This window comes from Helianthus annuus, chromosome 10, assembly GCF_002127325.2.
Source record: "Helianthus annuus cultivar XRQ/B chromosome 10, HanXRQr2.0-SUNRISE, whole genome shotgun sequence".
Taxonomy (NCBI): domain Eukaryota; kingdom Viridiplantae; phylum Streptophyta; class Magnoliopsida; order Asterales; family Asteraceae; genus Helianthus; species Helianthus annuus.
Window position 1 is genome coordinate 157,430,362 of NC_035442.2, and position 72,089 is coordinate 157,502,450.

Here is a 72,089-nt window from a genome sequence, read left to right on the forward strand (position 1 = left end):
CACAATTTTGAACCAACCTAATTGTTCCATTTAACTCTACATCAATATTTTGAACCACATCCACCGACCCAAACTCAACTTTTAGCTCACCATTTTTATCTTTATGTAGAAGCCCACGTGTAATATTTTCATGCATAGGATCAATGCACTCTTCCTTATCTTCTAAGAAACCTTTATCGTTATACATGATATTGTCTTTTGTTTGAATATCTATTCCTTTTTTAAAATTCATAATGATATGTGGGAATATGGTGGTTAGAATTACCCGCAAGTTTAGCAATCCGGATCTCCTTTTCACCTTGAATTTTCGAACTCCACCTTTCTTTTGAGACCCTGTTTCTTCCAGCATGAAAAGACATACCACAGACTGTGATTGAGATCCATCACTAGCCGCTAGACCATTTATCACCGCCATAGAACCACTGGAAGCTATCGCATCACCTCCGTTTTCAACCGTAACACCCGGTAAGTTCCGATCACCACCGGTAACCCAAGAATACCATTCCTCGTCCCTGTATTCATCATACACAGGAGGGGAATCATAGATAAGGTCAGGATCCTCGTTGCCTCGGGCGGCGAATCTACGGGGATGATAACCATCACATGATTCACGAAAGTTTTCATCGTCCACAATCTCGTTGCCTCGGGCGGCGAATCTACGAGAATGATCACCACATCCTCGCGGATTAAAAGGAACTCCGTCGTTGCCTCCGGCGGCGAATCTACGAACGAAAGTTTCTTCTTTTCCACGTAGAGCCATTTGAAAACCAAAAGCTCTGATACCAAATGATACGGATCGGAAGCGTACTCAAATGGCTCAAGAACAATCGATTAAACAAAGACTGATAAACGAACCAAAGGTTCAAAGAACATAGTTCTTTTTATTTAATAATCAATTAAAAACCGTTTAAACAATAACCCTAAACACCCTATTTATAAGATATGAATCATAATTCGAAAAGGAAACAAAATAAGATAAAATATTAAATTCAAATAAAGAGATAACTAAAGAGATCGGGCCTATCCGCATCAATTTTAGTATTAGTACAACTTATTTTTGCTTTTGCAGTTGTTCTACGCCGAGTACTTGCTCATACCGCTTGTGAGGTGATTTAAAAAAAAAGATTGATGTCGGCAGGCGGTACTTGTTTGTGCTCATTTGTTCTAATTTTGGCATCAACTATTGGAAGAGTTAGGTTAGAGATTCAGGCTAGATAGTTGAGACTTACAACAGTTGACGTTATTTTATATCGCGTAGATTTGATGTTACAAAAGATGTTATTCGCCTTATGTATTTGTATTCTGTTTTATATCTACTATTAAAGTTGAAATTTCAAGTTCTTACCTTAAAATAAACATTAACATGAAACTAAACATAGGCACTCTTTTAACATGTTGCTTAAATTTATCAATTATTTGTGTTTATTTGTTCTTTTAATATTTCTAACTTTTATTCTTCGATCATTGTTAACTTCAAACATAATCTTCAATCACGATCATTTGACCATTGTTGACCGCAACCATCAACAACCCTTATCATTATTCCAACCGTTCACCACCTGCCACCGTCGTCCAGATTGTTAAACCACACCCAAACGACAAATCACCCTTGTAGATTCGATAATCAAATCATTAGAGTAGAAGACAACACCTCTAACCGATCGGTTTCCCTCTTTTCAAACATAAAAAACACTAATCAAGTTTATGTTTATCTGAACATAAACACCTAATAGACAAATTGTGAGACTGGTAGGGGTTTTCGTGTTCATTGATCACATAAAGCATAAACGAGGAAAGAACGCTACTAGTAAATCTTGAAACCGTCTTATCCTTACCTAAACTGACTAGGGTGTATTAGACACGATCAAGTGGTGTACTTTTAACCAAGGTTGCAAAAGTCTCTAGGCGCTCCCTAGTCGGTCGATCGGGGAGTTGAGAGTACTCGGTATACGCGAAGAGTACTCGGGGAGTACTCGAACATGTTAAATTATAAAGAAATTACTTTTTGGAGGTTAAATATATGTAAAATAGCATAAATTTACTAATATTTATAACAAAATTCGTGAAAATGATATTCATTCTTTTATATGATGGGCATAGAAATTATGTTTTATTATTATTTACGTCAAATTAGGCCCGAGTTGACCTACTAGATCCAATTCTGGCCGAGGTTGACCACGTTTGACCGACTCCGAGTAATTAGGCGGAGTCGAAGAAAGTCGCCTCGGCAGCCTCCCTTGTAGCGACTACTCGAAGAGTACTCGGCCTTGGAAACCTTGTTTTACAAAGTTTTAACTATTTACAAATTTAACATAAGAATAAATAACATTAAAACAAATTAAAAATTACATGCAAATAAGTTGATTTGTCACGTTAAATCGATGTCTGATGCAAGTATTCAATTAATTACACAAAACATCTTTTGATTGATGACAACAACAATACATATTACTAGGGGTGTTCAAAATTCGATTCAAATAATTCGAAATTCGACTCCATTTGAATTCGATTATCAAGGTTCGAATTTAAGTTGATTCGTATTCGAGTCCAGTAATCGAATTCAAATCGAATACAAATTTATGATTTTCAATTTGATTCGAAATTCGAATTCAATTTATATATAGCTTTTAATATATGTGTATACACACACACACACACTTATACACACACATGTAACTTCTAAATTTGGCCAAAGTATAAAATACATCCATAAGTGATAAGTTTATTATTCATAACATTGCTAAACCTAGTGACAAATAGCTCATACTAGTTATTTCTAAATTTTTAATTAACTTAAATCGCTACCAGTAACCAACCTATCTTCTAAATTTTGGTGTTTTGACATATTGATAGTTAATTAGTTCATATTATATTTTGTGTTGAATATAATTAGTTTAGAGTAGTTTTGAAAAATGAAAGTATAATTTATTATTGAGTTAATTACTGTTTTCGTCCCTGTGGTTTGTCAAAAATCACTATTTCAGTCCATTAGTTTAAAAATTGTGATTTCAGTCCCTGTGGTTTCACTTTCGTAACCATTTCAGTCCCTGTGGTTTCACTTGTGTAACCATTTCAGTCCATTATTCTGTTAAGTACAGGGACTGAAATGGTTACAAGGTGGACTGAAATAGTTACGAAAGTGAAACCACAGGGACTGAAATCACAATTTTTAAACTAATAGACTGAAATAGTGATTTTTGACAAACCACAGGGACGAAAACAGTAATTAACTCTTTATTATTTAGGGTGAATTTAAATACAAATACAAATCGAATCGAATACGAGTTGAGGTAAAAAAATTCAAAAAATTCGATTCAATTAAATGCCTAGTTGGTCCCTGTGGTTTGCAGATATTGCAGACTTGGTCCTAGTGGTTCAATGATTAGAGAGTTGGTTCCGATAGTTGTAATTTTTGCACTCGTGTTGTCCAAGAAATAGGCAAAGCCCACTTGAGTTTTAATGCAGCCCATATGATTATTTATTATAGGCCCATATATTTTTCGTGAGCCCACATGTTTAGTGTCATGGATATGGATTTGAAACTCGGTTTTCTTCTTTTACTGCCATCATTGTTACTAACCATTTTGTTTAAGTGTTTAACATAATCGAGGTTAACGATGATAGTGCATAAGAGTGGCATGAGGTTTGACCCATTGACCATTTTAACCTCTCTATCTCGTGTTTTTGTTTAATTGCATCGTTTTACTGTTTCTTTTCGTAGCCTACACAATATATACAACCAAATAGAATAATATCAATGCATTTGTTAAATAAATATCATAAAATAATATATATATATATATATATATATATATATATATATATATATATATATATATATATATATATATATATATATATATATATATATATATATATATATATATATATATACAACGGCAACTAGTGGCAACATTTGGAGGTGGAGCCGGCAACGATAGTGTTCCTGTTAATAATGACGAGTAGGTGGCAGTGATAAACAATGGTCGTGAATGGTGCTAATTAATTTAAATAAGTTTTAAGTTAACAAGTTTTATGAGAATAACTCGGTTTATAATTAGAGTAACCCAAATTGACCCACTATTGAATTTGAGTTCGAACTTAATTAACTCATATATCATCATCATCATCATCATCATCATCATCATCATCATCATCATCATCATCATCATCATCATCATCATCATCATCATCATCATCATCATCATCATCATCATCATCATCATCATCATCATCATCATCATCATATCATCATCATCATCATCATCATCATCATCATCATCATCATCATCATCATCATCATCATCATCATCATCATCATCATCATCATCATCATCATCATCATCATCATCATCATCATCATCATCATCATCATCATCATCATCATCATCATCATCATCATCATCATCATCATCATCATCATCATCATCATCATCATCATCATCATCATCATCATCATCATCATCATCATCATCATCATCATCATCATCATCATCATCATCATCATCGTCATCGTCATCATCATACTCAGTAAATCCCACCAATAGCAAAGCTAAGGTAGGGTCTGAGGAGGGTAAAATGTAGATAACTTTACCTCTACCCCGTAGGAATAGAGAGACTGCTTCCAGTGAGACCCCCGGCTTGATAGTAGTTTTGCATCAAGTCTTGGACATAAGACATATAACACTCAACAATTAAGACAAATGCCGATTGGTAGATGTACTCCCTTGTCTTTCGCCTATCAACACCACCACATGATGCATGATTAACCATCCCTCTCTTTTAATGTTATTTTCATGAAAATAATAAAATAACGTTAGAACTAGTGCACTTTCACTTTTTCCCCCTGAACGCCCACACATATATACATTATATGCACATACCGCAAGCACGACTTATAATTAACTCATATATAGAATTTCAAATTTTGTTTGCTCAAACCATCTTTTCAAGAATGCATCATTATTGCCACCGTGTGTGTGTATATATATATATTAACATGAACCATTCACTGATTAAACTTATGTATTCAGATTAGAGGGCACATAGGAGAGGGGCTATACACAAGGCCAAGTTCTAAAGAGGGCCCAAAAAATTGTTTAGGTACCATAATGGATTAACATATATGAAAATTTTATAAAGTTAGTAGTTACTTATGTTCTAGTGAGGCTCAATAAGTCGTATATCATTAGCCCATTGTCAACTAATTAATTCACCCAAATACCCAATGCCACTTTGACCATTTTAAACAGTTAAAATTCTAACCTAATTAACTTATTAACTATCACTGGCAATCTGGAATTGTAAAGAAATTTAGATCGAAATTTAAAGAAATTTAGATTGGCGAATGACCAAATGTAGATAATAGATTAGGCGATTAACAATTTAACCCATTCACATACAAAGTTTGTCAAAATTGAAGTTATTGAAGTTCTACTTACGATCCACGATGTCACAAAAAATACTTAATAGATTGACAACGATAGTTATTGAGTACGATATATTAGAGAGCACTAACTATGATAAATTAATCAACAAGTTTGCTTCCAAGAATGCTATGAGAGCCTATTTATTTAACTATGTAAGATAAGTCAATTTACTACAATAAGTTTGTTTTGTTTATTGTTATACTAGGTTAGAAACCCATGTGTATTATACGGGTTAATTAAACAAATATTAAATTATTAGTGATGAAAAATGAAAAATTATAAAGCGATTTTTGAGATAAGATATTATTGATTTTTTAAGTTAAAAAATAGCATCTGAAAGAGAGTGAAATATGAGAAACATAAAAATAACTTTGTGTCACAACCAATAATAACAATAATAATAACAATAACAATAATAATATGAGTTAGTAAAAGTATTTTATGAAGTTTGATAAATAATTTGTAGCTTAGTCAAAAATTAAACTCGAATATAAAAAACGTAAACTTTAGAAATTTTATTACATTATGAAATTTGTAAAGTAACAAAATACATTCAGTACGTAATTATATAATATGATAGTACATGATTATATAACTCTGATACATGATTATACTACACTTCTCACCAATAAAAATCATTTGTACGAGGACCATATATATGTGTTTGTTTTGTGTGGAAATGGTTTTTTGGGTGAGATATTTATGAAGGATTTTCAACCATTTGATATCTAAGGGTGGAAGGAAAAAATAAATTAAGCGGTGAAAAGATGAACATAAATCTTATGTAAATTAAGGGTGGAAGGAAAAAATAAATAAATAGCCATCATTGGTGACTTTTATTAGGTTACTAGTTTATAAACCTGCGTATTACGGGTTGAATAAAGGAAGTAAAAAATGTGTATATGACAAAATTATTGCTTAAAGCAACCCATAACCAGGAAAATATCAATTTCTTTCTTTAAAATTTAAAAGACAACATAATAATTTGGAAATAAATTTTAAATTTACACAATTTAAAAGGCCAATTTATCACAAAGAATTATTGCTAATTATTAATAAATACATAAAGTTAAGATTTACCATTTACACAACTTGAATTATTGATAATTTGAAATGAAAATATACACATGGGAAATCTTCTATTGCTAAATTTTAAACATTATGTTCAAACCATATAAACCAAACTGTTCAACTCGTAGACATCTGGCCTGTTTACATGAAACCGACCGCGTAAACCAGACTGACCGTGTACAAGAAAGAAAATACATTTTATACATTATTTTCATGAAAGAATAAAATAACCAAGGAAAATTTTATCGCTTTATTTAAATACATTTCGTGCAACTTGAGACCACATACGATCATAGTTACCAAGGAAAATGTGATTATTATTTTTAAAAATATAATCTAGTATTTATTTAATATTATTTTGTAGTATGATACAATATTAATAATTCAAATTTGATTTAATACTAACATATAATGATGAATATATCTAAAGTTCTAAACAAACATGTTTATATATTAGATACTAATAAGTACATATTAATTTATATTTATATTTGTTTGTTATTATATGTTTAAAAATATTAGATTAGATATTAATAATGTTATTATTAAATTGATGGAGAAAATTCCATGTGGCATTAGATGAAATTTTTTATTAGATAAGATGCCATGTAGCATTAGATGTACTCTTTTATCATAACTAGTGGTAAGACCCATGTGCAAACACGGGTCGTTTCTTAGAAAACCATGCATAGCCCATATTGACAGAGAGTAAAAAAATAATTAGCGCAGACTTATAAAATTGATATGCACTAATGGTCAATAGGTTTATTCAACATCAATTCCATTATGTTAATAGCAAACTACTGTTATCTATTAACTGTTAAAAACCTCTGTTGCTTTCCAACAGACTTTCCTAAAAAATGTTATCCATTATCTCCAACAGAACTTGCCAGATGGATAGATATTAAACAGATATGCATGTTAGTCAACCTATGTTAAAAAGGCCAGTCAACAGAAATTACAAAGGTTAGTAAACAGATGTTAAGAGAATAATGTTATTAACAAAGAATTTAGTACTCCCATTAAAAATGAGAGCTGCAAACACGAGTCGTTTCTTAGACAAACATGCATAACACATATTAATATAACATATAGATGCGTGCATAGATATTGTACCAAAACGTGTTATCTATTATAGCTAAAAGACAACTATAAACATAGAATATCGGTTAATATATCAATTACATACAATTTAACTGTTTACCCAAAAAGACAATATAAACTGTTTACAGACATACGTACTTCTAGGAGGTTGAATACAACTTAAAGATCAACAAACATTAACTACAAAAACACAATCACGGGTGCAAACACGGGTCATTTATTAGAAAACCATGCATAACACATATTGACAGAACATATAGATACGTGTATAGATATTTTACCAAAACGTGTTATTTATTATAGCTAAAAGACAACTGTATAAGTAAATATAAAAGATTTTAACAAACTTAATAAAAGATGTCTAACAAACTTAAAGTTTAGATTGTGCAAACACGAATGGTTTCTTAGAAAACCATGCATAACAAATATAAACGATGATTATAGTTATATTTATATAGACTTATAAATAAAATAAATAAATAAGTCAGTCAGTAAATACTTAAAGTTTAGAGTATAAAAACTTAAAGTTTAGATTTTGCCGAGTCTTGTTTTTCTTCTGTAAATGTCTGAAAAACCATTTTGATGATGTAATCTTCTTGGGCGTTGTCTTCTTTTGTTAATTCATCCATCTGCTTTTCTTTACTTCTTTGATAAAGGATGCTAGCATGTGGAGCAGTGGGTCTCCTGATTGGCAATTTTTGTTGTTTGACTGGAACCACTGCTTCCGGATAATCAGGCTTTCTAGGAGCAGTGGGATCTCTCTTCCTTAACTCTTCCAACTTTTTGTAGGTAGCAAACACCTTTTCTTCTCTCCACCTTGTAACCTGGTTTCTTGACCCATAATCAGCAGTTATCAGCTCTTCTTTCATTCTTTTCAGTTTCAAGGTCCTTTCTAGTACATTTTTCTTGTAATTGGCCCAAACCGGAGGAGTTTGCTTTACGTTGTCTTGAATCATCTTTTGAATTCTGATGTCTCCTCTTGCAGTTCACTGATGGTCCATTCTTTGTATTGATACTTTTCTGCCCTGTACTTCTTGTATGCTATTATGTATTCAAGATAGTAATTTCTCATGCTTTCATCATATTTTTCTGATAATTTCTGACAAAAGACTTTTGAGAACTGCTCTAAAGTTCTAACTTTACTGAGCAGGTATTGATAATTTCTTTGAATCTCTTTGTCAGACTTTCCCTCTGTATCTCTTTTAGATATATCCTCTGCTTGTTGGGCCTTTATTTTGAGATATTCTTCTATATTTCTTGGCAAAGGATAACCTTGAACAGATGGGAGTTTTCTCTTTTCAAGATCATCTTTAGAGTAGAAGGATTTGATTTCCTCCCTGACTGTTGGAAGATCTAGAGGATATTGTACTCCTGCAGGGTCAATGGCAGTGTTTTGATTGAAGAGTTGAACTGAAGATAATGGAACAGGGTTTCGAATGGTGACAAGGGAAAGTGGTTGTGTAGATGTTAGAGTTGGGGAAGTGTCATCTTCCACTACATTGTTTGTTATCTTTCTCCTTTTGTGCTTTGGAGAAGTTGGTGGTGTATTTATGGTTTTAGTGGCAGAGATTGAAGTAGTTGGTATCTGATTAACACCTCTTGAAACAACTGGTTTTCCAACCACTGTGGTCACTACAACAGTTGATGTGTCAATTGTTGTTTTCTGCTTTTTGGCAGCTGGATTTTGTGATGGTAATATTGTTTTTGGTATGACAGTGGATTGACTGTGGGTTGATGTAGTAGTGATGGCAGTTGTTGAGATAACATCTGTTGAAACAACTGAAGTACCAACAACTATTGATACAACATGAGTTTTAACATCTGTTGGTTTGGAGGTTTGATGACGGGAAATTTTGGGAATTTGTGGAGTTTGTTTGGTGGTTTTGGAAGGTGTGGTTTTGCGTTGACTTACTTTTCTGGTAGGCTGTCTTCTTTTAGGTTTAGAAGTACCCTGTTCTTCTTTTTCCATCAAAACTTTCTTCTCCTCCTCAAACCTTTTAGATCCTTTCATGTTTGCCTTTAATGCAGCAAATGCATTTTAAGTCTCATCAACCTTTTTGGAACCATCTGGTCTTGGGATTTCTACCACAAGTTTGGACATTCGATCTGCTGGCATGTATAAACCATCTTCTTTTCCCTTCTTCCCTTTAGTTTTCTCCCACTTTTTGACATCATCGGGATTTTCAACAAAGATGATTGAAGGAGGAGCAGTGCCAGTAGTTTGAAGCAGATGAGCTTTAATGGCTTTGATATCTGCTTGAGTATCTTTGTACCTAGCTTCCATGACATTTCTGACCATTTGAAGTTGAACTTCATGCTGTTGATCTGCATATTGTCTTTGTTTATGAACCAGAGGTTGAAACAGATGCCATAGCTCAGCAGCAGATGGATCAGATGTTGCGGATGGTGCAGCAGTGGGTGTAGCCTTTTGAGCTTGTAACAACTGTTGTAGCATAGTTTTGATTTCTCCAACAGATGTGTCAAGTTTATCAACCCTCTCCGTCAATTCTTTGTACTTTAAACCATCACCCAAGTTAATGGGATCATCTGATTTCCCACCAGTGGTGGTTGTATCAGTGGTTGACTTAGGAAAAGTTTCCCAAAAATCATCCACTGATGCCCCTTGTTCTCGGTACTGTGGACTTCTTTCTTCAGCAGAGCTTACCATTTTAAGGTAACCAGCGTATAATGGAAACACACCAGTGGACACTATGGTTCCCAAAGAAGAAATTGCCTTCAAGGGAATCTCACTAATGAAACTACTATCCAGGTGTAAACCAGTGGGTTCAACAACAGTAGTAGCTACTCCACTTAAACTATTGACAGGAATTACTTGTAATTCCTACAGTATAGCTTTCTCAACTGTTGGTGGGTTAACAGAGATAGAGACACCAGACTCAGTCACTTGTTGTGGTATATTCTCATTGACAGGTGATTGAGAAGAACCGATTTTTATCTGAGCTATATCCAGTGCATCCAACAGAGGTATCATTGATTGTGGTGTCCCTGTTGATACAACCTAATCCTTTTGAGAGGATGCAGGAGGAGTCTTAGGCTCAGGTTGAGATCTTTCTTCCATCTGGTGTGAGGAAGTAGCAGCAGTGGCTTCAGGTGACTTTTGTGTTATCACAGGTGTTACCTCTGGAATCTCGTCCTCCAGAGTCACCTTTTTGGTGGGTTTGGAGGGCTTTTGGATAGTTTTCTTTTTGGTCTTTTTGGTGATTTTTTTGTGTGGGTTTCACAGATGTGGTTGTGCTTCTGTGATCACCAGGAGCAGTGGGCTCAACAACAGGGGCCTGAGGAGCAGTTGTTACTGCTAAATTCTGCTCAGGTACCTCTGTTTGGGTTTTTAAAGGTTTTGACAGCCTTGTGAATGTTTCAGAAGTTAGACTGTTTATTTGAATATGATTTCCTTGGATAAGCACATGTGCATTATCCTTTGAAAATTTCTTTTGAAGATAAAAACTTAAAAACCTTGGAAACAATAAAAATGATTTTTTATTAACATTTTTAACCATATCATTGAAAATTTCCTGAGAGTAGTTAAAATTTTGTTCAGCCATGATAGCATAGCCCAGGTATTGAATTTTCAATGGTATTTCATTAAAAGGTGTTGTTTTATTTGACACACACATCAAGAGGGTATGGAATAAAAACCTCGGAGCAGGAGGAAAACTGCCCTTTTCTAAAGTATCCTTTTTCATTTCTTCTTCATACCCTCTCTTAGAGAAATCAGTTTGGTACTCTGTTTTTGGGAAAGAGCTTTTACCTGTAAGATCATTGATTTCAAAAACCTCTGAAATGGTTTGAGGTGTGATGACCACTGGAATTCCCCTTATTGATGAAGTAATAGCTAAGGTCTTTTTGTCCTTAGTTTCAAGCTTTGCATTTTTCCAGAACTCTCGTTGGGTATCCACATAGATGGTTTCATTGCAAGCCAACAAAGTTTTGTACTTTGAAGATGAAAGTGCATCAATCACGGAATGAAAACCTGTGCTTTTACTTGTTTTTGCAAGTGTACTCACGTAGTTATGACGGATTTTGAATGGCAGATCCATGATAAATCAAAGGTAGTTAAGAACGAAGAAGAAGATGAATGATTTGAGAGAATTTGATGAAAACTGCTTTTGAAAGGAATTTTAAATTCGACTCGACCGTAAAAACCTAGTTTGGGGTTTTGATCAGGGTTTTATAGGTGGAAAAAGTGAATCTTGATGTGGCAACGGTTACAAAAGATCTGAAGGCTAAGTACTGTCCACGTGAGAACCTCTGATGAATAATGGATGACAGTTGTTAGGAAACCACTGATGAATCAATATCAGTAGTTTACAGTGAATGAAAATAGTAACTGACTATAACTATCAGTGGATAGACTATCAGTGAATTAAAACACTGACCTTTAACAACAGTCATTTTATAAACAGTGGTTCAAGCATGTTCCTTCCCAAAAAACAATATTTTAACCCATCAGTCGTTTCAATCCCCTTCAACCTCCACAAAACACTATTTTAACCCAACACTGGTTTTAAACCACCATTTTAACCAAACAGCTGTTTCAACCACAGTTTTCTCAACAGTAGTTCTAAATATCTATTTTCATCCATCTGTTGAACAAAGTTAACAGATGTACCAACCACTGTTTTATTTTCAAACATCTGTTCCCAATAATAGAGCTTTGATCATTTAAACATACCTTTGCCAATATTATAGTGCTGAAAATGAAAACAGTAGCTGACTACAACTATCAATGGATAGTCTATCAGTGGATTAAAACACTGAGCTTTAACTATAGTCATTATATAAACAGTAATTCAAGAATCTTCCTTCTCCAAAAAAACAATATTTTAACCCATCAGTCGTTTCAATCCCCTTCAACCTCCATAAAACACTATTTTAACCCAACACTAGTTTTAAACCACCATTTTAACCAAACAGCTGTTTCAACCACAGTTTTCTCAACAGTAGTTCCAAACATCTATTTTCATCCATCTGTTGAACAAAGTTAACAGATGTACCAACCACTGTTTTATTTTCAAACATCTGTTCACGATAATAGAGCTTTGATCATTTAAACATACCTTTGCCAATATTACAGTGCTGAAAATGAAAACAGTAGCTGACTATAACTATCAGTGGATAGTCTATCAGTGGATTAAAACACTGAGCTTTAACTATAGTCATTATATAAACAGTAATTCAAGAATCTTCCTTCTCCAAAAAAACAATATTTTAACCCATCAGTCATTTCAATCCCCTTCAACCTCCACCAAACACTATTTTAACACAACAGTGGTTTTAAACCACCATTTTAACAAAATAGCGGTTTCAACCACAGTTTTCTCAACAGTAGTTACAAACATCTGTTTTCATACATCTGTTGACCAAAGTCAACAGATGTATCAACCACTGTTTTATTTTCAAACATCTGTTCCCAATAACAGAGCTTTGATCATTTAAACATACCTTTGCCAATATTACAAGCTTTTACACTCTCAAACCTAAATATTTATTTACTTAATTTAAATAACAAACATGGTTAATAATTTTAACAGAACTAATTATATAAAAACTACAAGTGTCAAACAACATACAAAGTTCATCCATCTGTTGACCCAAGTCAACAGATGTATCAACCACTGTTTTATTTTGAAACATCTGTTCGCAATAAAAGAGCTTTGATCATTTAAACAGACCTTTGTCAATATTACAAGCTTTTACACTCTCAAATATCAATATTCATTCAATACAATTTTAACGCGACAAATAACAGAGCTTTGATTAATAATTTTAACATAACTAATTATATATAAAATACAATTGTCAAAACAACAAATAGCATTCAATAAAATACAGGATCCTAATTCCTAATCAACTGGTGAAACACTAGTCTCGATAAGTAAAGCTCCTTTCGGACCATTGAAGTTGTCAGCATGTTGGAGGTATTTCAGAAGTTCGTTGCTGAGATCAACTTCAATCATATCCCCCCAGATGCTTGTTATCAGCCATTTGTTGTCTTCAATTATATTAGTCCTTCGGCGCCTATCTACATAATCAACTACACGATGATTATTGAAAACAAACACCTTCATCCATCCTTCTTCTTCATATCTGAGCAAATCAGCAGTTAGCTCAGCAGACTTTCCAATAACAATCATATGCAGCCTCTTTGCCATGGTCAAAAAATGCCCTTGGCAAGGATTGACTACAATACTCTCGGGAAAATGAAGCATTCTGAAAGTCTCACTTAGAACATCAAAAGCAACGATGTTCCTCTCACCTAGTGGATACCATAATTTGAAACCATAAAATATATGGTTTTATCAGCATAAACTCCTATAGACCATGAATAACCACTTGAACCATAATTATTTACGCTACCGAAATTTATTGTTCTCCATGACTCACGACGTCGTGAGTAAACACGAGCAGCAATTACATTATGGTAACATCTGATGTTCAGCTCTTTCAGATCATTGAACTGATCAAAATAAATTCCACCAGTATCAGAGTTTCGATGATGATTGTAATTGAAGTAGTCATCACACAAAACCTTATAGCGCCTGGTAGTTGGATTCCAAAGAATCAACTGACAGCAAATCCCTTGATTGCAAACTAACAACAAACCATTAAATGACGATAGAATACGTAAGTTGCTAGGGTGGACATTGTTAGGAAAACTTAAGGTTTTGCTTCTAACAACATTCAAAGTACCAGCAACTACGTCGTCAATGACAATTGATGTGTCTTTAAAGGATAGTAGTTTCTTTTGTACCGAATCTCCTCTTCGGAGAGCATGCATCATCTGAAATGCATGACTTGACAATTCGCTATAAAAATTCTTGGAAAGACGTTTGAAACGGCCAATATCTTCTACAGAGATCCTTGTGAAAATCTCGTCAACAATCACTTAAAACCCATTTTTTTCCATTCTGAAGAGAGCCTTGTGAAAATCTCGTCAACAAACTTTTGAAGATGATTGAGTAGATGGATGAAAATGGTAATGATCAGAACCACTGACCAATGTATTTTATATACCCAATGAAGGCGGTTATGACTAAAGAATATGATGCGACAGTCGTTAGGCTTTTAATGCATTTACATGGGAATGTGGGCCAGATCTTTGACATTTAAATATAGAGCAGTAGTTTGAAATACAAAGATATTGCGAACATCTGTTTAAGCCTCTCCTGTTTCCAACAGTAGCAAGTCAATCATATGTTGGCAACAACAGATGATAGCAATTGACAACAGTAGCAAGTCAAACAGCCGTTAGATCAGCAGATGATGATTTAGAGCAGATGTTCTATATACACTAACAGAAATTGATACAATATCAACATAATCTAATTAAACTCAGAAACAATTTCACTTATACATCAAAAGTACCAATCTGCAATTACACGATGATAATAAAAATTAGATAATAATACTAATTCAGCTTAAAATTACAACCAAACTTTAAAATCTAACAACACCACCAAGAAATTTACGAACCTAACAACAAAAATTTAGTGCTTTTAGCTACAAATTTAGTGCTTTTAGCTTTAAAATCCATCAATGTATATCTTTGACAATCGCCATGAACTCCATGGAAGTACTCAATGCATCAACATCAGGTTTCTAGAAACTGATCTCTCGTGAACAGATCAAGATGCAGCAGTAGAAGATCCTTTCTTGCGTTTAGTAGGTCTTTCCTGCGGGTTCTACATCATCATCATCTGCCCAAAATCATATACATAATCATCATTTAAATGAACATTATTAATAATCTTTCTTTTGTGTTTAATTTAACTTTGTGCTTCTTTTAATACAAACCTATAATAACCCGCAGCAGATTGTATGAATTTCAAACAACTGGGATTAGACTGAAATATAAACCGAGAATTAGAGTATATCACTTGAAAATTAAGAATTCAAAATTTTAAAACTGGAGTAGCAAAAAACACATACTTTACACGAAGTTGAAACAATGGCACTGCAAACAACTGTAGAACAATCATCATCATCCTCATCATCTGCAGGAAAGACCATTACTCTAGTAAGATAAAATGTTATCTTACAACAGTAGCAGATCCTTTCTTGCGTTTAGTAGGAACTACTGCGGGTTCTACATCATCCTCATCTGCCCAAAATCATACACATAATCATCATTTAAATGAACATTATTAATAATCTTTCTTTGTGTTTAATTTAACTTTATGCTTCTTTTAATACAAACTAGGGCTGTTAATGAGCCGAGCCGAGCCGAGCTAGGCCAAGCTCGGGCTCGGCTCGATTATAAACCGAGCTGGCTCGGCTCGGCTCGGATTTGAAACCGAGCTGAAAATCTAAGCTCGGGCTCGGCTTGGTTTTAAACCGAGCTAGCTCGGCTCGGCTTGGTTTGGCTCGATTTTATAACAAAAAACTAATATATACCTCTTAAAATTTAATAGCCTAAAATATTATTTAATAATCTAAAAGAATATATTCAAAATAATTCAACCTAATACAATTCAAACCAAAATCAAGTTTAACAACGCAAAATAAGTTTTAATTTCAATAAAATACAATATTAGTTCATTGGTATGGTAATCAATCTTCAAATATGCCATAAATATCAAATTACAAACCTATATACATGTAAATAATAATCAGTTTTTTTGTAATATATTATAATGTATATAAAATTAAGTAAAATAATTCGAGCTAAACCGAGCCGAGCTACAAAGCGAGCCGAACCGAGCCAGCTCGGTTCGTTACGAGCCGAGCCGAGCTAGGCTCACTTTCTAACCGAGCCGAGCCGGCTCGGCTCACTTTTAAACCGAGCCAAATCGAGCGAGCTTTTTCCGAGCTAAATCCGAGCGAGCTTCGAGCGAGCTCCGAGCCGCGAGCTTTTTGAACAGCCCTAATACAAACCTATAATAACCCGCAGCAGATTGTATGAATTTCAAACAACTGGGATTAGACTGAAATATAAACCGAGAATTAGAGTATATCACTTCAAAATTAAGAATTCAAAATTTCAAAACTGGAGTAGCAAAAAACACATACTTTACACGATGTTGAAACAATGACACTGGAAACAACTGTAGAACAATCATCATCATCATCATCAACTGCAGCAAATCATTCACAATCATCATTTAGTCATAACTCAGATAACAAAACTTTAGTAAAAATCAAAAAGAAAAACAAACATAATCATATATATATCACATTACCATGATCAAGGAAAACCACATATCCCCAAAATTTTTTCTGAAAGTGGGACAGAGAGAGCTTCAGTTTTCTGTTATCCTTTATGAACAAATACCGAGTATTGAGAAGAAGGGGTTTGAGGGAGGGATACATTAGAAATGTGGTTTGAAAATACAAAAGTAGAGAACACGTTTATATAAGAAGATAATTGACAGAAGTGAGTGAGTGACATGCATTAATTGAAAATTACATATCCCCGTGCATTTTGAATTTCAAATTACCCACAATTTTAAAACAGTTGCTGCTAGGTATACATTTGTCAAAGGCAGCATCTGCTACTTTCTTATAGAAGAAAAGTGGTTTGCCCTTTGGAATGTGGGCCAGACCATTTGAATACACAAGACAGTGGTCTGAAATCAAATTAAAGTGATTTATATATTAGGCTTTATGATGTAATAATTAGATAAGAAAAGCCTTGTTGGACACCCTCTCCTGCTGACACATCAGCTTTTCTTATGTCACTTGGATTTCTCCTTTTATAGAAAGTATAGATTATTAGATTAGATATTAATAATATTATTATTAAATTGATGGAGAAAATGCCCTCTGGCATTAGATGAAATTTTTTATTAGATAAGATGCCATATGGCATTCGATGTACTATTTTATTATAATTAGATACTAGGTTAGAACCCCGTGTATTACACGGGTTGAATAAATGTAATTTTATATATTAAATAATAAAAAGTTATATCTTTATGAACCTCGTATATTGTACGGGTTAAATAAATGTAATTTTGTATACCAAATAATAAAAATAGTTATATCTTTAAAAACCATGTGTATTACACAGATTAAATAAATGTAATTTTGTATACTAAATACTAAAAACGTCGTATCTTTAAAAAAACCGTGTATAATCGGGTTGAATAAATCTACCAAATAATAAAAATATTACATCCTTAAAAACCCCGTATGTTACACGTGTTGAATAGATCTAAAAAAGAGTTATATCTTTAAAAACCATGTGTATTACATATATTAAATAAATGTAATTTTGTATATTAAATACTAAAAACGTCATATCTTTAAAAAACCTGTGTATAGTCGGGTTGAAAAAATCTACCAAATAATAATAAAAAAATTGTATCCTTAAAAACCCCGTGTATTACACGTGTTGAATAAATCTAATTTTACATTGCAAATGATAAAAAGTTATATATTTAAAAACTTCGTGTATTACACGTGTTATATAAATGTAACTTTGTATAGTAAATAATAATTTTTTTTTTAAAAACTCCGCATTTTACACGAGTTGAATAAATATAATTTTGTATACCAATTAATAAAAAAAGTTATATTTTTTAATAAATTAGGATAACATTTAATATTAATTTATTATTTATATATTTAATATAAGATAAGTAGGAAATAGAGGTATTTGTTTTAAAAATATATTAAATTAACAATTTAAATTTGAGGATAATATTTTATTAAAGTATGATAAGATTTAATATTAATTTATTATTTATTTATTTAGTTAATATAAGATAAGTATAGATTCGAGAATACCTTCTATGAATGACACGTGTTCAAAACTTGGTTTCTTTTATTATAGTAGATAGATTTGGTTCTCCTATTCCTTTAATAGTTCATTAACTATTTAATGCCAAGTTATTTAATTTAAAAAATATCTTAAATTAGAGAATTTCATTGTCTTTAATTTGAGTATAATATTGTTGCAATTTATTATGATGTTAAGTAGTTTTGTAACTTGGTACGTGATTATACATGATATTATAACCTATTACGTTATTATATAACATAGTATGTGCTTATATAATTTATAAGCGCATGATTATATATGACATAGTATGTGCTTATATAATTTATAAGTGCATGATTATAAAACTTGGTACGTGTTTATATAACCTGGTATGTGATTATACAACCATGTTATGTAATTTGATATGTACGTTTATGCCTCTCACCTAAAATACATGTGTCGTATTTTGGTGGCTTCATACACTTTGTTATAAAAATCTTTTATACAACAACTGTCTCATATAGTACATTAATGTCCATCATACGACTATAATCCCCAACAACTATGAAGGAACACACACGATAAGGATAAGTTCCATTTGTGTAACACCTTGAGTAGCTGTGTATAGCAACACATATATATAATAATAATAAAATCATGAATGAATTAAAAGAAATAGAGTTTTATACACAATTTGTCGAAAATTAAAAATAAAACTAATATATATATATATATATATATATATATATATAAATGTAACCTTATGAATATCAATTACATTAAGAAACTTGTAAAGTAATCAAAGAATATATAAATGTAGCAAAATATATAAATATTATTTGAAATTAAAGAATATGTAAATTAAAATAAAAGAAGACCCTATCTATGATTATGGTCTGTTTTGTAGAAAAATAATTACTTAATTTAGAAATAAGAGGTCAACTGAATAAGTAAACTAAGGATATTAACAAAGAGTGAGAAAACAATTATGAGAATACATAAAAACGCTATACGTGTCCTTTAAGATTTTTATTTATTATATAGATATAGATCATACTAATGAACTTTTTTATATATACTTTTGTTCAAGTGGCCCATTTTACTTATCGCAAAACACCTCCAAACTTAGGAGTTAGTACGACACTATCCATCATTATATAGATATAGATATAGATCATACTAATGAACTTTATTTATATATAAGCTTTTGTTTGAGTGGCCCATTTTACTTATCGCTAAACACATCCAAACTTAGGAGTTAGTACGACACTATCCCTCATATATAATGTACTGGGGTAAGTTAATATACAGAGGACGCTTAACATAAAAAGCGTACAAAGTAATTACGCATAAAGGAAATAACAATTGAAAATTATGCATGAAGGAAATCAAATTACGTTTAAAGAAAATAACAAATGAAAATTACGCATGAAGGAAGATCAAAATTACACACCCTATAAAATTCCTTTTGCGCTTTTAAGTTAATAAGCCTTTGTATTTAAACGTTTTATAATTACACTCATGTTTATGTTTATATGTATAATAATTATAATAGGAAAAAAGTGTTTGAAAAATGGTATCGTAGTTAAAAACACATGATATGTATTACTAGTGGAGGGCATAAAAATTATTGAAAAGTATTAATAAAATAGTTAATAATGGAATCAAGTTGATATTTACAAAGAGCTTTAATAATTGGAACTCATGTGTCAATGTATTTGTATTTACAAATATCAAATACAAATACCCTTATCATACAAAACATACGAATAAGGTGAAAAGATAAAAAAAACATGTTAGCATTTTCGTAATTATTACTCGTAGAGTAATTATCAGAATTACCGTACAAATGATCTTGTAGGGTAATTTTGATCTTGTAGGGTAATTTTGTAAAATGATCTTGTAGGTTAATTTTGATCTTGTAGAGTAATTTTGTAGAGTATCATAATTACTCTACAAATGATCTTGTATGATAATTTTGATCTTGTAAGGTAATTTTGATCTTGTAGGGTAATTTTGTATAGTATTATAATTACTCTACAAATGATCTTGTAGAGTAATTTTGAACTGTATGTTGTTTGATAAACTTTTAGAGTAATTTGGATACACTTGTAGAGTAATTTTGATAATTACCTTACAAGATAATTTTACAAAATTACACTACAAGATCATTTGTATAGTAATTTTGATAATTACCCTACGTGCAAATAATTACAAAAATGTCACTGCGTTTTTTATGGCTTTCGTACGTTTGGTACGATAAGGCTCTTTGTACCTGAACTTTCTCGTTAGTTTTTCGTTTTAATATTTTAACTTTTTCTCGTAACGGTTTAGTTTTATTTTTTTATTTTTATTTTTATTTTTTAGGTTAAACTTGGCATGCCCTCGAAAAAATGAAGATCATTCTCAAACATACATAAGGCCATGGGTAGTGGAGCGTGATATACCGGCCAAATCAAACATAGCGCCCCCATAGCGCCGCCAACACCACTACGGCGGACGCTATGGGGTGGTTTTTCTTCTCCGGCGTGCTCTTCTTCGCGGACTCATATTCTCCAGCATGTTTCCCCCCACTCACACACACATATTCATACATATGTATGTATAATTGAAGGGGTTATATAACCCCCTTACCACTACACCCTATTTTGATATAACGCCCCATAAAGTCTTTTCTTACGCATTTCACCACGTGTCGCATAACACAGCAAAATGAGTTTTATGACTACACAGTCTAACAAAGATGTAATGGGACTCCGTGATGTATTCTAATGCTTATAACCTTCTAAATTAATTTTTTTAAATTATTAAATATTAAATAGTTATTATTATAATACAACTTTTCTTATCATATTATAGTACCAAATGGACAATAATACAACTTTTCTTATCATATCTTATACCAAAACCTTTCAAAAAAAATATCTTATACCAATAGTTATTATAGTACCTAGGGCTGTAAACGAACGGAACGTTCAGCGAACAGTTTGTGAACCGTTTGGTGGGAAGTTCATTTATGTTCGTTCGTTTAATAATTGAACGAACATGAACAGGAAATTTCATTCGATTAGTTAAATGAACGAACACGAACAAGGGTCTCGTTCGTTCAATTGTGTTCGTGAACGTTCGGTAAGGTGTTCATGAACGGTTGTTCATTTACAATCATTCATGTCCGTTTTTTTATGTTGTTCATGAATGATTTTTGTACATTTATTTATTTTATTTAAACATTTATATTCTTTAATTTAATACCCTAACAATATTCTCACCGTGTTTTTGCACCGTTTCCCCTTCTTCCTTATTATTCACATCAATGAATACACCGACATCTGTTCAACTATTAGTTATTTAAGCACTAGCGTTGCTCTCTCGGCCATACATTTCTAGCATCCACCGTCTACATTGATTTTATGTGTGTTCGTGAACACGTTCATATCCTTAATGAACGAACACGAACATAAAATCTTGTTCGGTAAGTGTTCATGAATCGTTCGTGAACACATTATTTCCTTAACGAACGAACATAAACAAGGTCTTGTTCGTGTTCGTTCGTTTTGTTTACAGCCCTAATAGTACCAAATGACAAGAAGTGCCAAATTTATTTAACATAATCTACAACACAAACTCGCATTGAATACTGAAGACTTATATATAATACTACTTTAACTCTTAAATTTTTTTTGGATCATAGTTGTCATCAAAAGCGTATAGTTAAGTATTAATATATTGGACGCATGCTAAAAGAAAACAATGAAGGTGTATCTATAATACACTATCATTTCCAAGAAAGAAGACAAAAAGAGAGTAACTTACCTAAAAACGCTTCTAATCCTACTATTAGTCTTCATTTGAATATGTCCAAAGCTAATTTATTTCTTTATAGTTTGATTAACTAAGCAAATTTTTTTTACAATTAAATGGTTTGGGTGTCAAAGCATATCCATTTACTTGTTTTGTGATATATTTAACACTCGAAATCTAGCGTAAATTAAACCTTTAAAAAGTACAAGGCCGGCTCTGGGCCCGGCAAACTCGTGCCGACGTCCGAGGCCTAAAATTTCAAAGGGCCCGAATAGTCTTTATAAGCTTGTATATATTTGTTAAATTATATATTTAGTATATTCATCTGTTTATTATGCAAAAAATTATGGGTGGTGTAGTGACAAAACTCATCTCAAAATAATGTAAAGGTCTCATGTTTAACTCTTTGCTTCATCATTAAGTTTTTATTTTTGTAATACATTTACCCTTAACCATAATTTTGGGCTTAATTCTTTTCGTCGCCCGAGGCCCAAATTTTTTCAAGAGTTTTCGAAGACGGCTCTGAAAAAGTAGTTAAACCCTAGAAGATTAATTTGTTTATGCATGTTATAAACTGCTTCGTCTACCCCCTCCTTTTGCTCCTGTCCAGAAGAATAAAGACGAAGCGTCGACGAAGCAGTTCTCAGTGCCAAATGACTGTCCTCCACCGCCTTGCTTCCACAACTATAAAGAGAGTCAAAAGCAAAGAGAAGGTGGAATGACGTCACAATAGTTGCAAAAGTCACTAAAAACGATCCGATCGCAAAAATGATCACAAAACATATTCAAAAGGTGGTTGCAAAAATTGTCTCAAATTATCCTATATATTAATAAATCAACCTTGTGAATAGTAGCAAGGGTTACTTTTGGTATTTCATTGAATAATTTATTAAAATATGAAAAGGTTATCAAAAATTTAATTATCCTATATATTAATAAATTTTGTAAAAAGGGCATAAAATGTAGACTACCTATACTTCAATTAATTTAATTTAATTAATTAATAAATCAACCTTGTGAATAGTAGCAAGAGTTACTTTTGGTATTTGGTATTTCATCGAATAATTTATTAAATGAAAAGTTTAATTAATTAATAAATCAACCTTGTGAATAGTAGCAAGAGTTACTTTTGATATTTCATCGAATAATTTATTAAAATATGAAAAGGTTATTAAAAATTTAATTATCCTATATATTAATAAATTTTGTAAAAAGGGCATAAAATGTATACTACCAATACTTCAATTTATTTAATTAAATTCTAGTTTATAACACAACTTTAGGGTTTATACTTTATATAATTTTAGTCATTTAATCCTAAAAAATTAAAATTTTTGAATATCTAAATATTAATAAAAGACTACAATTATTACATTTATAAAACAAAAGTAATAAAAAATAATATTCAGTCGCAATAAGGTCACAAGTTATATTTCGAAAAAGAAGTAAATAAATAACTGGTAAAAACAGTTAGGCTAAAGGGTGTGGGGGGCATGAGTTGGGTCATCAAAGCCATATAGGACCATTAATGGATTGCTACACCACCCCCTTGTCTCATTCACCATGGTTGGCATGGATTAAACCATGGCAACCATGAGCCTACTTTCCTTTTTAAATATTTCATTTTCCTTTTCACAAAATAAATTAAAATAAAAAAATAATTGTTTGGGTCATGACCACACCCTTAGGTAGCGTTCGTTTCATGGAATGGAATGGAATGGAATTAAGAAGTTTTTCTTTGTAAAATTGATCTTGGTTGGAGGAGGGAGGAATTTGAAATCCCATGAATTTCTTTAATCAATGAAATTTGTGACTATTTCAACATTCCATTCCATTCCTTCGTTAGAGTGAAGGATTTCTAAGGAATGTTGAAATAGTCACAAATTTCATTGATTAAAGAAATTCATGGGATTTCAAATTCCTCCCTCCTCCAACCAAGATCAATTTTACAAAGAAAAACTTCCTAATTCCATTCCATTCCATTCCATGAAACGAACGCTACCTTAGGGTAGTGGTTTTGGATGATGGATTAGAAGTGGGTGACATGGCGCTGATATGGAGGGTCATGGTGACCACAAGGGTCATGACCACACCCTATAGCCTTACAAATCATCATTTAAAACACAAATAATTAATAAGAACATATTTCAGTCGCAAATAGTAACAGGTTATATTTAAAAAATATAGAAAAACTTGAGTCGCAAAAACAATCACAAAATATATTAAAAAAGATTTCGTTGGCAAATAGTATTTTAAAATATTAAATAAGGAAGAAAAATTTGATCGAATGACCATCACAACTATTGTTTAAGGGTGCTCGGGGTGCAGTCGGTAAAGCAAATCGAGGGCCGACTTCACCGATTAGGGGGGGGGGGGGGGGCTGCCATTGGTTCGGGGAGGGAAATCGGGGAACAAATTGGGTGGTTGTTCACCGCGAGCGGGGAGGAAGACAGATGGTGGGGCCCATTTTTCCAACCAATCAAACAATTTTGTTTGTTTTTTTTTTTTTTGAATAAAAAAACAAGGGTAGTTAAGAGGGGAGTGGCGCCATCAAATTGGGGTGTTAGGGGAGTTTAAGAGAGGAGTTGACGTGGCACACGGGGATTGGTTTGGCGTAAGAGAGGGAACTCACCTATTAGGTGAGCACCCCTTACACCCTAAATAAAGTTTTTAAACCATCACAACTATTCTTTAAATAAAGCTTTTAATCGGGGGACTAACATTAGCCGCCATTCAAAAAAGAAAATTTTTAAATAAGGAAGTCGCAAAGTGTAATTTAAAAACTAAAACTTCGCAAAGTCTGTCACCGTGATGGAGAAAAACGCTATAAAAATGGTCGTAAAATGTCATTTGCCACTAGAGTTTTAACGACCATAAAAATTGTCACAAAATGGCCTTAAAAGTGCATTTGTAACCGTTGGTAAATAATCAGGGCCGGACCCACATTCTAACGTGGGGGTGCGGGCGCCCCCCCTTAACAAAATGTTTTTTAGTGTTGTATGTAAGTGAAAATCCTGAGCGCCTCCATGAAATTTTGACACCGCCCCCTTGAAATTCCTGATAGACGAATACTTGACGCAAATTGTAACAGAAAGAAAAGAAAAAACGAAATAAAGGTTCACTGGCAAAGTTTTCCGACTTGATACGGGTTGCAGAGGATTATTAGGCTGCACAATGTGGGGAGCAGCCTTAGAGCGTCCCCCACCGGCGCCGCACCTCCATCCATTTCGCCTCCCCCGCCCCCCTTGCCGGCGTCTAAATCGTCGGGTGGAAGACGTTCAAGCCGTCCCACTAGAGGACAAAACCTCCACACACACACACACATATATATATATATATATATATATATATATATATATATATATATATATATATATATATATATATATATATTAGGTCCATCCCTATTTCCATACCTCCATCCTTTTTGTCCCATTCTCACACCCGATCTACGTGACGAACCATCCTCCAAGGAAGGACCATTACCACACCGCATAATTTTTTTTAGAAGATGAACTTTATAATTTTGTTGTTCATTTAACAGGGATGTTTTTGTAATTTTGTACATTCAACTAATAACTTTTCCAAAGGAACTGCACCAGTGTGACTTGTGACACGTACACCACAGTCACTCAAAGTTGACTTTCAATATTTTATGTTTGTATAAACCTTACATTTTCACTTTATATATTTGCGAGTTAAATGCCATTTTAGTCTCTTTGATTTGAGCCATTTTGCCAGTTTAGTCCAAATTTTTCATTTTTAATCTGTGGGTTCAAAAAGGTTTCACAGTTGTCATTTTAGTCCACTGGGTTAACTTCATCCATTTTTTCTGTTAACGAGAAGGCCAATTCGGTCATTTTATATGGCGGAATTGCCCTTTTAGTTAACAGAATTACATACAAAATGACCGAATTGGCCTTCTCGTTAACAGAAAAAATGGATAAAGTTAACCAAGTGGACTAAAATGGCAACTGTGAAACCTTTTTGGACCCACAGGTTAAAAATGAAACCTTTGAACTAAACAGGCAAAATGACCCAAACCACAGGGACTAAAATGACATTTAACTCTATATTTGTAAACCAAATGCTGTTCCAATATATATATTTGTAAACCAAACAGTTTTTAAAATGGAAACTTATGTATTTACATTTTTTTATCTAGTTAATTTGAAATATTTAATAATAATAAAATAACTTATCATTTTATCCAACTTATCACTTTTTATTTATTTAAATCTTATTTGGTTATAGTTTAGCTTAAAAAATATGTGTTTACATATACATATATATAGGCTGTACTTAGAATGACGACTTGACGTATTTTTATAACGATTTGAAATATAATTTGGTTTTATTTTTTTATTAGGTGATCTGACCTGACCTGATTCGAACCGATTTTTTTTTAATGTTTAGCCTAGACAACCGACCCTTAAAAACTCCCCCCCCCCCCCCCCCCCCTGAAATTTTTTTTCTAGGTCCGCCACTGTAGATAGCGATGATCATGCCTTTCTTATCATTTATTAGGTAACCTTTTGTATTTCATGGAATCGCTACATATCTTGAACTTATACAATCAACATCAACATCATAATTTTATACCCAAAGTAGAATAGAATTCCTCATATATGACAAACGAAATTACACATAGGTCAAGCTATTTATTCCATCTTTGAAATTGAATTCGTTGGCTTTTGCGTATTCATTCAATTCAAACAGAAACAAACCAATTCTATAAGATATTATTTCTATACATGAAATCAGACTACTACTATATTCAAAACATTGGGAATCAAATTGGTCAATTGACCAATGACCATGTTGATTGTTGAACGGGCACACGGAAGTTTACTAGGCAACACCAAGACAAACCTCAGGAACGTGGAGAAAGGGGTAGAAACAAAGGGAACGGGCACACAGAAGTTTACTAGGCAGCGCCTGGTGTCACGATGGTTGGCACGTCATTCTTTGTCGTTAAAAAAAAAAAAGAAACAAAGGGGGTTAAGGAGTCCATCGACCCGGCAAGCAGGATATATTGGACTTTTTATTATAAAATTTGCGTTTTTTCAAAAAAAAAGTTATAGTTACTAGAGAAAAAACCTTTATGATGATGTAGCCATAAGTTCTATCCAATCTCGTCATTGATGGAGTTGAAACCAAACCTATAAGCTTCTACATCCAAAGGACCCATAATTTCACAAAATTACTCATCCTTTGGAAACATTTCACTTTATTTCTTACGATTGCTTTGAAGACTTTATTGCTTATTAACAGGGCTGGCACACACTCGGCCGGGCCCATTTTTCCTGAGGGCACTAAATTTATATCTACATACATGTATACATAGGGTTAGGTAAAATGAAAACTCATATTTATTGTGAGAACTTATAAAACTTGGGCTTACGAAAGGTTTTTTCAATTTTTTTTTAATCAAAAATCATAAAAAAATCAACTTTTCCAAAAACAATATGTTTTTGTTGATTTACACCACCCGTTAAAAACGCTCACAGGTGGTGTAATTGTTAGCAGTTTTTTATAACATATGTAAAGGATCGAAAATGGCACTTCGATTTTTTTTATAGCCATGTTTGTAACATTTTAATCTAGGTGTGTGCAAAAAATTAGGGCAAAACTCGCACGGGAAGTCGGAGTTCTCTAAGTTCTCACAACTCGTATAAGTTTTTTCTTTATCAGAATCATATATATATATATATATATATATATAGGATTAGGATCATGTGAGAAACACTAGTCTAATTGAGAAACTTGAGAAGCATTCTGGACCACACATTTTCTCTAACCTTTTCGTAATATACACATATGTATAGTTTAAAATTGACTATATACATATATGTATATTGTCAAATCTTGAATTATACACATATGTATATAGTCAATTTTAAACTATACATATGTGTATATTACGAAAAGCTTGAAAAAATGTGTGGTCCAGAATGCTTCTCAAGTTTCTCAAATAGGGTGGACTTCTCTTAGGATCCCTACCCTATATATATATATATATATATATATATATATATATATATATATAACACTAGGTTTTTACCCGAGATTGCTTCCCGGGCTCGGAAACTTAGTTATATTAATTATTATTTTCTATTAATACGACCACATTACATCAACCATCTCATTCGATTCAACAACAATGTACTCAAATCACCAGATTAGACCATGAACCCATATTAGAGATTGTTAGGATCTGAGTTTCTTTTTTATTGTGTTTTTGTTTAAGAATTAAGAAGATGAACAAGTAATGCAGCGGAATTAAAATGGAAATAAACTTTACACACAATCAAATAGGAGAAATGCTTTCAAAACACATTTTAACATAGAACCGAATGATTGATTTTATTTCAAGATTCAAGTCTTTCTTCAATCATCCGTTTAACCCCTACTATCACAAGGTAATCCTCTGCTTCTTTATCTGCTGCTATTATTTTATCCATCTGCTTTTGATTCCTTCTTTGGTAAAGGATGGCAGCAGGTGGAGCAGTGGATCTCCTGAAATGTTGCTTTTGTGGCTCAGCTGAAACCACTGCTTCAGGATAATCAGACTTTTGTGGAATATTAGGATTTTTCTTCCTTAGTTCTTCCAGCCTTTTGTAAGATGCAAACACTTTATCCTCTTTCCATCTTGAAACTTGATTCCTTGACGCAAAAGCAGCTGTAATCAGCTCTTCTTTCATCCTCTTCAGCTGTAGAGTCCTTTCTGGTACATTTTTCTTAAACTTTGCCTAGATAGGAGGAGTCTGTTTCACCTTGTTTTTGATCATATCTTGAATTCTGGCTGCTTCACTTTCAAGCTCACTAATGGTCTATTCTTTGTACATGTACCTTTCTCCTTTATACGTTTTGTAAGCCATGATATTATCAAGATAATATTTTCTTAAGGTTTCATCTGCTCTTTCTGATAGTTGCTGACAAAGATTTTTTGCAAATTGCTCCAATGTTCTGACCTGAGTTAGCAGGTATCGATAGTATCTTTGTATTTCCTTATCAGATTTACCATGTGAATTCCTTTTAGAGATATCCTCTGCTTGTTGAGCTTTTAACCTCATATATTCTTCAATGTTGTTTGGCCTAGGATATCCGTCAAGAGATGGCAAACTCCTTTTAGCAGGGTCATCTTCAGTGTAGAAGGATTTGATCTCCTCTCTAACTGCTATAAGCTCTAAAGGGTACTTAGCACCTGCAGGAGTGATGGCAGTGTTTTGTTTTTGAACTTGAGCTGAAGAAAGAGGAACAGGGTTTGGAATAGGTACAAGTGGCAGTGATTGTGTGGTTGTTGTGGTGGTGAAGTGTCGTCATCTAGGATAACATTGGTTACCCTTCTCCTTTTGAGTTTAGGAGAGGTTGGTGGTGTTTTGATGGATTGAGTGGTAGTGATTTGAGTGGAAGGTTGCTGACTAACAGTTGTTGGAACAACTGGTGTTTCAACCATTGTTGTCATTTCAACGGATGATGTGTCATCTGAAGTCTTCTGCTTTTTAGCAGGAGATGATGGTGGTGATGAAGTTGTTTTTGGTGGTGAGGTATTTTTGGTGGTGATGATGTTTTTGGTGAGGCAGTGGTTGAAATGGGAGCAGTAGTTGTTGGAACAATTGGTGTTTCAACCACTGTTGTCATTACAACAGATGATGTGTCATCTGAAGTCTTCTGCTTTTTAGTAGGAGATGATGGTGGTGATGAAGTTGTTTTTGGTGGTGAGGTGATTTTTGGTGGTGATGATGTTTTTGGTGAGGCAGTGGTTGAAGTGGGAGCAGTAGTTGTAGTGTGTGTTGAAGTGGTGGCAGTTGTTTGGGTAACAACTGTTGAAACCACTGAAGTACCGACAGTTGTTGATACAACAGGAGTTTTAACATCTGTTGGTTTGGGAGATTGATGTCTAGTGGGCTGCTTTCTTTTGACCTTAGGATTTTCTTCATCCTTTGGTTCTGAAATACCCTACTCATTCATTTCCATAAAAACTCTCTTTTCCTGTTCAAACCTTGCTTTATTCTTTGCCTCCATATCCCTTTTTACCCTTGCTTTTGTATCAGCAACGACATTTGTGGTTACATCAATCTTTTTGGAACCATCTGGCAAAGAGATGTCTGCAAGCATACTTGATTTGTCTGGTGCAATGTACAATCCATCTTCATATCCCTTCTTTCTCAACTGCTTCATTTTCTCCCCCTTTTGGCATCAGCTGGTAGTGGGTTGTCCACAAAGATGATAGAGGGAGGAGCAGTGCCAGTGGTGTTTAGTAAATGGGCCTTGATTGCCTTGATATCTACCTGGGTGTCTTTAAACCTTGCTTCCATGAGATTTCTGATCTTTTGAACTTGTATCTCATGTTGCTGATCAGCTAATTCTCTTTCGTAGTGTAGCAGAGGTTGAAACAAACTCCACGGCTCATTTGGAGTGGGAGCAGATGAAGGAGCAGCTGTTGGAGTTGGTGCAGCAGTGGGTGGTACCTTTTGTGCTTTCAACAACTGTTGCAGCATGTCTTTGATTTCTGCAACAGATATATTAAGCTTGTCAACTCTATCCGTCAATTCTCGGTACATTATACCATCACCCAACTTAATGGGATCATCTGATTTCCCACTAACAGTGGTTGTATCAGTGGTTGCCTTAGGAAAATTTTCCCAAAAGTCATCCAATGATGCCCCTTGTTCTCGGTATTAGGGACTTCTTTCCTCAGCAATTGATAACCTTTTAAATGTACCAGTGGTTGGAACAAACACACCAGTGGTTATCAGAGTTGCTGGAGAGGAAATTGCCTTCAAGGAAGTCTGATTTATGAAACAACTGGCCAGGTGTAGATCATTGGATCCAACACCTGTAGTTTCTGCTTTGCTTGAACTACTGACAGGAAGTACTTGTACATCCTGCAGTGTAACCTCCTCTGGTGTTGTTGGTGGGTTAGCAATGATAGGGAGTTCAGACTCAGTCACTTGTGGTGGCATGCACTCAGTGATAGGTGGTTGAGAGGAACTAATTTCTGTCTGAGCTATATCAACTGCATCCAACAAAAGTTTTGTTTGTGTAGGAATTTGAGAGATGAGTATGGGTGTGGAGAGAGAATTTGCCCCGGGCAGTGGGCTGTGGATGATAGGATCAAGTGATTCTAGAGCATCATAATTTGGTGTCCGGTTCTTACAACCTGTTCTTTTTTAGAAGAAGCAGGAGGAATTTCAGGCTCGGGTTGAGATCTTTCTACCATCTACTGTGAGGAAGTAGCAGCAGTGGTTTCTTGTGACTTTTGTGTTGTCACTGGCAGTTGCTCTAGGACCTCATCTTCCAGAGTTGCCTTTGTTTTAGGTCTGGTGGGCTTTTGTGTTTTCTTTTATCTTGGTCTTTTGGTGGATTTAGGTGTGGGTTTCATAGCAGTTGTTTTGCTGCTGTGATCACCTTGAGCAGTGGGCTCAGTAGCAGGTGCCTAAGGAGCAGTGGTAGGTGCTAAAGTCTGCTCAGGAGCCTCTGCTTGTGTTTTCGACATTTTTGATAGCCTTGTAAATGTTTCAGGTGTAAGGCCATTTATTTGAAAAGGTTCACCCTGGATGAGTACATGAGCATCATCCTTTCCAAATTTCTTTTGAAAATAAAAGCTTAGGAACCTTGGAAATAGTAAAAATGATTTGCTAGTAACGTTTTTGACCAAGTCATCAAAGATCTCCTGTGAATAGTTAAAGTTTTCCCTATGCAAGATAGCATAACCCAGGTATTGGATCTTTAATGGAATTTCATTGAAAGCAGTGGTCTTATTAGAAACACACATTAAGAGGGTATGAAACAAAAACCTTGTGGCAGGGGGAAAACTGCCTTTTTGCAAAGTGTCTTTTTTCATTTCCTTTGCATACCCTCTTTCTAAAAAATCTGTTTGATACTCTAGTTTAGTGAAAGAAGTTTTACCTTGAAGATCATGGAGTTCAAACACTTAAGAGATGGTTGTGGTGTGATTTTAACTTTAACACCCTTTATCGAGGAATTAATGGCTATGGGTGTTTCATCTTGAGATTCAAGTTTTACATTTTTCCAAAATTCCCTCTGGGTTGCCAAGTAAATCGGAGCATCAGAAGTCAACAAAGTTTTGTACTTTGAAGACGGAAGAGCATCTATGACGGAGTTGAAGGTTTCAGTGTGACTTGGTTTTGTCAAGAGACCCAAGTAGTTATGGGGAGCTTTGTATCGAATTTCTATGGCCTTTTGAGTGGATTTCTCAGATGATGAAGACGGTGATTTTGCCATTTGAGGAAGAAGGATGATGAGGAATTTTGAGAGAAATGGAGGATAACTACTTTGAGAAAGGAATTTTGAATTCGATTTGACAGTAAAAAACCTGTTTGGGGGTTTTGATCAGGGTTTTATAGGGGAAAAAGTGAATGCTGACGTGGCAGCGATTACAAAAGATCTGACCGCTATGTACTGTCCACGTGCCAACCCCTGATGAGTAATGGAAGACAATTGTTTTATGAAGCCACTGATGGAATAATATTAGTGGTTGCAATGGTTACAATGAAAATAGTGGGACACTTTAAGCTATCAGTGGATAGCCTATCAGTCCTGATGGTGCAATGTTGAGATTATTTAAATAAACTATTACAATGGATTTTTGATTTCTTGAAAACATTTTGATGCTTATAATTCATGAAAAATTTTCATTTTAACTATTTTTAAGATGCATGTTGAGATTATTAAAATAAACTATTACATAGAAAAATAGAAATTTTATGAAATATTTATAAACTATTACACGCTAGAGTTAACACTTGTTAGGATTTTGTAGGTAAAATTGTAACGATTAGGTAAAATTGTAATTTCATTGTAATTCTACTTTTTAACTATCAGTGGATAGCCAACAGTGATTGAAACACAGATGTTTGGTCACTCAGTGGTCAACATGAAAAATGAAGAAACAGAGGTTGTCTTTCAACAGTGGATAACATTTAACAATCAGATGTTTGAACCAAAACAGTGGTTGTAACAGACTTTTAAGGAATAATGAAAACTATCATTTTTAACTATTTTGAGGATGTTTGACATTAAACAGATATTTGACCTTAAACATCTGTTTGGACATAAACAGATGTTTGCGCTTAAACAAATGTTTGACCTTAAAAAGAAGTTGGCCCATAAACAACTGTTTGCAAAAAAAAGACCAATTTCAAAAATACTATACCCAAACAATCAAAATGAGGAGCTTAATAATCAGTTAGCATGCTGGGGTGATGTGATAAATACTGTTACATATAAACATCTTAGTGATATGAAATCTAACAATCTAACAGAGTATAAAACACTGATGTGATAAATACTGTTACATATAAACACTATTAACATAAAAAAAGGTAGAATATCTATTGTTGATGCTGAACCACTGTTGTTGTTGGGCAGTGGTTCGTCTTTGAGTTTGTATAGGGTTTGTCTCGAGAGATAAACAATAGCGAACCACTGCTACACTAAACACTGTTACATAAGAAAAACTGATACATAAATACTAAAGTTGAATCCGTTGTAGATGCTGAAGCACTGCTACTACTGAGCAGTGGTTTTCCTTTCGTTGATCAGGCTTTAGGTACATAAGTGCTTGTCTTTAACAGGGCTTTATCTTCAACAGTGGATATGCCTCATCAGTCTTTAAGTCCATCAGTCTTTATAAGGAGCAGTGGTTAATTATAACAGTCCTTAGCATGATCAGCTGTTATAACCACACCATAACCCTTTGAGAGGAAGCAAGTGTCCGTCTATTCATTTGAGAGGACTCATTGCATTACATCCCCGTTGAAAAACAGAATCCATAAATTTAGGGAAAATGGATTTGAAAGATGATAACCCAACAGTTGAGGATCTCATTCTACCGCTCCGATAAATTCAGGGGTATTCTCAACTAATGGTTCCACAGTGCTGCTTCTTTGAACATTTGTCGGTCTTCAAACATTTACGAATCTACGAAGCATTATCTCATTGGAATGTAACGATTAGGTAAAATTGTAATTTCATTTTAATTCTAGTTTTCATTTGATAATTTCATTCTATAATTAATTAACCACATCAACAATAAAAATGTGAGCAGTGATTTTTTTTTAGGAAAACCAATGATTGTCAATATCAGTGGACGTCAACAATAAAAATTTGAGTCAACAATGATTGAAACACAGATGTTTGGTCAGTCAGTGGTCAACATCAAGAATGAAGAAACAGAGGTTCACAATCAAACCAATACAGATGTTTAGACACAATTTAACATCAACATAATCTAAATCTTACTCAAACACTAAATAATAACTAAAAATAAAACACAACATAGACTCATAAAATTAGATTTATTCATTTATTCATGACCTTAAAACTAAAAGTCCAAAAATTACATCACATACTGAACAATATTAAAGTTCAAATCTAAGAATAACAGCAAGAATGAAGAAACTTTAGTTTCAACTCCATCGATTGCTGAACCTCTCGATGTATGTCCTTCAACATTGCCATGAACTGCACGTCTCTATCACCGCACTCTATATTACTGACAACACAAAGCTCACGAACGGAAGTTGAAGGCATCCGCATAAGATCTCTGGAAACCTGCTCTCTAGTGAACAAGCCATCAAAACATTTCTTCAGCTCTTGAAGAGTAGCCCTATCTTCAACTGTTGTAGCACATCTGACTTTTCACGATATTGCACGAATCTATACTTTCTATAAAAGGAGAAAATCTTCCTAACGCAACAAAACCTGACTTTCGATTTAACGAAAATCGAACAATGCAACTCTCCCATCAAAGAAGATAGCACATGCAACTTTTCACGATAGAAGATACATATCGTCCGTTCAAGCTGCAACTCTCCCAACAAAGAAGGTATCACATGCAACTTTTCACGATGTTGCAACAATGATATTGCAACATCGATATTGAAAGGTTGATGTGTAATGGGAAGCTTCATTGAAACAACGATGTTGGAACAATAATACTGGAACGATAACATGTAAACATAATCAACAAACATTCGAACAAAGAAGTGTAATCTGAGATTAGCGACTGAATCACGAGAAAGATGCATTTGAGAGAGAGATAAGCTCACATATATGAGCGAGCGAGATTTGAATGTGAAACCAAATAATAATATCTTATTTATAGGATTAGAATATATGGTTATAAAATGTTGATTATAAAATGTTGAGGGCAGATGTTTATTGGGAACTGATGTTTATTGGGAATCAACAGTAGTATATATCCTTATATCCTGCTTTATTAAACTAATTAAATATTAGAAATGATATGCAAAGTATGAAAAAAAAAAGAGAGAACGTCAATTTTAAATTACCATTTTGCATATTTTTAATTTCAAAATTACTGATATTATCAGTAATTACTGATCTGATTTGAAAGCAATTGTCATGATGACTTTTTTAATTTTTATTTTAACTTTAATTAAGAGATAATAACCGTCAGTTTGAAATTCACATTTTGCATATTTTAAATGTCCAAAGCTCAAAAAATTAGCATTAATTACTGATTTGATTTGCAACAAATAGTCATCAAGAATTTTTTTATTTTTTAATTTAACTTTAAATTTTATCATGAAAACAATGTTGGAGGAACTCTTATCTCATTGGAATGTAACGATTAGGTAAAATGGTAATTTCATTGTAATTCTAGTTTTTATTTGATAATTTCAATCTATCACTAATTAACACCATCAATAATAAAAATGTGAGCAGTGGCTGTTTTTTAGGAAAACCGCTGATGGTCAATATCAGTGGATGTCAACAATAAAAAAGTGAGCAGTGGCTATTTTTTCCTATCAGTGGATACCTAACAGTTTTTTAAACACAGATGTTTGGTCAGTCAGTGGTCAACACGAAGATTGAAGAAACAGAGGTTGTATTTGAACAGTGGATAACTTTTAACAATCAAATGTTTGAACCAACACAGTGGTTGTAACAGATGTTTGGTTTAAGGCCAAACATCTGTTTTAGGTCAAACATCTGTTTAAGTCCAAATATCTGATATAGAAGGCGAAACATCTGTTTAAGGCAAAACATATGATTAAGGTCAAACATCTGTTTATGGCCAAACATCTGTTTAAGGTCAAACAACTGTTTAAGTCCAAACCTCTGATATAAAAGGCCAAACATCTGTTAAAGGCCAAACATCTGTTTAACCCTGAACAGATGTTTAATAAGATCTACTTTCTTCTCACATTGTTTTCCTCTTAAAAACATTGTTCAACCTATCATGGGTTTCCATTAACTATTGACCAAAATGCAAACAGATGTTCAAACCACTGTTTGTTATTGTACTTCTTTACAAAATTACAAAGAATTCAAGAAAACGAAACAATGACTTAAAGAACTATAATTTAACACATAATCTAATCGGGCAAAGCAATCTATTATCTGACAATTCCCTAGTTTTTACAACATGAAACACAACATCATCATCTGCAATAATCGGATGATATTAAATATACATAATAATACTTATTCAGCTTAAAATTACAACGAAATTTAAAATCTAAGAACAACACCAAGAAATTTACGATCCTAACAGCAAAAATTTAGTGCTTTTAGCTTTAAACTCCATCAATGTATATCTTCGACAATCGCCATGAACTCCACGGAAGTACTCAATGCAACATCATCAGAATTTATAGAAACCTGATCTCTCGTGAACAGACCAAGATGCAGTACATGAAAACACTTCTTCAGCTGTTGAAGGGTAGCCCGGTCCTCATATACTTAATCCTTAACTTTGTTCATAAAGAGCTGCTTTAAACCAAACTTTATGCTTCTTTTAATTCAAAAAAGGCAGGAAAGACCATTACTCTAGTAAGATAAAATCTTATTTTACAGCAGTAGCAGATCCTTTCTTGCGTTTAGTAGGAACTACTGTGGGTTCTACATCATCATCATCATCTGCCTAGAGTCATATATAATCATCATTTAGTCACCAGCAAAAATTATTTTAAATGTACATTTAAAAATCTTTGTTTGTGTTTAATTTAACTTTATGCTTCTTTTAATACAAACCTATAATAACCCGCAGCAGATTGTATTAATTTCAAACAACTGTGATTAGACTGAAATATAAAGCAAGAATTAGAGTATATCACTTCAAAATTAAAAACTCAAAATTTCAAAATTGGAGTAGCACAAAACACATACTTTAAACGATGTTGGACATATGATACTGGAAACAACCGTAGAACCCTTAGCCGTCGCCCCATCTCTCGATCTATCTCTCGAACGAAACCCGAGCAATGGTTACATGAAAAGACCCAAAACACAAAGGATTAGTATAAATAAGACGAAATCATGGAAGTATTTCAATAAAAAAAAGAACAAACCTTTTGAATGAAGATAATCGATGAACAAAAGAAGATTTTATGGTGGCGTCTGGAAGAAGATTAGGGTTTGGATGGAGAGAATGATCTCAATAATTGAAGCATGTAGGTCAAAATCTAATTTGAAGAGAAGATAAAGGAAAAAAAAAGGGGACCGAGCAATGTTGGCCGGGAAAATCGAACTGAGGATGCCCTAATCAAGTGACACGTGGCCCAAATCTTTTTAATAATAATAATAATAATAATAATAATAATAATAATAATAATAATAATAGATATATGGTTTGAATTTTGAATGTGAAACCAGAATATATGGTTTGAATTATATCTTATTGGGATTGGGAAGTGATGTTTGATTATAAAATGTTGAGGGCAGATGTTTATTGGGAACTGATATTATCAGTAATTACTGATCTGATTTGAAAGCAATTGTCATGATGACATTTCTAATAGTATTAATTACTGATTTGATTTGCAACAAATAATCATCAAGAATTTTTTTTATTTTTTAATTTAACTTTAAATTTTTTCATGAAAACAATGTTGGAGAAACTCTTATCTCATTAGAATGTAACGATTAGGTAAAATGGTAATTTCATTGTAATTCTAGTTTTTATTTGATAATTTCAATCTATCAGTAATTAACACCATAAATAATAAAAATATGAGCAGTGGATGTTTTTTAGGAAAACCAATGATGGTCAATATCAGTGGATGTTCACAATAAAAATGTGAGCAGTGACTATTATTTAACTATCATTGGATAGCCAACAGTTATTGAAACACTGATGTTTAGTCAGACAGTGGTCAACATGAAGATTGAAGAAACAGAGGTTGTCTTTCAGCAGTAGAATTCATTTAACAATTAGATATTTGAACCAAAACAGTGGTTCTAACAGACTTTTAAGGATTAATGAAAACTATCATTTTTAACTATTTTGAGGATGTTTGACCTTAAACATATATTTGACCTTCTATATCAGTTGTTTGGAGTTAAACAAATATTTGACCTTAAACATCTGTTTGGACATAAACAGATGTTTGAACTTAAACAAATGTTTGACCTTAAAAAGAAGTTGGCCCATAAACACATGTTTGCAAAAAAAAAAAAAAGACCAATTTCAAGAATACTATACCCAAACAATCAAAATGAGGAGCTTAATAATCATCCAAGTGTACTTCATTTTTATTTAGTAGTATAAAGATCAAACCACTATTCAATTTATAGTACAGATCAGTTAGCATGCTGGGGTGATGTGATAAATACTGTTACATATAAACATCTCAGTGATATGACATCTAACAATCTAACAGACTATAAAACACTGATGTGATAAATACTTTTACATATAAACACTGTTAACATAAACAAAGATAGAATATCTGCGGTTGATGCTGAACCACTGTTGTTGTTGGGCAGTGGTTCTTCTTTGAGTTTGTATACGGTTTGTCTCGAGAGATAAACTATAGCGAACTACTGCTAAACTAAACACTGTTAAATAAGAAACACTGATACATAAATACTAAAGTTGAATCCGCTGTAGATGCTGAACCACTGCTGCTACTGAGCAGTGGTTTTCATTTCGTTGATCAGGCTTTAGGTACATAAGTGCTTGTCTTTAACAGGGCTTTGTCTTCAACAGTGGATAGGCCTCATCAGTCTTTAAGTCCATCAGTCTTTATAAGGAGCAGTGGTTAATTATAACAGTCCTTAGCATGATCAGCTGTTATAACCACTCCATAACCCTTTGAGAGGAAGCAAGTGTCCGTCTATTCAATTGAGAGGAGTCATTGCATCACTTCCCTGTTGAAAAACAGAATCAATAAATTTAGGGAAAATAGATTTGAAAGATGAGAACCCAATAGTAGAGGATCTCATTCTACAGCTCCGATAAATTCAGGGATATTCTCAAATAATGGTTCCTAGATATTTGAAGAACAACAAAGACAAACAAATGTCCACAGTGCTGCTTCTTTGAACATTTGTCGGTCTTCAAACATCTAGGAATCATTATTTGAAAATAACCCTGAATTTATCAAAGCTGTAGAATGAGATCTTCAACTATTGGGTTATCATCTTTCAACCCCATTTTCCCTAAATTTATCAATTATGTTTTTCAGACCTCCCAAAGCCACCTAACCAGCTCCAAAGAGATCGAGACAGCTTGAAGCATAACCTGGACTTTCTATAATTCCACCAGTTCAGTATTTAATCCCAATATACCAACTCAATACAAATAATAAATATTTGGTGTGCTACAACTGTAAATAACTCAGGAAACAGATTTGAAACCATAAATATGGATTATAGAGATCTATGAATGAAACATGGGTGAATAAAACAACAAAACAGATTGTGAAAAACAAAAACTTCAAACATATAAAAATCAATCTACTGGTAATGACATGGTACACCAACGCAAGCATCTGAATAAACAATAACAAATCAAAGACAATTTACCGGTACTTACCGAAGCAATAACTGGTCACATTTATGTGCGGCTCTTAACTACATTCTGTAGAATCTATATATCTAACAAATAATCAAAGAACAAAGAAACAAATAATCAGAGATGAGATACATAAGTGCTTGTCTCTAACAGGGATTTGTCTTCAACAGTGGATAGGCGTCATCAGTCTTTAAGTTCATCAGTCTTTATAAGGAGCAGTGGTTAATTATAACAGTCCTTAGCATGATCAGCTGTTATAACCACTCCATAACCCTTTGAGAGGAAGCAAGGATCGGTCTATTTAATTGAGAGGAATAATTGCATTACATCCCTGTTGAAAAATAGAATTGATAAATTTAGGGAAAGTGAGATTGAAAGATGATAACTCAACAGTGGAGGATCTCATTCTACAGCTTCGATAAATTAAGGGTATTCTCATATAATGGTTCCTGGATGCTTCCAAAGAATCAACACTTTGGACATCTGTTGTTATTCAAACATCTAATATCTATTATCTATTATCTATTCTATCTATTCTATATAATAAATGAAAGTTATTTGGTCCACATGGCCCAAATAACTTTCATTTATTATATATAATAGATAGAATAGATAATAGATAATAAATGTTTGAAGACAACAGATGTCCAAAGTGCCGCTACATTGGAAGCATCAAGGAACCATTATATGAGAATACCCTTAATTTATCAAAGCTGTAGAATGAGATCTCCACTGTTGGGTTGTCATCTTTCAACCTCATTTTCCCTAAATTTATCAATTCTATTTTTCAACAGGGATGTAATGCAATTATTACCTTATTTAAGATACCTTCAACTGCATCTTCTGATAAATCAACATTCATTTCACTCAAATGATAACTTCAACTGCATCTTCAATCATGAATTATCTAAAGAAATGGATGAAATCATCCAAAAATACCCAAAATAAAACTAATTAAACCATCCAATATTCTTGAGTACTCACCATTAATGTGATGACCAATATAAAATCAAACCCTAAAAGCATACAAATCATAATGAAATATGAAAGAAACAAACCAAAAAACTTGTTGGGCGATTAAAATTAAAAGGATATCATACACAATATTCAGGTAATTAGAATGGCCATTTTTACCTTACTTAACAACAATAGCAAACAACATCAAACAACAATAGCAAGTAACCAATCAATCAACCTCAAAATCATATAGAAGGCTAAAAATAAAATGAAAATTAGATAAGTGAATATCAAAACTGAACAGGAAACCTGACCAAAAATTAACCAAACACCTGATGTTGAATCCACTGTAGATGATGAATCCACTGTAGATGCTGAACCACTGCTGTTACAAACAGATTCATGGCGGAAATCTAGCCGCAGGTAAGCGGATCTCAACTTTGATGACCATTGATGACAACAACCCTGGAACCATATGATGAGATTAGGAGTAGAAATTAGGGTTTAATTAAAAACTTTGTATGAAAAAAAGAAGAAATCAACACTGATCTATAAACATACAAATCAAACCTCAAATGGAAGAACCTTGCCAACGAAGAAGATGAAAGAATCTTCCCAACTATAGGGCTACAATACTGATTCATGATGAACATACAAATCAAGAAAACCGAGTTAGGATTGCAACCAAAATTAGGGCTACAATACTGAACTAAATGAAGATATAGGGCTTACCTGGTGACGCTTGGAATGATTCATGATGAGATGATTTGGTTTGATCTTTGATTTAGAAGAGAGAAGACTACAGGAGAAGGATAAGGAGAAGGAGAAGAAGATTCAGATCTAGGGTTTTGAAAAGGAAAAAAGGAGACGGAGAGAGTATAAAAGGGATGGAAATGTGGTACTGTTGAGCGGGAAAAGGGAACTGAGGATGCCCTAATTAAGTAACACGTGGCCCAAATCACTTTCATTTATTATAGATAATAGATTAACACCTTGAAACTTATTGGACCCTCTTTTTCAAACATTAAAACCTCATAACTAACTTATTAGTTGAATGAAAAAACGATTATCCATTAACCAAATACATAATAATAACAATTAACATCATTAAAAAAAGAAAAAGAAACAAGAGCGCTGGCAACAAAAAATGCAACCTAGCCCCAACCCACTGCCCACTAGCCACCACTACCACTGACGATCGTCGACCACCACATACCTCATGCTATGTTTTCTTTTATATTTTGTTCGGGTTCTTTAATTCATACAATTTAGCCCTAATTGATAATTGTTACAATTGAGTGTTTTGTTAAGCCTTAAATTGGGTGTTTTGTTGAATGTTGACCCCTAACTGATTAATTGTTAAAATTGAGTGTTTTGTTGAGCCATAAACCTAGTGTTTTGTTGAATGTTGTTAATTGTTAGAATTGAGTAATTGTTAACGGTTTTGACCTTTGAATTTTAATTATATTTTCAGAAATTATGTCTCTTAAACAACTATCTGGTGCTCAGAAACGTGAAAAGAGAATACTAGATGAAGAATGCAGATTAAACAACTTGCTACCAAGAGGAGAGGGCGAGAAGCTGATCATTTGTGATCGCCGCACGAATCACCGTTTAGCTATCAAGAATGCGAGGAAAGCTTCATGAATCATCGGTTAGCTATTACGGTATGTCATTATAATATTATGATTTTGTTATGTTTATTGCTATAATGTTAATCATCATTTAAAAAAATAGTTTATATAATTGATACACTCAGATCCTCAGGACCAGCTCTGATTATTAGTGTTACAACACTTTCATAGCTCTATGCGTTTCTTCATGGCCAACTTTGGTAATGATGTATAGATTAAATTAACAAGCAAGCATCAATTTTGTTATTGGTAAAAATTGGAAAATATCTCGTTAGATCATGTGTAGGAGGGAAAAGAACCTTGGGCGTTTTGCGTCATGTGGCGGTGCACTTAACATGTGGGTATTGTGTGACATTATGTTAAGACCATGTGTAGTGGTAATGCTCTTACCCTTGGGCGTTTTGCGCCATGTGGTATCCCAGTCAGCAATGAGACATTATAGGGCGTTTTCTAAAATGGATGTAGTGGGGATATGGGGCATTATGTTAAAAGAGGTGTAATAAAATTAAATAAAAAAACCATCAAAAAATCTTATTGGACAAACAAAAGGAAGATCAAGGGTGATTGGACAAAACTAATGAACTAGGGCGTGGAAAAAAGCACGTCGAAAGCAATTTTGTTGAAAAAAACGCCCCGGGGTTGGGAGATGGGCGTTGTGAGGCATTTTTTAGGGGAAAAACGTCCAAAAAACCCCCACTACGCATGGTCTAAAAGGGGTGTAGTGGGGCTTGAAATCTTGTGGGGTATTATATTCTAATAGAATTAAATAAAAAATAAAAATAAAAACTATAAATGACCAAAGATAAAGTTCGAGGCGTTAAAAAAGCACGCTTCACCCATTTTTTCAAAAAAAAAAAAAAAACGCCCCGGGGGCGGTTACCTGGTGTTTTTGGGATTCTTATTTTTGGAAAAAAACGTCAAAAACCCCACACTACAGGTGGTCTTAGACCGAATTATGTATTTGTAAGTTTGTTTTATCCCGACTAGTGACTTGTCGTGGTTTTTATTTTATAAAATTCGAGCCGTTTAAAAAAATATAAATATCAAGTATCACTGTTTGGATTATATAGATATTATGTCACTAATAACCAATTAATGATCTAATGCAAAATAATGCATGTATGTTAATGCTACATAGCTATCATGAAAGCAAGTCACACCGTCTTTATCTACTTAGTCTAAGATCTATTTAATTATATTTTTTGGGTATTTGTCAAGATTTTAACTACTTGTTAATTAAAATATTTTGTAGTCATGTTCAATATCATCATTTTCTTAAGTATTCCAAAACAATAGTAGTTTCAATTTATTATATAAAACCATTAAAAACTAACATGACATAAACATTATCTAGTTGACCATATTAAATAAGGTGATAATATAAGGTACAACTTATTTTTGTCAATTATTTTGCATACACTACTTATAAATTAAATATACATCGCTTTTTTATTTGTCAATTGTCAAAGCAAACAAGTAAAGGTTATATACGTGTGATCATAATAAATTGTCAGCTACAATAATGCAGTATATAAAAAAAAGTAACGTTGTCAATTGCGGGCTAGTTAGATGTCAAGCATCAAGACACATATTAAACATATTAAAGATCCAAATCAATTAGAACAAAAAATTAAAACACGAGATCAAACAAATTCTTCAACTCCTTTTATTATAAATCAAATTACATAAATTACAATAACCTTTACTTTTTTAAACGGCCAACAAATCCTCTAAATGGGCTACTGGTGAAATTCATCACATCAGGATACGCTCGTCTCCGAATTGGGGAAACCCCTCACCTAGGGCAGAGGCCCGTGAACACTTGCCTGAAGGCATGACAGTGCGGTGAGGTAAAACCCGTTTAGTTCAAGGATCGAACTAGCGATCGCCTCCTACTAGCCTAATATCCCATCATCACCAGGTGCTGCTGAAACTAATGGGGGGAACCAGGAATTGAACCTGAATCTCTTGGAAACCCATGTCTATGAGTCTATCCCTTACCACTACACCACAACTAATATGTTTATACTAACCAAACACCATAGGAAACAATAAACATAGCCTACTCAAATAGAAAACTAAATATAGATTTAATGAAAATGTCAAAAGTCAGTACCGAAATCCGTAGGTGGTGTTACTGTTCATTAGGTTCTAATTTTAATATATAGGAAATTTGGTAAATTCGATACTGATACCGATACCCAGTATCATTTGCTCATCCGTATGTGATGTTACTATTTGTTATGGGTCATTTTCTGAGTATACATATCCTGACTAATATCCCGCTTGTAATTGTTTATTTATGACCAGGATGCTGGACGAGGATATTGCTAACATCCCGGGCGATATCCTGAGGTTGAGTAAATTAAACACGTGAAGGTTAATGGTTATAAGCTACTAACGGTCATCAGGACTTCTTCTCCTAAAGACTCGGGCGAATTTGTTATGAGGAAGCCGTTGAAGCCGAAAGACTTGGTCCTCAACGTTCAAGTGGGAATATTCGTTGGATCCCGGGAGTTTAGGATAGTTTGTTATATTATCTTTACTATAAATAGATGTGGTGGATCAGTTTAAGGCACACACTTTTTTACACGAACACTTCCATACACTCTTGCTCTCTAGCTCACAGCAATCACTACACTTGTACTCAGATCACATTGTAACACTTAGTCGATCCGCACCACATCCTGCACTGTATCCTGATTTTTGAAGCAATAAGAAGAACAAGGCAGCTGCGATTGTCAGCTCCCGAGGTTTTATGCCGGCGATCTAGATTGATCAAGGGCTTTCCTCGTACATCTCGTGTTATTTACTTTACTTTTTGCTCATTGTTTGATCAATAATACATCTCAATATCTTGAGCCGTATCCTGAACACTGATTTTATAAACAACTTAACAAGCACATTTTCAGCAACACTTTCCAGCACACTACCTCACTTAACTAATTTGATCACTAAATTGCTTAGGTAATTTTTGACCAAAACAATTTGGCGCCCACCGTGGGGCAAGTGGTGCTCTCTTTACTAAAAATCTTTATCAAATCGCTAATCAGTTTTCTGTTTTCAAAACTTTTTACCACATTGTCCATAATGGCCTCAAGATCAAACATGAGTTCCTCTACTGTGTCTGCTATGGCTTCTGCTACTACTGGTCCAGTGCTTCCACCACCTCCTCCAAGGATGCAATCTTCTTCGCAACCTCAGGACGTGATCCCTACCCGGACTGTTCAGGGATCTGCTCCGATTTTGGCTTCTAATGATGAAATCCTAACCTTATTTGGGAGTGTGCAGGAACAAATGAGGCAGCAACAAGAAACAAACCAGATGCTGTTAAGGGAGATACAACTCCTGAAGTCCGGCTCGAGCAGACCTGCTGAGGATATCGTCACTCCATTACAGCCCAGAGCTTTGAACTTTAGTTCAGCCGTGTTTACTGAGGATAATAGGGGGAATATTGTGCCCAGCCTCCCTCAGAATCCTACTCTTGAAATACCCTCCTCGGTTAGGATGTCTACCGTGAGGAGCTCAGGATATGTTTCGGGATATGGGCAGAATCCTCCGACTGGTAACGTATCTAATAATAATAATACTATTACCACTAACAGTGTTGGATCTTTGCAGGATACAACTGTAACGTCAGAATTATCCAGGGAGCTTCAGAAATTAAAGGATATGATATCCAGTGTACCTGGAGTGGTGCAGCCAATTCCTGAAGTATCCCAAGATAGCCACAGGATATCTCGGTTCGTGCATCCTATATGTGATGCTGAAATCCCGAAAAGATTTCAGACTCCGAATATGAAGCTTTACGACGAAACCACGGATCCTGAAGAGCATATTGCCAAGTATAGGGAAAGGATGGAGATCAACCCTATCCCTCCGGATCTCAAGGAAGCTTGCCTGTGCAAGGGTTTCGGTTCTACTTTGACAGGATCAGCCTTGAAATGGCTGTTAAATGTTCCTCCGCATTCGATTACATCATTTGCCCACTTAGTCAATTTATTTAATAGTCAATTTTCTTGCAGTCGGAGTTTTGAAAAACTAACCAGTGATCTTTACAGGGTAACTCAAGGACCTCAGGAATCCTTGAGGGATTATGTGAACAAATTCAGTCGAGAATCCTTGGATATCCCACATCTTGATGTTGCAACAGCTGTGCAAGCCTTTAAGATGGGGTTGCAAAAGGACTCTCAGTTTTATCAGGATCTTGTAATGAATCCCTGCAGGAATCTTGATGAGGCTCGTAACAGGGCTCTGAGATATATTAGATTGGAGGATGACAAGAAAATGCAAGAGAGGATGAATGCATCCTCATCGTACGAATCGACTAACAGGAAATCAGAGTCCTCATATAAGCCATATCGCTCCAAGCCATATGGCAGAAATGATAACAAGAGAGTGAATGTTGTTGAAGACGAGGATCCTGAGGAATATCCTGAATTATCTGAATATTGTTTTTCTGTTAATATACCTGAACTAATGTATGCTATGCAGGGTCTGGGAGATAAAGCCAGGTGGCCTCGGAAGAATCAACAAAAAGCTGATTGGAAGGATAAATCCAAATGGTGTGCCTTCCATGAGGATTTTGGACATGTCACGGAGGATTGCATTGCTTTGAGGAAGGAAATAAGCTATCTTCTAAGCAAGGGATATCTAAAAGATCTCTTGGGCAGAAAAAAGAACAAAGGACAGGATACTGAAAAGGATCCTGAGCGAGCGGCCTCACCTCCCCCGGATGCCAAGATAATCAACTTTATTTCGGGAGGATCCGATATTTGTGGGACTTCGTATTCAGCGGCAAAGAGACATGCAAAAGAAGCTAAGGCTGAGAGGGGAGACAAACCTATCAAGATGACTACCCTCACAACTGACAAAATGATCACATTTGACGCTGATGACAGGGATACTGTCCAGGATCCTCACCATGATGCTCTGGTAATAACGTTATATGTGGCTAACCATTTTGTACACAGGATACTGGTTGATAACGGCAGTTCCGTCAACATAATCCAACTGGAGACTCTGAAGAGAATGAATGTATCTCCGATGGATATCACTTCGAAGTCTACTGTGCTCGTTGGTTTCAGTGGAGAAGCTAGGAACACAGTGGGAGAGATAAAGCTGCCCGTATATGTCGAAGGAGTCAACAAGATGCAACGTTTCTGTGTGATGGATTCTCTATCCTGCTATAACATCATCCTCGGAAGACCGTGGATTCACGATATGAAGGCCGTTCCATCAACATATCACCAATGCATTAAGATCCCTACCCCTTGGGGAGTTGTCAAAATCGATAGTGATCAGCAAGAAGCAAAAGAATGTTACTCATCCTCAATGAAATCCTCGGCCAAACCAAGTCCAGCATAGCAATTAAAGATGCGGGCCCAGGATATCGTGGAGACTTCGGAGCAGGATGTGAAAAGAGTAATCCTGGACCAGGATAATCCTGATATCTCGGTGCTCGTAGGAACCAATATCCCTCAGGATATTGAAGAACAATTAACTAACTTTCTGAAATGCAGGATGTCTACATTCGCATGGAAGCATGAGGATATGACAGGTATATCAAAAGACATTATTACTCACAAGCTTGGAATTGACAGGTCATACAAGCCTATACAACAAAAGAGAAGGAAATTCGCCCCTGAACGGAATGCAATTATCCAAGAGGAAGTTGAAAGATTATTGAAGTCTAGAATGATTAGAGAAGTCAAATTCCCTAGATGGCTAGCAAATGTGGTAGTGGTTCAAAAGAAGAATGGGAAGTGGAGAGTCTGTGTAGACTACACAGACCTGAACAAAGCTTGTCCAAAAGACCCATTCCCTCTGCCTCATATAGACTCGATGGTGGACGCCACTGCCGGCCACGAAATGTTAACCTTCATGGATGCATCCTCAGGATTCCAGCAGATTCAAATGGAACCTTCAGACCAGGAGGATACTGCTTTCATGACACCAACAGGTATTTACTGTTATACTGCTATGCCTTTTGGTTTAAAAATGCAGGTGCGACGTACCAGAGATTGGTGAACATGATGTTCAAAGACAAGCTGGGGGACACCATGGAAGTGTATATCGATGATATGGTGGTGAAATCTAAAAAGGCTGAGGATCACCTCCAGGATATCAAGGGAGCATTTGATATCCTGGATCAATACAACATGAAGCTGAATCCTGCTAAATGCCATTTCGGAGTGGGGGCAGGAAAGTTTCTTGGATACATGGTGACAAAAAGAGGGATAGAGGCGAGCCCGGAGCAGATTAAAGCTATCTTGAATATAAAATCACCCTCGAACATGAAGGATGTTCAGCGGTTAACAGGACGTGTGGCAGCCCTGAATAGGTTCATTTCAAGATCCTCGGAAAAGTGTAAAGAATTCTATGATATCCTGAAAAAGAATAAGAAATTTGAATGGGGCGAGAAGCATGAAGCAGCCCTACGGGATTTGAAGCAGTATCTCTCAACCGCGCCTCTATTGATGAAGCCTGAAGATGGTGAACCATTATCCCTGTATCTTGCAGTATCAGGGAATGCAGTAAGTGCGGTACTCGTAAAGGATCATGAAGGTCAGCAGTATCCTGTTTATTATGTTAGCAAAAGTTTGTTAAATGCTGAAACTAGATATTCTCACCTAGAAAAACTAATATTGGCTCTAGTAATGGCATCAACAAAGCTTAGACATTATTTTGAAACACATAGGATTCATGTTAAAACTAATTATCCTATTAAGAATGTGCTTAGGAAACCGGAGATGTCGGGTAGAATGGCTAAGTGGTCGGTAAAATTAAGTGCCTATGATTTAGTATATGAACCTAGAAATGCAATAAAGTCTCAGGCTCTAGCAGACTTTGTGGCTGATTTCAGTAGTGATATTCAAAATGAAGTAGACCTAGAAGTGCAACAACTAGGAGAGAACTTAGAATCCTGGATATTATATACTGATGGTGCATCTAATGTAAGGGGTGTAGGTTTAGGTATACTACTAAAATCGCCACAGGGGGACATAATACCCCAGGCTGTTAGATGTGAATTCCCTGCTACTAACAATGAGGCAGAATATGAAGCTTTAATCGCAGGATTAGAATTGGCTAAGAATATGAATATCAAGAATTTGCAAAGTATATGTTGATTCCTTGTTAATTACTAATCATTTTAATGGATCCTATGTAGTCAAGGGTGAGAAACTAATTGAATACCTCGGTATTCTTAAAAAATTAGCAGGATATTTCGATATTTTTACACTTGAACAGGTACCAAGAGAGGATAACGCCGAAGCAGACGCATTGGCAAACTTGGGATCATCAATCAGGATACCAAAAGGGACCCCGATACCGATATTACATATCATGTATCCTGCGACGGATCCTCAGCATAAGGGAGTAGCTAGTATTCAAGATCCTGGAATGATGTATCCTGAAAGGGATCCTAAGTCCTGGACAGCTCCAATTATGAGATATCTAAAGGAAGGACATATCCCCGAAGATGAAAATCCTAAAGCATTTAGGATGAAGGTATCACGATTCACTATTATAAATAATATTTTATATAAGAAATCTCTTGCAGGACCATACTTGAGATGCTTGGAGGATACTGAAGCCAAAGAAGTACTTCGGGATATACATGAAGGGGATTGTGGTAACCACACTGGGGGCAGGTCATTATTTTCGAAAGTATTAAGGACAGGATATTATCGGCCAACAATGAGAAAAGATGCCACAGAGTATGCTCGAAGATGTGATGCATGCCAAAGACATAGTAACATATTGCATCAGCCTGCTGAACCGTTATATCCGATTGTTTCCCCTTGGCCATTTATGAAGTGGGGGATGGATATAGTAGGAAAATTACCAAAGGCCCTGGGAGGAAAAGTCTTTATGCTAGCAATGACGGATTATTTCTCTAAATGGGTTGAAGCTGAAGCCTTTGTCCAAGTTAGAGACCAAGAAGTAGTGTCCTTCATAAAAAGGAATATCCTGACCAGGTTCGGGGTACCAGCTGAAATCATTTGTGATAATGGGTCCCAGTTTATAAGCAAGAGGACCACTGATTTCTGCAAGAGTTGGGGGATCAAAATGATAACATCTACTCCAGTACATCCTCAAGCGAATGGGCAGGCAGAATCATCAAACAAGATAATTGTCAACAATCTGAAAAAGAGACTTGGGGCTAAGAAGGGAAGATGGGCAGAAGAACTACCATTTGTCCTATGGGCTGACAGGACAACTGTGAAGAATGCTACTGGGCAAACTCCATTTTCCTTAGTATTTGGAGCAGAGGCAGTAATCCCGACAGAAATGACAATACCCACTGTAAGATCAACCCTAAGTGATCCTGAGCAGAATCCTGAAGCCTTGTGTCAAGAGTTAGACACTATAGATGAGAAAATAGATGCGGCAAGGCTAAGGATGGCAGCATATCAACAGAGAATATCCAGGGCATATAACAAGAACATTAGGACCAGAAGGTTTAAGGTTGGAGATTGGGTACTAAGAAAGGCTTTTCAGAATACTACCAATCCTGCCGATGGCAAGCTAGCCCCAAAATGGGAAGGACCATACGAGGTTGAATCAGAAGCAGGGAAAGGAGCATACAGACTCAAGAATATGGAGGGGGATATGCTACCAAGGTCCTGGAATGCTATACACCTCAAGCTCTATTTCAAGTGAGTTTAGAATTTAATTTCTAACTCAGGATGGTATGAATTCTACCTTTTTTAAATATGTTTGGTTTAATTTATTCTTTGAAACCCAATACTGACTTAAGCATCGGAGGGGTGTTAGCCAAGCTAACACCCACCTTAGTTTACAATTGTTTTGCAAGATATGTTTCAGGATGTAGCTCCAGGATATGTGCTCAGGATAACTCGAAAGACTAGAGGATTGACCCCCTCTCTCACGTTTAAGGGATACTGATCCCTTCACAGGTTTAAAGGTATTCACCTTTCTTCCGAATTGGGTTTAAACACCCCGCCTGGAGCGCAAGTTATTCGGGGATAGTTCAAGGTGGCGGGACCAGTCCATGTAAAAGTGGCTGACAATTTCGTCACTATTGGCTATATCCTGAATCCTAAAGGTATATGAGGATTGATCACCCTCTCTCATGAAAGGGTATTTTCATACTCTCTAAGGTTTAAAGGTTTTCACCTTTCTAAGTCTTGGAGTTTATACACTCCCGCCTGTAGCGCATGAAAATTTGGGATTTTCCCTAGGATATAAGGATTTTATCTCCACTACACCTTTGGGTTTTGCCCCTGGAACATGAAAAATTGCCTAAACGATGAAAACTAACATTCAGAAGATTTCTAAAGTATTTGAAGGCATTGTACGCAGGGGACATTCCCATTAAGGTGGTGGTGCAAAAGCTAAAGAGATAGGATTTGGAACTAATGCACTAAGTACCTTGCACAGGGGACATCTTTATGGGAAGAATTGCAAAGGGATTGAAGTTTGGTAATAGGTTTATATCATATTTCTAGTATGATCTTTCCTTTGCGGACTTTAATGACATTATGTTTTATAAAATGGATAAATATCCTGATATATTCTCAAAGTCTTTTTCTGAATAATTGATTAGGATGTTTGAAACTAGTAATAGTTTGGGATTTTGATCATTTAAAAGTGGTTATTCATCAAAAAACTTTCTACGAAGCTGAAGTGGTGTTTGTAAGTTCTATCTAATAAAAAGTTTACAGTATGTTGCTGAGGATACTAATCAGGATATTTTGTGAGATAACAGTATGAAATTCTTTGCAAAGCTAAGGGTTACACCAAGTAATGCAAAGTAACAGAAAACAAGTCAAAAGATAGTTATGTTATTAACAGGTCAAAAGTTGTGCTTTTGGTTTCACCTCAAACCGAGGCCCATCCACCAAAAGCACGATAAGTTCTTAACTAGATTTACTTAACAGATTGAAGGTTTCGTCTCAAACCGGGACCCATCCACCTTCAACTGTTATATTGTTCAAAATAAACTATACTAACTGATAACCAAGGGCTTCGTCCTGAAACTCAGGATCCCTCCACCTTTGGTCATCATATTGTCTAAGTGCAGGAAATGTAAATTGTTCAAAAGCAGGAAAAGTAAATTGTTCAGGCAACCACAACCATCAAATTAAAAAACAAGTGGGCTCCGGCCTAGGCATAAACATCCATCATCGCCCACTTCGCTGCTTTCAAGGGGCAGCACCCTCTACAACCATCGCTTCGTCAGCACCTGCACCAGCATCACCCTCGGGATTCTTCTCAGCATCACCACCAGCCTCGGCCGCCGCATCCGTCGCCTTGGGAGGATCCCCACCAGCATGCTTTGCAGGACGTTCAACAGGGGTGCCCTTGAGATCCGCTAGTTTCGTTTCCCAAGCCTTGACATTCCAGGAAGGGCATTCAAAGCCCAAGGCCTCGGCTTCATAGGCCATCCTTAACCTGGCTTGGAGAAGGGAAACAACAACGGATCCTTTAAGGCCATCCCGGTAAGAGGTCATATCCTGCTGGTATTGAAGATGAGCAGCATCCAGCTTGGCTTGGGCGTCCTCATTGGCCTTGCGTATAGCGGCTTGATGCTCCTGGGCCATTGCCTTGAATTTGTCTTCATAATGCTTAGACTTGGCAGCGGCAATCATCCCTTGATCGGCGATGGTTTCTTCAGCTTTCTTGAGCTTGATCTCCAACATTTTGTTAAGCCCGCACGCATCCTCGTAAAGGAACATGAGACGTTACAGACCCTACAACCAAAAGTACAGGTATCAACATATGTGTAAAATATCCAGGATAATAATTAACATACATGTGCAGGATACCAGATGAGGATTTTTACCTGATTGAGGAATGAAGTCATAAACCCGTTGGCTTCATTGAATCCAAAGTTTTCATATGGAAAGGCCTCAGAGACAGCCGGGGAATCTGTTTTTTTCCTCTTCCGAGCACTGGAAGCACGGGTCCTGGTGGTTGGAGGAGGCTTGGGAATGGTGACGGCTTTCGAGCTGCTGGGTTTGGAAGACGTGGGAGCCTTAGGGCTTGGCTCTTTCTTTACCGGGATGGGAGCAGAGTAGCTATCCAATTCGTCAAGGTCAAAGACCTCTGGAGCTTTGACTGGGGCTGCATAAAAGGGGAAAACGTTTAACTCTTGAATATTCATAAGTTATTTGTTTGTTATGTACTAATGTGTTTACCAGACATGTCGGAGCTGGATCTTTGGCTTGAACTTGCAAATGACAGAGAAAAGGTTCTCTCGCTTTCTGGAAGTTGATAAATGCTTTTGATTCTTGAATCTGATTCAGCGCTTGGAGGTGCTAAATCTTTGAAATTTGCTGCACAAGAAATAGAGATGTCAGTTCAGGATATAGCTTTAAGATACGGTTGGGGATATTCCTAAAACCCTAAATCCTACCAGAAGTTAACCACTTCACTGGAAGATCAAAACCTCCAGTGATGGAATCCCTTTTTACAAAAAAGAACTTTCGTTGCCATTTTTCCTCATTCTTTGTGGCTCTATGAACAAGTGGGTTTTTGGAGGTTGAGAAAAGAAGAAAACGACTGTTGCCATGAGAACGAAGACGGTAAGCCATCGGGAGGTCTTCAATACAAAGGTTGGGGATAAATCGAGATCTGATCTGGTCCAGAGTCACCAGTACGCGCCAAACCATGGGCATGGTTTGGGCATAACTGAGACCAGTTAGTTCAAAGAAACGGGAGATAAAATCCGGGAAAGGGTACCGGAGTCCGATGGAGAAAGGGTAGGCCAAGAAGCACACCCATTCGTTGGAAGAAAAATCCGATCGGACTTCTCTGTCGAAGGGACGGATGACTGTACCAACAGGGAAAGCACCGGAAGCTTGCAAGGCAGCAATGTCAGCGTTGTCGAAGGAGCAGACCTCTTTCTCGGGTTCTTTTAGAAGGTTTTGGGCTTCGAAGGTTGGAATCGAGTCGCCCGTATGGGATCTAGTTCCGCTAGCCATAAGGGATTTCCGTGGAGAAGAAAGAAACGAAGAAGAAGGAGAGAAAGGAATTTACCTGAAGATTCCGGTGGAGATGATGGTTTGTCAAATGAAAAGAGAGAAGATATAGGGGCTAAATGGATAGCCATCGAGTAAAAAACGCGTGGGAAGTTGCACATTGTCACTTCGCATGTCCAATCGTATTAATTGCCTCGATTCACGAGATAAGCTTTAAAATATATCCGTTGGATTGGTATACCAACCGATATATTTTGGGGACAATTGTTATGGGTCATTTTCTGAGTATACATATCCTGACTAATATCCCGCTTGTAATTGTTTATTTATGACCAGGATGCTGGACGAGGATATTGCTAACATCCCGGGCGATATCCTGAGGTTGAGTAAATTAAACACGTGCAGGTTAATGGTTATAAGCTACTAACGGCCATCAGGACTTCTTCTCCTAAAGACTCGAGCGAATTTGTTATGAGGAAGCCGTTGAAGCCGAAAGACTTGGTCCTCAACGTTCAAGTGGGAATATTCGTTGGATCCCGGGAGTTTAGGATAGTTTGTTATATTATCTTTACTATAAATAGATGTGGTGGATCAGTTTAAGGCACACACTTTTTTACACGAACACTTCCATACACTCTTGCTCTCTAGCTCACAGCAATCACTACACTTGTACTCAGATCACATTGTAACACTTAGTCGATCCGCACCACATCCTGCACTGTATCCTGATTTTTGAAGCAATAAGAAGAACAAGGCAGCTGCGATTGTCAGCTCCCGAGGTTTTATGCCGGCGATCTAGATTGATCAAGGGCTTTCCTCGTACATCTCGTGTTATTTACTTTACTTTTTGCTCATTGTTTGATCAATAATACAGCTCAATATCTTGAGCCGTATCCTGAACACTGATTTTATAAACAACTTAACAAGCACATTTTCAGCAACACTTTCCAGCACACTACCTCACTTAACTAATTTGATCACTAAATTGCTTAGGTAATTTTTGACCAAAACACTATTCATTAGGTTTTAATTTTAATATATATAGGTAATAGGTAATATCTTAACCTAAAATACGACTTTAAACATAAAAAAACTACTTAAATAAATAAATCAACTAAAAGGATACTTCTACCCATGACCTATCTGGTTATGTGAACAAAACAATTAAGTCCAACATGTATTTTTGAATAATGATATATTAAAATGTTATTACAAAAGTTTAATATAAAAATCAAGCTAGATTATATGTTCATCTACGTTGGTGCAAAAAATGATTGTAAAACTCACACGAAAAGTAGAAGTTCTCTACGTTCTCACAACTCAAGAGGATTTTCTCTTGGTCTCTATTGTGTGCTATTGCATCGGTTCAATTGAACTCTTGAACTCTCAAGTGAGTGGGTCGCTTAATGAATATGATTTATAGAGGTCTAAGGCAATTTGATTTTGGCTAGTTGAGGTTGATGAGAGTTTAAGTTTCTAAAAACACATGTATTGATCACACCCAATGACGGCCACAACCTTGCTTTGGAGGCTTGAACAAAATCAACACACTATATATTAAAACTCAAGAATAGGGTTGTTCAAATCGTTCGTCGCTCGCTCGTCAATCGCTCGGAATATGCTCGCTCAGTTTGGTTCGGTTTGCAAACGAGCTAAGCATGAGCAAAGGTTCGCTCGGCTCGAATTAATTTTTATTAATTTATTACATATATAATTATATATGCACATGCAAATTACATGTATATTCATATTTTATACATACCAATATATTAGTTTTGAACCAATATACTCAAATATACAATGATATTTATCTATACTAGCCTAATCAAACCAATAAAAATTTTAACACTAAATTTAAAACTAAAACTGTCGTGAAGCGATAATATTTGACATCGTTCTCTCATCAATCGTCAGTTGTCAATCGTTTCTCGCTCTCACCATACGCCACAATGCGACAATTGTTCTTTGTTGTATATTCATCGCCTCACCTGCCTCAACCAGAGCCTCATCCTCGGACGATCCAACCTCAATCTTAATGTCATCCTCGAACAGTTGGACCTTAGTCGTGACGGGATAGCAGAGACATCAAAGGAAACATGCTAAATATATGGTTGTCCAATTTACTCGTCGTCCGCTTCTCGCTCGCCGCTCGCTCGGAAAATTACACGCTCGAATATGTTCGCTCGGATTTCGCTCGGTTGTAAACGAGTCAAGCACGAGCAAAGGTCCGCTCGGTTCGCATCGGCTCGTGAACAGCCCTACTCAATGACGTCCGTTATTACACTTATAGAGGTGTCAGGTTCTATCCTGATCCTACCTGGGTTTTCGTCCCACCGCGTGTTACGCCGGAGAGTGTTCAACTCTTGTGGTGGCATAACGGTTGTCAAGTGGCAGTCGACGGTATGGTTTCTCAGGGGAACGCCCAAGCTGTCACACCCCAACCGATGGCGGAATCATCGGGGCATGGCACTGAGTGAAACAGATTGTCCAGAAGTTTCCATAACAATTATCATCACTATTCAGTTTAAATAACACGTCCCATACCGTGTCCCAAATAACAAATAAATTATTACAGATAACAACTAGTCAAATATTCCGTTCCGACAACTCAGATTTAAATAAAACAAATAAATATTGTTCAAATGCTCCTAAAGACCCAGCCTGACAAGATCTACAGACAACTCTGCTCTAGTTGCTCTTTCCTGACAGACAACTATTTGTTGGGGGCCTCTAGAGCTTTATTCTAGCCTTGCTTTCCTAGCAAGCAAACATCTTAAACACCTGTCACATACGTTAAAATAAAGTCAATACATATTGTAACGCCCTGCTTTTTCATACTTTCCATGATTAGAAAGCTCGCCTTGCAATGCTATTTTTGGAAATCTTGTATTATTGTAGTCGTCTTTTCGTTGTAAAATCCGAGACTTGGATCATAAATAAAATTCGTATTTCTTTAAATTCACCATCTACATATTCATACATGTTCATACATTCGAATTCATTGTACATCGAATCCTTATTTGTAATTCATACTTATACGATACTTATTCACGGTGCATGGCCATGCTTGTCCTTAAATTGTTGATACCTAAAAACCCCTAATAATATACTTATTTATACAACGGTTAATCGTCTAAAATGTGACATATACTTGTCACTTACAAACATGTTACATACTTGTACATTACACTTTTTACCTAGTTAAATCATGTTTTATTTCATATTTCACCTTGTTACAAGTTAGGGGAAACATTGTTGCATATTATTACACAACTTAATTAACAAAATTACTCATTATAATGTTTTAAAAAAATAAAAAAATAAAGAAACATGGCAGCCCCAATTCAGCAAAATTCAGCCCCATATAGTTGGGTTTTGTGGGCTAGTTTCAAGGTGTAACCCCTTCTAAACACTTCCAAAGCCCAACCCATTGAAACCCTAATCCTTCCCCCTATAAATACCACTTATAACCAGCCTCCCTACCACTTTTGCAACACTAAAAACTCTCAAAACTTCCTCCAAACCGTAGCTGAAAGCAAGGGTTCGAGCAGATTGACACCCCTTCACGAAAATGAGCATAACTCACTCATTTCTTAACGAAATCACTTGATTCTTTTTCCTACTTACTTGGATAATCATGGGGTTCGATTCCTAGACTTCTCCTTGGAGAAATCAGACCTGGAAATGCCCCGAAATCGTCCATAAACTTTCTGTTTGTTTTTATGTCCATCAAAAACTTGTTTAAACCTATGTAACTTGTGTTCAACACATCTCATACCTATGTCCTAATGCTTACAACTTATCCCATGGTTGGTTAAGCTTAAAAACAAGGTTGAGACATTTAAAATCAGAGGATTAAACCTCATAAACTTGGTGTTTTGTTTAGGGTTTTTTAACCCATAAGTCATGTCAAACTTTGTCTTTGATACATGAGTGATTATGGAACAACTTGGGTTGTCCAAACATACAATCCTCACATGATTTGATGATTTCTCTTAGTTAGTGTGTATATTTTTTATTCTTTATTGTATGTTCATGACCCTCCTTGGTTGTTTTTTTTACATCAAGTGTAGTGGTGAACACATAGAGGTGCCTAAATGGAAGACTTGATCTTCCTACCTCCTACATGATTTCTATGACATTTAGAGGTACCAAAATGAAGATTTTAATCTTCTACCTCATGCTTGAACTATTGGACATATATTATATAACCTAAATATATTATTCGAATAATCGAATCTTTGATGATGAACTAGTGTTCATATGTCGGGGTACTAGATTACATCATCCTAGACTATGATAACTTGTCACGATTCTAATGGAACCTTGTTCCATGAAAACATCTAAACTCCTTCGAGTTTCCTAGTGTCAAGAACAAGCATCATATGTACTAAATGATTATTTTCCATGTTATTCTCATATCTTATTTTTATGTTGTTTTAAACACCGAACCTCGACTCTAAACATACTTGAACTTTAACCCTTATACATTCGGACTCTAAATCTCTACTCGTCAACAATTGGATAATCGGAAAGCATATGCAAATTAGTGAGTATACTCGCAACCCCCTTTTTATGTTTACCACTTTTTGGGGTGTAACATGTTTTACTATTAAACTACACTCAACTTATTCTTTATGCAATGCACAAAACAATCCTTATACATGAATACTATGTTATGATACTTGATGCTTACGTGGACCATACTTATGTGATATGTTTTAGTCATTAGCTCTCACGAGCCTCCCTTCGACATGTATAGCGCTATAGGAGTAACGCACCGCCCTCCTTAAACTTGGGTCATGTTGAATTAATTAAACTTTCTTGCGTAAACTGAGGTTGGCTAGAAATATTGCATGCCACGTTAGGTTGATCTCGTATAGACTATGTTGCCATGTGGATTCGTTTTAAACTTTATACTCATACTTATACTTATGCTTAAACTTGTATACTCGCCTTTACTTTTGCATTGAACTTTATTTTAAACATGTTACAGGTTGAGGATGATGATGCTATGAAATGAAGTAGCGTTGATGCCTAGATACACATATAGACGTTTAGGTTTAATCGTTGTATCATTTTTGATTATGTTGTATAGTTTTTCCTTTGAACTTGACGTTATTTGATTTCTTTGTAATGTTGACAAATGAATTATGAAATGAAATCGGTTTATTAAATATTGTCACAAATAGCGTTATGATGTCTCTAGCAATCTTCACACTTCGTCTCATCCCGATGTTTCCGCCATTGGTTGGGGTGTGACACATATAATGTAAAGGTGAGCATACAAGTTTGATAATAGCATAATAGAGCTCGAATAGTTTACGCATAACCGGCACGTACACAGAGGAAAACGAAGAATGTTAATTATCGACATGGACCTATCGATACCAGTGACTGCGGGTTGACCGTCCGAGACGGTTCGCAATACATGATTACCACCGTAATCCATGCAAGTAATTGTCCTTAACAACCCTCGTGTGAACGGGTGCTGAGTCCAAACTATAGTACTACGTCGTTAAGGCAGGTAGACAACATTCCACGTGTAAACACAATCAACAAGCATTCACTTAGTCACATAATACATGCATATTGGTTAGCGTTCAAATAGTTTGAGTAATGTGATCGTTTGTGTTTTGATATAAGTAACGTATGTAACACCCAAAAGTGCTAAAAGCAAAAAGGGATCGAGTATACTCACAGCGATTGATTGATGGATTGAAGGGAGCGCTTGAGAATAGGGTTAGCCTGAACAGTTCGATAGCATAACGATGAATACACGTAGAATGGAAACAAGTGTAAGTGGGTCGAACAGCCTGGTCGATCGAACAGCAGGTTCGGTCGAACGGGTGGTTCGTTCGGCTGGACAGTCCGTTCGGGTAGTCTGTTCGATTGGCCGGTAGGCTCGATCGACTGGACTGTTCGAGTGGATTGTTTCTTCCTTTGAGTAAGATGTGTTTATGTATGATGGTTTGACCTTTTGAAGTTTTCATTGTAGTATTTGAGAACACTGAAGTGTTCTTACCTTTCAGGTCGATCGATCGAACGGTCTGTTCGATCGGCCGGCTTAACCGATCGGTTAGGAACTTCAGTAGTAGTCCTCAACAGGATGTCACTCGATCGAACAGCATACTCGATCGAACAGCATGCTCGATCGGGTGGCATACCAATATGTCGGACGAATTGAAATCGATTAAGGGTTGAAGCATAGTATCTCATGATCCGATGAGTAATGTTATCAAACAGCTCGTTCGATCGAACATCACCTCGTCCAATACTATACTTCATGAGATTGTCAAAATGTGGGGCCATATGCTAGCCGATCGGCTGGCCTGGTCGATCGGCTGGTGTGTCCGATCGGTTGGGCTGTTCGTTCGAATAGCCTAACCGTTCGGCCAGCATCCTGACCTGGTCGTCCTGTTCGTCTAACACTTGGTTGTTCCGATTATTTGACGTTATATTGAGGTAGTTTGACAACGAGCTGAACCATGGAACCTTCGTTCTTACTTGTTTCCCCTGCTCGGACAGGAATCACCCAAGTCCGGTAGGTAAACTGTTCGGAACAGTAGTTTAATGTTTAACCCGAAATCGGTGAACCTCGTTGATAGAATCCGAATCTTGAACCACTCATCCACTAGAATGTTTGGTGAGTTGACTTAAGCTCCGTTTCTACTGGTTTGAAGGCATTGAGTGTAAAAGAGTTGAAAGAAAGTTGGAAATCCTTCTTTCAATCCTTCACCTCATGTAAATGTTTAGATCTTTGATAGATCTTAGCTTGTTTTATGTGGAAATCGATTAGATCCGAGCTATTCATGGTGGATTGAGGCCAAGACATGATGTTCTTGGAGAACACCATGATGATATCATCCCAGAATGCTTAGATCTTGATGATTTCAAGGTTAGAAATCAAGATTTGAAAGATAGAAAGGTGTAGGAGCATGTTTTGATCAAGAAAGTACAAGATTTAGGATGAAAACTTACCGGAATTGGAAGAAATCTGAGAATAGGTGAGGAGCACGAGCTGGTCGGTCAGAGAGTTTCCAAAAGTGGAAAGAATGACAATGACAGCTCTATTTATAGGCTCCGAAAGAGGAAAGGGCTGGCCGATCGGCCAGGCATCCCGATCGGACAGCCTGCTCGATCCGCAGCCTGGTTCGAGTGTTTGGTGCGACGATTTTCGATATTTCGGTTTCGATTGAAGACGATACGAGTACGGGAGAGTTTCCTATTCAAATTACTTTCAGTCCCAACTACTATATCTAACATACAATCACCTATATTTCATCCTATCCTTACGTTACCATTCGTCGTAATTCGATTTCGATTGCATTCGATTTGAGTTTCGAGTTTCGATTGATTTGATTGATCACCCCATAAAACATAAAGTAAACACGCACAGGTAACACATAAGGCACACACACGTATAACAACAACCAAAGTTCGTGTAATTCGAGATTCGAGTTCGATGGTAGTTAGATCGGTTTGATTACTAATTGATTAACTTTATCGCATTGTTACTTCCTACTATTCACAGTCGTGAGTTGGTTCGCATCGATCAAACATTCGATTACTTCGATTCTTTCTAATTAACAACACTTACTCCACATAATACAATTAAACATAAAATAGACTATTTACAGTCAAAGAAGTCAAAGTTGACTTGGACTTTGACTTTGACATTCGAAAACACGGGGTGTTACACAAGCCAAACTCTGAAGCCAGCGTGGGCCCAGTTAAGACAACATTGTCTGGCCAGAGTGGGGCAATGTGGCTCTCCAATTTGAAGAGTGTGGTAGCCTAATCCAAGAAAGTTATTGTTCTAAAAAAGAAATGTATGGGTTCTTGCCAACGAGGTGGTGGTGGAGTGGTATGGGAAGTTCGATTCCTGCTCTCCCCATTATTTTCTGCGGCAATTGGTGATGATGAGAGACTGGTTCGATTCTAGAACTGGGCGGGGTTTACCTCATCGCACTGTCGTGCCTTCGGGCGAGTGTTCACGGGCTTCGGCCCTAGGTGAGGGTTTTCCCCGGTTCGGAGACGAGCGTATCCCATATAGTATATGTCATCAGTAGCCTATTTGAAGAATTTGTTTTCATTAAAAAAATGTACGTGTTCTTAGTAAACTAACGAAAAACAATAGTCATGCCATAATAAAGCACGCCAACACCTAAAACAAACATGATTGGTGCATAATTATAGTTTAAAACAAATTGACTTCCGTCTCAATCAAGGATGCCTCGTGCCTATGTCCCAAGTACGGTTTATATCTTGCCATGTATATGAATTTTTAGTCCAAGTTTCGAGAAATCAAAACCCTTTTTGATGATTTTTTTATATTAATTTCAATTTACATCGATCACAGATCAAAACGAAATATAATTGAGTAGATACAGAGTCGTCTTTAACCAAACTGGAAGTGCAGAAATCTTGTAAACAATCGCGACAAAAACAATTAACGTTCGACTTGCACATACGAACAATGGTTACACGAATAAACACAATATATCAAAGTAGTAGAGAGACGTTAACTCACAATTGCAATTTTTTACATGTATATTTAACAAACAATCACATCTAAAGTAACTAAAGACTCACGGTTAATGGTTATTAAAATTCTGAAATTATTACTTGTTTTCTGAAAAGAAAAACCATGAAAGTATGTTGGTTGGCATTTTTTAAGTAATTAATATCATATTATTGGAGAAACGTCATGACCCATGACTCATTCACTTCAATGAGACAATGACGGTCTTGTTAATATACATAATGTCATGCGAGCTTTACGAACTGCCAATGTAGATCCAAGGTGGCAAAGGGTAGGAGTTTTCGGTGGGGGAAAGTAAGTGACTATGGACCACCATAGATGAATTTTGTGTGTGTGAGAGAGAGAGAGAGTATGAAGAGTCTTCTTCATGTCTAACATGGAGATTCGTCATGAACCCGAACTTCAAATGCCTTGAACAAGGATGTTCACTTACGTGTTGGAGTAGAGATTAAAACAATACTTTTTGATCTTTTAAGTAACAATAACAATAATAATAATAATAATAATAATAATAATAATAATAATAATAATAATAATAATAATAATAATAATAATAATAATAATAACAATAATAATAATAATAATAATAATTAATATCCAACAAAAGCAGAAAAACAATACAAGACTACAAATTGAGGAAAAAAAGTAATTAAAGGATGAAATTGGTATTCAAGGACTCAAATCTATTTACACTAAAAAATATTACTACTTACATCCTTTTTTTCTAGAATGGCACTAGTTACATACATCCTTTTGATGTGATCATTAAATAAGTGTTCAATTAAACCTACATTGAAAATTATATTGGCTATATAGTTTATAAAACCTAAACCGAAGATTAATTAATTAATTAACAGGTTTTCTCGGTTTATTTATTCATATAACTAACTAACTATTATAAGTTAAACATTCTGTACAAATGAATTCCACAAGTCTTACCTTTCGACATAATGAGATATGTCAATGAATTTACCACTTTAATAATGGTTAAAAAGACTACAATTATCTATTTGCAAAGTTAATATTAATGCAAATCTGGAATCCTACTGTATCGACAATATTGCATAAAGCAACTCATGGTAAAAGATAAAAATCAATAAATCATGATTAAACCGTTTGATTTGTGATTGTCTTGTTTTGTATCCATTTTAACTAAAAAAAACATGTTGTTAAAGCACAAAATAATGCAACATACAAGACAACATTCTCAACTAGAAATCAAGAAAAAAATATTATCAGAAAACGCAAGTAAAACCTATGTCATTATCGTTGTTTTTTGGGTCAAAAAGAAAGAAGTTATGTTGGTGTCTGATTTATTATTCATTAATCATAATAGTTTACATGGATTATCTAACAACCATCAAAATTTTCCCGATAACAAACCGTAATCGAACCCCAAGTGCACGCAACGAAACTTGTAATAATAAATCAGAAAACTTAACGGTTAAGATAACTTGGCGGTTGATTAACCAACCCTCACAAAAATACCATTACTAAACTCATAATTAAAAACCGAACCATTTTAGATAAAGACCCGAGTATACTAATACGAACCGGCACGAAAATCGAGAAAAACATGCGATTGGACAAAAAAACAGCGGAGGACACGTGTCACGAGGAGGTGACACGTGGCGGACCTATGCTAGTGACGTGGCAGGTCTAGGTCAGGCTGAACTCCCAGGCGCCACGCGGGAGACACCCTATCTCCTCCCGCGACGCATGGGAGAGGTCAACCTTGGCATTATAAGGGTCAGGTCTGGGACAGATTCATTTGCATCATCGACTTCTGAAATCGATTATCTGATCTCTTGTAACTTTGTTTCTCTGTATTTGCGTGTATTAAACCCTAATTATTGAAACGACACCATGTCCGATTGATCGATAAACCAATCAACGAATGCCAAAGTGCTGTCTGAATAAGTTTATACTTTGTTAACTAACGTTGAGGTTTTGATCTCGTGATTATCGTTAAAGTTTGAGTTGGGTTTATACACTAGTACGCATTACATTCTGTGAAATTAGGGGTTAGAATCAGAAGGTGTTGATGCACTACGTCTATTGACTTCGTCTTGTTTCATGTAATAGATTAGGATAGGTTAGAATGTCCAGTGCACGAGGTTCGAGACATGAAACTTGGTGGTTTAGGAAGTAGGTCCGCTTATATGGACATTGTCCATATAAGCGAACCATCATCAAACATATAAGTCCGCTTATACGGACATCCCTATGAGCGAACCTCCAACAGTATAAATAGGTGCATGGTTACTTCATTTGGCACGGACCTGATTGTGTAACGAAGTGCTGCCAAATTGCTTCCAGGTTGTAAACATTGTCAGAATTAATACAAGAAGCATTATATTTAGTTTGAGCGTCTGATTCATCGATTCCGCCTTTGAATTAGATAAACGACTCTTCTGATCGACTCATTCAGGGTCAACGACGATCCAACAAGTGGTATCAGAGCTCAGGAGGAAGAGTTCAGCTCAAATCTGATCCGTTTTCTGTCTTCTACACCTTCTTTTTCTATTCGGACAAGTTTCCACGGTTAAAATCTGACGAATTTTTCACAGGACATGTATTAGTGGACAATATCAAACCCTTGAAAGTTTCGAGTTAAAATTCGGATTAAAAATGGTCAAAACTTGTTAAAAACTGAGGTCCGCTTTTACGATAAATCAGAGATCCGCTTTTGTGACTCTGATCCGCTCCAAAAACAGTCTAGGTCCGCTCGAAAACACATTGATCCGCTCTAGTGGTCCGCTCGAATGTACTAGGTTTGCTCGTTCGGTTCGCGTTTGTGTCACTAGATCCGCTCGAAAAGTGACAGGTCCGCTTGAATGTACAATCCTGGTCCGCTCGTATGAACAATCCTGGTCCGCTCATATAAACAATTTTGGTCCGCTCGAATGACACTTTATGGTTCGCTCGAATGACATTTTCTGATCCACTCTTGGTCCGTTCGAGCAACATCATCTAGTTCGCTTATTTGGTCCAATCAAGATTCGCTTATTCGGTCAGAGTTATTGGTCCGCTTATTTGACCAATCTGGTTTCGCTCATTCGTTCAATCTGATTTTCGCCCAAGTGTCAAGATTATTTCACGACAATCGAGTGTTAGCACATTTCAAATTACTTGATATTGTTTGAACTGATTAAGTTTGTTTGTTTTGCTTCCAGGTTATTGATTTTCAAGTGATCAAAAATGTCGAACAACGGTGAAGAATTCTACAATACATTCTACAACGCGTTCACTTCCGAATCGTCAGATAGAAGATCTGAGTTGAAAGAATATTCAAAAGAGATTTCGGATAATCTGAAGTTCGAAAACATGTACGGAAGCCAACAGAAACCACCAAAGTTGATGAAAGTCGAAGATTATAATAGGTGGAAAAACAGGTTTGAAGGATGGGTGAAAGCTTTCGCTCCTGAGAGCTGGTTAAAGTTAGTAACTGAATATCAAGCACCAGAGAAAGCAGGAGGAGAGTTAATCGAAGAGAAAGATTTTTCAGAAAAAGATGTAAAGAATGTTGTTGCTGAATACAGAATGATAACGTTGATCAAACAGTCAGTGAGAGAGGATATTATTTCATTGCTTGAACAAGAAAAAACGTCAAAGAAATTGTGGGATGCATTGGAGAGAAAGTGTGCTGGAAGTAACGAGATTGTCAAAAACAAGAAGAAATTGTTGCGTAAAGAGTTTGAAGTGTTTAATTGCATGAAAAATGAATCTGTTTGTAAGATGTTAGAGAGATTTGGACATCTGAAAATGGAGTTGGTTAGATATAACATTGACTATTCTGAAGAATTGATGGTGGATAAATTGTTTGATGCATTGCCCAATGATCAAGATTGGCAATATTTTGCTCTTATGCTGAAGAATACAATTAAGCCAGATGATCTAAAGGTTGACTTGCTGATTGAAAGGCTTGAAAGCCATGAATTGGAGTTAAAGAGATCTAAAGTCAACAGTCCAGCGTATCAGCAGAATGTGGAGATTTATTACAGAGGAAATGCACCAAATGCTGGTTCTCCAAAAACAGCATTTTCTGCAGAAAGTTCGAACTCAGTCAACAATGAAAGTCTTCACAGTGGTTTTCACAGTGGTTCTTCTTCAAACACTTCAGATCAATCTATTTCAAAGAATGTACTCCAGTGTAATATCGCGGTTGATTTGAAGAATGGGCAGAACTTCAGCGAAGAATCAGCAAAACAACAGATGGTTTTCTTAGCATCTGTACTGGAATCGTATGAAGGCCTCGTCGCAGGGAAGATTGGAAATACCAATTTGACAAAAGAAGAGTATGATCAAATAGACCCCGAGGAGATGGAACTGATGGATATCAGATGGTGCATGGCCAGTGCAGTTCGTCGAGCACAGCGGTTCATGGAGATTACGGGGAGGAAGTCAATTGGAGGGCCATCTACCAAATTGGGTTTTGATAAATCCGAAGTGACATGTTTCAAATGCAAACAAAAAGGTCACTTCAAGAGCGAGTGCAGAAATTCGTATGTTGCTGATGATTCTGAAAACCCGTTCAGCGAAGATTATTACAAGAAAGCTATTTACCATCAAAATAAGTCTGAACCACCAAGGTTGAAACAGCAGGAAGAAAAATCAAGGGCTCTTGCAGTCATTTATGATGATGAAGGTTATGACTGGAGCAAAGAAGTTCTTCCAGAACAAGATGCTGTTGGTTATGCATTTGTTGCAAAAGATGATCATGATACCTGGTGGAGAAGAGACAGTGCAAGATGGGAGATTGGCAAGCTGTATGCACCATTTCAAGAAGCACAGAGAGCCAAGAGATGGAATGAAGAGTTGGAGTGTTACTTGGACCCACAGGGTAATCCAGTGGTAGATCCGTCAAAAGTTGATTTTGATGCTGTAACCAATGTGTTTCCAAGTGAGCGAACTTTCAACACGAAAAGGCTTTCTGATAAAAGCTATCTGCCAGAGTTGATGAACAAGTTGAGAGAAGTCTTTGAAGCAAGTCTACCGAAGGTGGTAGAGATGAAGAAGAGAAAAGAAGAAGAGTTGAAGAAGATGATTGAAGAGGTAAAGACTGTTGCAAAGCTTGCTGGTGAAGAGAATCAAAAAGCTGAGGAAGAACAGAAGCCGAAAGAGATAGAAGAAAAAGTTGAGAAGATACAGGAGACAAAGGCAGCTGAGCACGCCGAGGTGTCAATCACTGAGGTAATAAAATCTTCTGAACTATCAAATGTTGAATTGGTTGTTAAAAAAGAAAACAAGTGCATGAATTGCATTGAAAAGTGCAAAGCTTGTACTGAAAAAGAAGAAATAATAAAAACAAAAGATAATGAAGTGAACAAACTTGAAAATGCTTTAAAACTGAAATGTAAAGAAAGGATTGACACAGAACAAAGTTTAAAATTAAAAGTTGAGAAATTAACACAGAAATGTCATGATTTTGAAAAAGAAAATAAGGTTTTTCAAATGTTGAATCACTGAGGTAATAAAATCTTCTGAACTATCAAATGTTGAATTGGTTGTTGAAAAAGAAAACAAGTGCATGAATTGCATTGAAAAGTGCAAAGCTTGTACTGAAAAAGAAGAAATAATAAAAACAAAAGATAATGAAATGAACAAACTTGAAAATGCTTTAAAACTGAAATGTAAAGAAAGGATTGACACAGAACAAAGTTTAAAATTAAAAGTTGAGAAATTAACACAGAAATGTCATGATTTTGAAAAAGAAAATAAGGTTTTGAAAGAAAAATGTGACACAAAGTGTGTTGATTGCGTTGAGAAAGAATCTAAGTTTCTAGAGTTACAAAAACAGTATGATTCTTTAAAATGGTCAAGTCAGAGAGTACAAGAAGCTTATGATACTTTGAAGAGCCAAGTCAAAAGTTTTGATCAAAGATTGTCTGAAACTTTAACAACCAAAGAAATGTATGAAAGACAGTTTAAAGAAAAGCAAATTGAATTAAACAAACGTGTTGAGGAAATTGCTAATCTTAAACAAGTCTTGGCTGAAAAAGAAAAGATTGATACAAAACTTCAAAGTTATCATAACTCTTCGTACATTCTCGAACGTATTTTCAATATCACACCAGATGACAAAGATACTAATAATTGTAAAAAGGGTATTGGTTCAGAATTTCATCAGGTACCACCACCATTGAGAGACAATTATACTTTTTATGATGAGGAAAAGGTGGCAAAGGGTTTGAACATAGCTGACCAATTACCTGAAAGTATCGATGTGACTTACACCAAATCTGATGATGCTGATGATTCAGAGGTGGTATGTAAGGTGGGTGATAGTGTTTTGAAAGGTAAGTCTGAATCACAGGATGAAGATGAAGGAAATCTTTATGATGGATATCTGAAAGACACAAAATCCGAGAAGAATTTGAATGATGATTCAAAAGGATTGGTTTATACCATGATTGGATCGGACAAACTATTCTTAGATGTTGTTTTCCCGATTCAGAATGTGATTTCAGAGAAAATTGACAAAGTTTTCAAGATGGTTGAAATTGAGAAGTCTGAAATGTTGAAGTTTGCTGGTAAAGGTTTCAAAGGGTCTTATAACAAATCTGGTTCTAAGAAGAAAAACATGAAGTCTGGTTTGGGATATAAGAAGAAACATAATCGAAACAGAACTGAAAGGTCCAATTTTCAGACCAAAATGAGTTTTGTTCAAGGAAAAAGTTTCACCGAAGAAGAAAAACTCAAAATTGGAAAACAATCTAATGCAGAGTTTGAGGCCATGAAAAAGAAACAATAACAGCCAAAAGATGTGTCAAAGAAAGTGTGTTTTAAATGTGATCAAATTGGACATGTTGTACGGAAGTGTCAAAATCCAAAGTCTGTTGATGTTGAAAAACAGAAATCTGGGAATGAGAAACCAAGGTCAACCAGATTTGATTCGAGACAAACTTGGAGGTTTAACACATACAAGTTTGCTTCAAATCAAAATTGGAAATCAAACCCGAACAGGTTCGATTCAAGACAGAGTTGGTATTCTCACACATCTAAAATAAGAACATCGGTTGGTGTGACAAAACCTCAAGAGATTTGGAAACCTAAAAATGTTGTTCAAACTCAAAAGGTTCAGACAGAAACAAATTTTTACAAAAGAGGTACTCTGGGAGGTCAAGTGTGGTCGGTTAAGAAACGTGTTGATGTGATAAAAGATGAGAAACAGAAACAAATTTGGAAACCAAAAACTGACACAATAAGTTCAACTTCTGAGGTGAAAAAGTCTGAGGATTCAGTTTTGGTTGCCTATGATCCAAATTTTCCACTACTCAAGGCTGAGAACTTTAAAATTCAGGTTGCTAGAATCAAGGTTACACCTAAGGCTGCTGAGGCTTGGGTGGACACCATGTTTGATTAAGCGGTTGGAATTGCCGGAGCTTCCTTTATCGCGAAGCATGAATCGGCATCCATCTTTATTGATTGAAATATTTGTGTGTAAAATTGTTGAGTATTTGATAAAGTTTGAATGTGCAGGTGATCGATGATGCTGAAGATTGTAAGAATGTTGCACAGGAAGAGGTTGAAGATCCCTGGTTTTGGTCAGATAGGGAGTTTGTTTGTTGTTTTGTATAAATTTGTGTTGTGTTTGATGATTGCTGTTTGTTTGTTGGTTGTTTGTTTGTTTGTTTGGTTGATGATTGAGATGTTTGATGTTAGTTTACTTTGAATAAGTGGTGATGGACTATGCCGAAACCCTCACGGCTGAACAAGCATGATTACTGTCACAGGTTGAAGAACGGTTTTCTAACTGTCAAAATCAATGGGTTGTAAATCATGGGGGTACATTATATTTTTTGCTTAAAGTGTTATATTTTCTGCAAAACAGAGCATGAGATGCAGAAAATGGATGGCGAGACAAAGTTATCAGTGTCGGTTTGTCAAATTTCTTTAATGATTTTGCATTTTAGGGGGAGAAAAATTGTTAGAAAATACAAAAACATTAGAAAATTAGAAAAAGCCAAAAACATGATAAAATTCAAAAAAGTTGAGTTTTGCGTAAAAAGAGGAAATGATAGTACATCAGTAGACAGTTACAGTATGCTAAAGAATTGTAAAGAATTAATATCGTTAAACAGTCTCACTGATGATATGCCGATAGGTTTTTATACACTTGGTAAGCTTTTTCGGGATATAAACCTAAATTCAAATACTTTACTTATTTCGTGGGGAACACTACTTGGATATATAGGTAACCCCTGAAATCTCGTTTGAAGGGTCCCATATTCTGAGATACTAGGTCTTTATACTTAGTGATATCTGGGGTATTATTCCGGGACTTTTGCTGTATGGAAGTACTGACCTAGTCCCCGAATAATACTTTCTGCAAAATGCTTGAAACACAGCATCGCCCTCAGCAAGCTGATGAAACAATAAAATTGATAGTCGCTGCTGTTGTAATGCTAAAAGATCCTCTAAAGGGGACACACCAAAAGTCGAGCCATCATCTCTCTGCTGAACGGAAGTTCTGACCTGAGTTCTCACGGTTTCGCATCTAACCCCTTACAGATATCATCTGTGGTATACTCACCTGTAAGACTGAATATCTGGGATTTGGATACGGGAGTATATTCAAGAGGAGGGACACATGAATGAGTTTAAGTCTTAAAACATCTAAATCGTATCCTGAATCAGTTGAAATTTGTATGAAAATTTAAATGGATCAGTATATCGACAATCTAAGTGAATTGTTTAATTCTTAATGTGTATCTAAGCTCAACGGTACTTGTGACTTGTCAAAAACTGATATGATCCTCTGACGCATACTCAAACAAAAATATTATTTGTAAATATGTTTGTACATATTTCTTTACAGCTTTATATTTTCAGAAAATACAAAAAGATTTTGATTTCTGCTTTATTTTCGATAAACCGATGTCTGAGTTGCTGAGTTTCAAAATTTAAGTAAGCTGATTGTGTTTCTGAAAATAAAACAAGTTCATTAATTTGAAACTTGAAATTTCTAGAAAAACTTCAAAAACAGTTTGTGAATATCTTCAAGGTCATTAATTTGAACTTGATTGATTAACTGAGAGGGATTTGAATGTGTAGATTGTTAAAATATTTGTAATAAA

General features: G+C 35.4%; 1 protein-coding gene across 1 annotated transcript in view; it reads left to right on the forward strand.

Annotated features, from left to right (window-relative positions):
• LOC110886147 (homogentisate phytyltransferase 1, chloroplastic) overlaps positions 1-1,342 on the forward strand; it is a 9,367-nt gene extending 8,025 nt beyond the window's left edge. Inside the window, exon 12 of the mRNA XM_022133910.2 lies at positions 1,070-1,342. Within this exon, the coding sequence (XP_021989602.1) occupies positions 1,070-1,111 (42 nt within the window). The 3' untranslated portion in view covers positions 1,112-1,342. The remainder of the gene's footprint in view (positions 1-1,069) is intronic.
• The last annotated feature ends 70,747 nt before the right edge of the window (positions 1,343-72,089 follow it).